Source organism: Xiphophorus maculatus, chromosome 3 (assembly GCF_002775205.1).
Source record: "Xiphophorus maculatus strain JP 163 A chromosome 3, X_maculatus-5.0-male, whole genome shotgun sequence".
Taxonomy (NCBI): Eukaryota; Metazoa; Chordata; class Actinopteri; order Cyprinodontiformes; family Poeciliidae; genus Xiphophorus; species Xiphophorus maculatus.
In genome coordinates, this window is record NC_036445.1 from 14923028 (window position 1) to 14995116 (window position 72089).

Sequence of the window (72089 nt, forward strand, 5' to 3'; positions counted from 1 at the left end):
CACCATGGAGGGAGGGCATGAAAGAAATCTGATTAAACAATTAGTGTCAATTAGCCCCGACCAAATCATTCTGCAAACAATTGGTCTCTAGTGCCCAGCTTAATTACAGGCGACTTTCAACTCCTTATCAGAAGCCACGTTGCCCATGATTCATGTCCGACTCGGCGACTGTCCCTCAAGCACCATCAATTACCCACAAGTAAACAAAACACAAGGAGAGAGAGAAAAAAAAGAGGAACCGAAGGAAACCAGAGCATAGGCTCCCAGGTCTGATTAGCATACCTCTGTGTATGCTCATCAGCTGCTGCGCAGAGAGGGAATCAAACCAGGGTGGAAGACATAGGATGAGATTTTCAATGTGATTCTGCAAGGGAAGATTTGCATAAATGTTGAAAAAATAAACTAATGCCAATGTTGCTGCTTTTAGACAACTGAGGTTGTCTGGAAGTAGACGCTTTATTAGAGTTGGAGTTACTGAAAATCGTGATGGCTGTTGACAGTGGAGATCTTCTGCAGCAGTCTGTACAGCACTGAATCTGAAAAAGCCTCTGACTGAAGATGCTCTGCCTTCCCAAGATAGTCTCAAAAAAGTTACATGTTTCAGATGAAACACATTTTAAGACCTGACAAAGATAATCTAAGTAAATGCACTTTCACATCATGATTCTATTTATCAAAGGACATTGTAAGACAAAGAAGTGCAAGAAATCACTTAATAGAACTTCTGTTAACATTAAGAAGGTTTAAGATCCAGAAAAGCAACACATTTCTCAATATTATGAGAGGCTGTCTTGCTTGCCTCTTTTAAAATAAGACAAAAGAGAGGTAGTACGAGATTTGGCAACAATGACAACTGTGGCAAAGTTCCTAAAATAATACAAAATACATGCGTTATATTTGCCAAAAGACATGTTGATAATTCTCCAAAGATAAGGGGAAAATGTTCTGTGAACTTACATGTCAGAAGTTCGACATGTTTTTGGATGTTATTTATCTTATGTCATCTGGTGTAAAACTAACATTATTTTGAAAAATTGAAAAATAAATAAACATTATACATGCAGACAAACATGAATTCAATTCTCTACAAAAAAATCTGACTGTCTAGTTATCAGTGTGGGACTTTAAAATGGGAGCATTTAGATACTGCAACACGTTAATGATAGAAAGTACATAGGCAAGTTCACCTACATTACAGATCCAAACTCAACTTTTTGCTGTGGCCTAGTCAAGATTTGAACAGAAATTCAATAGGGATGCTGCAGCTTTGTCTTAAATAGGTTATTCTTGCTGCAAAATCCTCAAAGATGGCTGAATTAAAACATTTATGCAAAGAACATTGGGTTAAAATTCCTCCACAGGAATTTGAACGGCTCATAGTTAGTTACCAGGGTGAGGTAGTTGGTTTGGTTAGCTGTGAAAATCAGAAAAAACAAGCATAGACATACTTTTTTACACCACTCTATATTGTCACCTGGCAAATAAAATTTCATTAGATTTCGTCTTTTGTTGGATATCCTGTGATAAACCATTTTAACATGAAGTTTGAGGTGTGCCAGCGGAAACCAGTCTTGAAAGGTGAGGTTAGAGATTTTAATGCACAAACACCCCCACACATCCCGAATGCACAGAACGTGTGAAGGAGAATGACAGCAGGCACTATGACATGTTAAATTACCCCAGTGATGTATAGCTTAATGAACCCCTTGTGTTGATCACGCTCCACATTAATCAACAGCCATGAACAGATTCCCTTATTTTCTCAATGCTGCCCTGATAAACTGCAATTTCATTTAACCTTGGACAGCAACTTTAATAGCTTCCACAGGACAACTGTCAATACTTCCCTGGGTATACAGTGATTAAATTGCAAGGCGAGAAGTGTGCCCAGGCTCTTTGCTCATCCTGTGCACCCCAACCCCCCACCCGCCGGCCCCCTTCCTGCTTCAATCTGCCCCCGACAACTTTGTTATCTTAAATCACAACCTGTATTTCCACACCTGCTGGAATCACTTTGAATCATGTGCAAACTTGGTTACAAAAAAACCAAACTTCTAAGCAATTTATAAAACATTGAGTTAAAAGCCTCCGCTATTTCCATCACATTTTCCACCTGTTTTGAAGTTTGTTGTTGACTATGAGCTGAGTGGACAGGATAAAACGAGACAGTGACAGGGACTGACCTGAGGCCTGTCATAATGATTTTCCATGATATCCTCCACCCTTGTCAATTTGGCATAAATTACCAGCCATGAAAGGCCTGCTGGCTGATTAAAACCAATTGTCTGGGTAGGAAAGGACAAGGCAACCTCTTTATTATATGATAAACTAAGTTAATGGAAGAAGACAATCTCCCCTCAGGGAAATCGGATAGACTCTTAATTAAAGCGTTGTGTTTTCTCTACAAGACGGGGAGATTTTTCCATTATTTTTGCATGCAACAGAGTGAAACTTTTCAAAAACAAAAATGTGATAATGCGAGGCAACCCCGCCAAGAAGAGCAAATACATTCTTCCTGTGTGAATACCTGACAAGAAAGGAATGAAAGAACAAGGATCCTGTAAAGATTGTGCATCAGGCAAATTAAATCACCCTAAACAAATGATGCAAACATGTGTTTTTAATAGATTTGCTTATCAAAATCAAACATGTGACACTTTATAATTATGCTTGAACACATTATCACTTCCAGAGAACATGTTTCATTATCACATCAGCAGCAGGAAAAAAAAAACAAAAAAACAGAGAAAACCATCATTGTTTCGACTTTGACTGCGAGCAAAGAGCAAAACAAGTTTGCCTCTCTCTCGATGACATAACAGCGCAAGCAAACATTTCTCTGCTCCTCGATGCTCGTTGGTTTCCTCCACCCACACTTGAGTGGTGACAGGCATACACCCGCACTTCCATTATTATCCAACACAACAAGAATGCCTCCAGGAGGATAATTACTGAAACTCGAAGAGCCGGGGCTAATCCTAAGTACTTCACTTTGTATGACGGCCTTGCTCGCCTTGTCTTTTAGCCTGCCGCTCACACTGACAAAGTGCAACGCCGGGCTGAGAGTCAACAAGAAGACCCCACGGCCCACGGATGCAACAGTCAAGCCAAAATACGCCATTATCTTGATTTGTTATAAAGAGCTTGAGCTTGAAACATACTTATCTATAACCTCAGGCAACTAAACAAGCAGTCAGAGACAATGCATTATAAAGATCCTTGTTCATAACCTATAAAGGGAGTATTGTGGTAATGAAGAGAAGAGGAAGTATAAAAGAAGCTATTTACAGTCCCTTCTAATAGTGTTTATACTCACCTTTTTGTCAATTTACTACTATACATAGTGTATACTATTTGGATTTTATGTGACAGACCAACGTAAAAAAGACTTAAAAAAATTACATCTGCTTGTCTTTTGTAGAATGTCTCTATCTATTTTGCACATCCAACCATTTCTGTCTAATATTCTCAAAATAACTCTGTCAGACTGGATTAAGGGTTTCTTTACAGCTCTGGACTTTGACTGGACCATTCTAATATATGAATATGGCTTATTCTAAAACCTTGAACAGGAGCTCTGAGTATAGTCTGTGTCTTAGTCCTGCCTGAAGGTGAACTTCCACCAAAATGTTGTTTTGTTTTGCATGAAAGCTAAAACATTCAAGTTTGGTCTCATGTCATTAGACCACCTTCTGTCACATATTTGTTACAATCCCAATGGGGGAGTATTTGTCCAGCAATTTTGAAGGTTATAGGTTAAGTTCAAGCTTCCTCCTGTCACATGTCTTAACCCCATGTTTTCTGCCAGTATGTGTGCTGGTGTATTAATGTGTGAGTGTAAATAGGTCAAGGAGTCTGTTCAAAGTGTTTTGAGTGGTCACTTTGACTGGAGAGTCGTTGTAAAAACATAGTTCATGTCTTCTGCATTGCTTTTGGTAAACAAAATTTCCCTTTGCATTTTTCAGCAAAGACTTTCTTCTAGACTATTTTCTGTAAAACTGGAAAATATGACCCATGAATAGCTGTTGCTCTTCCAGTATCATCTCTTAGCAGATTCTGTTAATAAGGCTCTCCTTGCCTTTTTGGTGGGCGACCATATTTTGGGAAATTTGCAGCGCTACTGTACTCTTTCCACTTTCGTATGACGAACCGAGATGATTAAGATGAGATGTTCAAAGTTTAGGATGTTGATTTCTACCCTAACCTCACTTTGCACTACTCCACAACTTTATCCCTGAACTGTCTGCTGCGTCCCTTGGTGTTCATTATCCTGTTCTGTCCCTCAGGCAACCACTGAGGCCTTCACACAACAGTTGTATTATTATTTTAAAATTAGTTGATTCTGAACGGAATTGGTTGCAGGAAATTTTATTTAGGCGTATCAAGCTAAAAGAGATTAACACAAGGGCATACCATGCTGTGTAGATTTTTAGCAATGACGATTTGAAAACCATAAGTCCACTTCCTTCCACTTAATAATTCTGCACTGATTTGTTTTTAAATATCACATGAACTCCTACAAAATATTCACTGAAGTGTGTGGTTGCGATGTGACAAAACCTTAAAATATTCAAGGGGTGTACATATTTCTGCTGTCAAACCTACCTTGACTGATGGCTGTTTAGACGGATCATTAACAATCTTTCCTGACATATTCCCGTGAAAAGACCCATCACACAGCACCCACTGTAATTCTGAAGATCTTTGATATTTAACATACAATTATCCTAATATAGGGGGAGAAATTATGCCCATCTGCACCACCACTGACATGGTTTCCATGTAAACCATCAACATGGCAGCTGTGAACAAAGAAGCCACTGCCAGGGGTTGTCAGACATAACAAGCAACTTTAAATTAAAGCCTTTAAAGAGCATCAAGAGGGTAACAAGCTGGTGGGGGATTTTTTTTTAATGACAATATTTTACATTTTAATTTTGACCTCTGGGAGGCAATGATCAGTTTGTGCAGTTTGATTTGACTTAAAGTTGAAAGGCAGGAAAAAGTTTTTCACCGGCTGTGTCTATTCATCTCAGGAGGATGGAGTGGGACGGGGTGGGGACCAGAGCCTCCCAGTTCTGCCACACAAAGCAAGGAACAGCTGGCTGATCGATACCCGACAAAGGCTCAGAGGTTAGAGCAGTCAAAAGATTGTTAACTAGCCAATTTATTTGCCAGGCGTTTATATCATTGCTTATGGTTCAGTGCACCCCTTCAGCAAGGCCGTGCTGCCCACCTGTGCTTGGAACAGTTTCAGAGCCTCTTCAGACGCTTTCGTGACCTCGTGGGCAGCCAAACACAGAGAGACAGAAAAGATACAAGTGGATACAACGGACTGGACTGTAAGTGTAGATTCCCTGTAAGTGCATGTGTATCTACGGTACGTTTATGTGAACACAACACAAGCCACCCCAGGGCCTGTACCACATGGCTCTGCAGTCAGCGCTCATGGCTGGCTCATGTTGTGAGATGGCCCAACAGGCTGGCAGAGAGGGAGACCCTTTCTGTGGCTCACCCAGGCGGAGAGAGGGGCTTCCTGCACATCCTTTGTCACACCATTTGGGCCCTTGTGTCTGAGGCTGCCCTGCGCCTCCGGACCCACTTGGCAGCCGCTCCGCAGACGGACATCTGCTCTCTGCAACCTCCTGGCAAAAAGAGAAAACAACAGCATGCAAACCCTGCTCCACTCTGACTATTTACAGTTGAAAAAGTATTTGGACCCTTAAAAAATTTGTCACATTGTGTTCGATTACAACCCCAGACTTCAGTGAATTGTATGTAACAGACTAACACAAAGTAGGGTATAACAGTGTAGCGGAAGGCAAAGTAAATATGCTCTTCAGTTTTTTTTTTCCCAAATCAAATCTGCATTTGTGTTCATCCCCCTTTTATCCAGTTGCCCTTAAATAAAAGCCTGTGGAAAACACGGATTTAAAAGCCTCGTCGGCAAGCAAAATACACCCCATTTAATCTCAGATGCTTTTTGGAGCAAACACATAGAAGATGTTGCTACAGTCAGATGAAACTGCTGTGTAGCTGTTTGTCAGCAGCAAGCAAAACGCTGTGAGCGCATGGTGAAATATTAATGCCAAGCAGCATCCCTACTGTGAAGCATGATGGTGGCAGCATCATGCTCAGTGAAAAATTATGGGTAGTTCAGGAGACTTATCTATCTATCTATCTATCTATCTATCTATCTATCTATCTATCTATCTATCTATCTATCTATCTATCTATCTATCTATCTATCTATCTATCTATCTATCTTTCTGTCTGTTTGTCGTATTTTCTTTCAGTTTTATTTAACAGACTGTATTAACTTTCTACTTGTATTTGTGACCTATGTGCTGGCAAGCCACAAGTGATTACTTTTCTACCTTCTGCACAATAAGAAAAGGAGTTCTTGACAGATTCAGATTACGGAGCTTCTTTGAAAATCTTCACGAGGTAAAAATGGTATAGTCAGTTCTCCATCCATGGCCATGACTCCAGTTTTTTCTTCCTCTTCTCTCTCTCTCTCTCTCTCTCTCTCTCTCTCTCTCTCTCTCTCTCTCTCTCAGATGCGGAGTGATTCTCCAGCACGCAATATTGAACAGACTTTGTTCGTGCTCAGCGGCCCAGAATAACTCGGTCATTATGGTAGCGAAAGGGACAGGTTTTGAGTTTGATTTCATGATGGTAATATAGCCCCTGCATGTGCGCAAAAGGAGAAAGCCCTTCAATGGGGACATCTGTTCAAGTGCGGCTTACAGTTACAGCCGTGCGCGTAAAGGCGAACAACCTGTGCGCACCAGAGGAGCTGACAAGCGACTCCTCCTGAAAATGCAACAGGCGACACAAGAAGTTTTGACGCACGTGTTGATAAAGAATAAATTGTAAACCTTACTTTATCTAATCTGTGCATAGATTTGGCAGCTATGTGGCTTCAGCAGCTATGTTGCCTGTCTGGGGTTATCGCAGTGACCCCTGATATTACTCGTTCTTGTTAGTTCGCTTAGTAATTTGTCACCAGCGGCCAACATGTGAGCTGTGGTGCGAACATCGCTTTCCAAATGCGCGAAACCACAAAGTGTACACGGTTGGAAAGTGTCGATTTCTTAAAAGAAAACCAACTACAAAAACAAGCAAATACAAAAAAAACGAATGACATGGCTGGTGTTGATTTGTCGATATAGTATTCATAAAAAAAAAAAAAAACTGAATATAAATTTTGGTATATGAGTTCACGAGTATGAAGAAGAAACTGGGTTCAGCTCAATATCCCCCCGCCGAGTTATTCCTAATTGAATTGCCAGTGTAACATTTATCTGGCACCGTTTCACGATCACACCGGAGAGCAGGAGATGCTGGTGTTTTTCCTCCGCCTGACAGCCAACGTCGAGGGTCAATCAATGCGCTGCAAAGGAGCGGTGGAGCGCGGTATGTAGGTTTTATTTCTCGCCATCACTTTTTATTCGCGTCTAACGCTGGGGCAAATTATTCGCCGCTTGATTTTTATACCTTGGCTTAGTTTTACGAAAAATAAAATAAAATAAAAAAAAAATAGATGTAGCTAATTTATGTCCAGTGATAATAAAACAAGTGGAGATCTATTTTTACAAAGTCAAAATATGTATGTAATTGTATGCAAATCAGTGTCGTTTCCCTTTTATTTAATTTTACTTGTAAATATTACAAAGTATGTCTAAGGTTTGAAAACGTTTGCAATTAAATAAGATGCGTAATCCAAAAATGATCAAGTCGCTCAGGTGGTTTCGCATCAGACAAAATCTTTATATTATTCACTCCATATTTTTCTCACACCTAAAGGAAATTCAGGGTGAACCCAACACAGAAAAAAAACAAAAAAACAGCGGTTGTCCAGTCCTAGAAACATAGGAATTAATCAGATTGTCCATCTATCACGCTGCGCAATAAAGGAAGCGACACGGGTTAGGGCAGATGATGTGATGAATAATCCCTGGTCGTTTTAATTAACTTTTCCCTGTCCCGTAATGACCAAGCTGGTCAACAGACCCGGTCAATAAGCATGTTAATATCAAACAAATAAAACTGCGGATGATTAAAAACCTCCCGCGTTATTAAATTTGAAATTCAAATGAAATTTATGCCCCCAGCTCACACTGCATGCTAATGACTACAAACGCGCGTTGCCTTCAAGATCTTATTATGTAACACGAGCTTCTTATAGTTTTTCATTATTATTATTTTACCAAATGTCAGTGGAGAAAGTGATGAACCAATTTAATTTAACAGGATTGTTCTATTTTTAGGCTTAGATTGGAGTCACTTCTTCTAACAAATTCCTAAAACCAAAACCGGTCTTGTAATTAAAAAGAAAAAATATATACATAATTTTTTTTTTTGTTATGTGTAATGGTTGTAAATCTTCTAAAGTCAACCACGCCGACCTCTCATCTTTTTCATCTGCTGCTTCAGATGAACATGGTTTATAATGAAATGAATAATCTCCCCCAACACACACACACACACACACACACGCACAAACGCGCGCACCACCCCGGAATGCACCGTCTATAACAGTTTTAATCAAAACTGTCAAGGTAATTGGACACAATTACAGTGATGTGAAAGTTTGAGACGATGCAACATAAGTGCACGAGCAGAACAATGCAGCCTTTATATCTTCTGTAATGCCCTGTGTATATTAAGTCTATAGAAGTTAAAACATGCAAATTCCCCTTTGAGGCGGAATAATTGTATGATTTCAATAATAAAAACAATAGAATAGAGTAAAAGGTCCAACACAACTTTAGACTTGAAGCAAACAACAGCTTTCCTTACAACCTTCTATTGGTGAAAAGGGAGAATCTACAACTTTCTTCTGAGGATGATCTTAATTTCAAAATAGAAACTTTCAACTTTATTTTCTGTAGTGATTAAAAGAAATAAAATAAAAGAATGAAAATTTGAAAAGTTTAATTAATATCTCTGAGTGTAAATTATATCAGTTTAACAGCTAAGAGACACTAAGCTTAATTGGGTAACATTTAAGGAGTTACTGTGGTAATTTCGATCATCTGGTTTGTTTCCCATTAAAACTGAACAAACACAAGAACTTGGTTGTTATTATTGCATAAAATGTTACAGAAATTGTAAAAGAGAGCAAACAAATCTAGACCATGAAAGCATGTAGATCTTATTCCTGACCACCAGAACTAAGATGTCCTGCTGAGTAACAAAGATTGGATCATGTCTATGAAGTTTAGCTTGTTAGGAAGTTTAATTTTAGCCTTAGCACTGTCACTAAAATAGTTAAAGCAATAAAATGTTTCCAAAATGTAAACAACTTCTAAAACTTCTATTTCAAGAAATCAGAATATAACACCGTTTTTCATGGAAAGCACAGTTCAAGATGTAATGTTCAAAAGCAAGAACTGCCTCCAGGTTACTGATGTCACTGGCAGGTTTGGCTTTAGTATTAACACTGTCATTAAACTAATGAATGAAATGCCTTTAAGACAGTATGCACTTTTAGAACCTGCTTTGTAAAAGTAGCATCTAATCTATACTTATGAAAACTGCAACTTAGATGTCATTGACAAAAAACTACCTCAACATGTTTAGTTTACATGTCTGACTTTAACCTAATCGCTGTCACTAAACTAGTTAAAGCTGGAAAACAAATCTAAATTGTTACTCCAACACCAAAGTTCTCTGAATCACAAACCTTATGAAAGTTTGTAATTTTTACTACAATAATATAATATATTCATTCATTGTGCAAAAAATAGAAAGACATCATCATTTTACTACCTCCTGACTGGACTTACTGAACTGAATAATCCAACATCTTCAGTTATAATCATATGAAAATATTTGTTTAATATATTTGTCACCAAAATAAAGTGCTTCATCTTGTTATAATTTAACCAATACTGAATGTTAACTTTACGAATTATTATTTTTGGTTAACAGTGTAATTACATTAATGACTAAAATTTTACACATTCCAAAATTAATCTTTTGAAGTGTATTTTCTAAGCTCATGTTGACAGTTATCATTTAATTCCACTGGTTTAAATATTCCTGTTATTCCTCTAAGTCAGACTAAAGAAAAGAAGAAATAATTCCAAATGACATCTTTCTATGTTTTTCAGAAATGTTAGAATTTAAGTTATTGAACATTACAAAATGTGTGATTTAATGTCTTTTTAATGGCTAAAATCAAATGTAATACAGAGTTAATATTTATAGTGTTAACTGTCACTTTTTTTTGCACGCTGGCTTCAGTATGGCTTCAGTAAGGCCTGTTGCCTAACTCCGCAGGCATGTTTGATTGACCCCATATCATGATCACTCCTCCTTCTTTTTCAAATTTATGTTATGAGATCTGTTCTGTAAATTTTCAATAAGTGCTGTTCCCCCTCCCTTAATTCCTCCTTCCTAATTCACTCTCATTTAACTTTACCTTCCTTCCGCTGTCTTTTATTATGGCGGGGGTGGGTTGGAGGGTGGAGAGCTGTCTGGGTAAGGGGAGGGAGGGGGCTCTTCTATCGATGACCTCACGGTTAGTATGTGGCAGTGCGGCGGGGAAGGGGGCAGCTGATTGGTCGCCCGTGTCACACAGCGCCACTTCAAAGCCAGAGAGGAGCCTACAATTGTGGAAGAATGGGCGGAACGCATCATTGTGTTGCACACCTCTAAAAAAAAAAAAAAAAAAAAAAAAAAAAAAAAAGTAGAAGAAGAAGGGGGAAAAAAAGCAGCGCTCCTGATTCATAAATATAAAAAGATCCTCTGAGGAGGGCAGTGTTTTTGTGTGATGGCAACTTCACTTCTAGGGGTGAGTCGAAAAAAGGGACTTTCTTTCTGCTTTTAATTAGTTCTTGTCATTGTCCTGCCGTTTGGAGGGGGATTAAACTTACTGCAGCAGAGCCAGTGCGGTGGTTATACTTTCAGCAGCAAGTTCGTGGAAGTTCGCTTTATAGAGCTAAACAAAAAACACGCATGGTTTCGCTCGTGTTCAGGTTGGAATTTGTCTGCACTTTGACGTTGTTCTCGATCAGGTAGGAAGTGATGAGAATCTTAGACTAGAACTTTAAGCAAACTGCTGCCAAATATTAAAAAGCATTTCAAACATTGTGAGCAGTCCTTTTCTGAAATATTGCCATAAGCATCTGCGTTTTACCTGCTGAAGTTTTAAACTTTGCACAGTGTGACTTAGATTTATCTTTGTGTGTGTGTGCGCGCTTTTAGGAGGAGCCGAGGTTAGGATCGACTCCTTTAGCCATGTTGGCTGCAACATGCAACAAAATAGGGAGTCCGAGCCCTTCACCGTCTGCTATATCGGATAATTCCTCGTCTTTTGGGAAGGGTTTCCACCCATGGAAGAGAGCCGCCGCCAGCAGCTGCAGCCTCGGCTCCGGCCTGTCCAGCTTCGGGGTGTCCCGGAACGGATCTGGCATTGCCTCGGACTCTTTCGGCAACAACGGCTCCAGCGGTTCCAGTGCCTTCTCTCTCACGTCTGGGACATCGTCCGGCTCCCATTTCGGAAACGATTACTCCGTTTTCCAAGCCTCGAGCAACTCTCAAGAGTCCAGCCATCAGCCGGTCTTCATCTCCAAGGTGCACACTTCGGTGGACAGCTTGCAAGGCATTTATCCGAGGATGAGCGTTGCGCACCCGTACGAGTCCTGGTTCAAGTCATCTCACCCCGGGATTCCGGCGGGAGAGGTCGGCACCACCGGTGCTTCTGCCTGGTGGGACGTGGGAGCAGCGGGGTGGATTGACGTTCAGAACCCGAATGGAGCAGCACTACAATCGTCCTTGCACTCCGGTGGACTGCAGACCTCCTTACACTCTCCCCTCGGAGGATATAATTCTGACTACTCCAGTTTAAGTCACTCTGCTTTCAGCACGAGCCCCTCTCCACACCTGTTGACAACCGGCCAACACCTGATGGACGGTTTCAAGCCGGTAATACCCTCTTATCCGGACACGAGCCCCTCGCCGCTAACTGGAGCAGGTGGGACTATGCTCTCCGGGGGTCCCCCCGCAGCATTAGCTGGCTCCCCCAGGTCCTCCGCTCGACGGTACTCGGGCAGAGCCACCTGCGACTGTCCGAACTGTCAAGAGGCGGAGAGACTGGGGCCGGCGGGCGCCAGCCTGCGGCGGAAAGGCCTACACAGCTGTCACATCCCTGGCTGTGGGAAGGTGTACGGCAAAACGTCGCACCTGAAGGCACACCTGCGGTGGCACACCGGCGAGAGGCCGTTCGTGTGCAACTGGCTGTTCTGCGGGAAGAGGTTTACGCGCTCCGACGAGCTTCAGAGGCACTTGCGCACGCACACGGGCGAGAAGCGCTTTGCGTGTCCGGTGTGCAACAAGAGGTTCATGCGCAGCGACCACCTGAGCAAGCACGTAAAAACTCATAGCGCCGGGGGGTCCGCTGGCTCCGGCTCCGGGGGCAGCGGGGGGAAGAGGGGTAGCGACACCGATAGCGAGCACAGCGCGCCGGGGAGCCCTCCGTGCCATTCCCCCGACTTGTTGCACCCACCTGAATCCACCCAGGGAGTGGGCATGAATGGCCTCTAAAACTGCATCATGTTAGGTAAATTAAAATTGAAGAATAAAAAAGTCAAACGAGTGGACATACTTTAGTGTATGCGATCAGCTCCATCCTGACTGTTGTCAATTAAGTGTTTAAGTCTGCAAACTGCGTCATTTCAGCTGTGCCATCAAAAACGTCAAAATTAGTGACTTCAGGCGTGAAAGTGAAACTAATCTCTTTTATTTCTCAGAATGACATGAAAAAAAACGCTTTGAAATATGGAGGCCTTGGAAAAGTTGCGCTCCTGCTGTCAAAACTGTCCTAAAAAAAAAAACCCAAACACTGGCACTTTAATATCGAGCAAAAATGTGTGTGTGTGTTTTTGTTTTCTTTGCCACTGCTCGGTTGGAACAAGTATATTCAGATTTTGTGTAGAATTGTGAAATTATGAAAATTTTCTCTGTTTAACACGTTCACTCAACAGCCTGCAGATTAGTGCGCTAAGTTTTCTAGGCCAGCAAGCGGTAACTTACACTTTACTCTGCTGCAGAAATGTTGTGTACATAAATGTAGGTTAGAATAATTACAGCCCAAATGTAAAGGTGAGCAACGTATTTGTCCAGGAGACGATTTTTGTATAGGTATTTCTAGTTGTATATGGACTCTAGTAAATATTTGAAAAAAATATATACGGATATGTACTTGGATTTTTTTCTTTTTTTTTTTTTTTTGACCTGGTATGAAATGTATTTGTGGGGAAATATTTAACCACGGTTTTTCCTTATTTGTCTTTTGTTTGTTTTCCTTGTATTTAGGGGATCTCTCATTAGGCGCACTTTGAATTTATTTGTATGGTTTGAAAATCATTTACTGTTTACCCGCTCGTTTAATTTAAGTAAGCATGTTGTAAAGTGATTTTTTTTTTTTTTTATTTCACAATGATGATTTTCCTCTTTTTCTCTCGCTCTCTTTCTCTCACTGAGAATGGCTTTTTATGGGAGCCACTCAATAAAGTCAGTATGAATTCAGAAGCAACTTTATCGACTCAGTTTTCTTTTTCCCATTGTCGAGTCGATAAAATCAATTTATTCTAAAATGACGATTTATCATTTTGAATGTGCAAATATTAATGTTGAAATGTTGTATGTATCGGATTTTGTGACGTTCAACTGGTTGCTTTAGCTGTCTTTGTTTTGCTCAAACCAAAGCAGGAAAAGTTCTGCAGCGAAAAACAATTATTTGACTTCTAAAGAGGAAGTAAATACTTGGCATCTGTTCAAAATTTAATTGGACAGAAAATGATTTTCTGTGTAATTATTAGAATTAGACAGAAATTCAGCGGTTTTAAACTTTTAATGGCTCACTATAAAAACACACTTAATCACTGCCATCAAAGCGAAAATCAAGGTTTTGCGACTTTAAATCAAACATCTTTATCTAATCTTGCTCTTGTTATAATTGCTCTCCTTGTTACATTTTCCTTTTTTTCTGGAACATGTTTCTTCAAGCGCTCACCAGATTAAAAAAAAAAAAAAAAAGCATTCAATTTTGCTAATCACGATCAGCTGCCAGCAACTATGCAGAAGGTTTTAGTTTTTTAATGAGTAAATATTTAAATCATTTAACACAGCCTGTATCTCTAAAAAACCTTACATGACGCATTTACTAAAACGGTGTTCTATTGTCTTACTTGTTATTAACCCAAAGCTATAAATTGTGAGCTACAATGAAATTCAGCGTATATCCACCATCTTTTTAGAGAGCGTAGCGGTCTCTTGATAAATGTATAGGATGCATTTAGCCAATTTGATTATTTTGACCTTATGCTGTATTATTCTCTGGTTTATGTACAATGCAAAATTAGAGGTGTGTGTGTGTGTGTTCAAAACTTTCCTTTTTATTTAGCATGATTTCTATTTTCAATCATAACCTTTAGAAGAGATGTCTCCTGTTTAAATTCAATGGTGTTGTTGTTCCTGGATTTAATCAAATCCACAACGCGGATGTTTACGGGACGCAACATCCCCCCTATAAACTGTAAAAACATAAAATATCTGCAGTGAAGTATAATCTTGTAAACAATTATGTTTTTTTTTTGTTTTTTTGTTGTTTTTTTGGGGGGGGGGGGTTATTACTTATTGGGTCAAAGATTGTTTTTGAATCCTTAGTCTTACTGTGAAGAGTAAAATAGTGTCAGTATCCTTCAAACTTCTGCTTTCTTCGGCTTCCCACCAACACATTTGCAGCGCCATCTAGCGTTGTCTAAACTGTCAGTCTGTCTGTCATGCATTGATCATTGTGTGAAACGCAACAGACAAACTTTGAAGAGAGGAAGCATTTTGTAAAACTCCTGCGTCACATATGATGCAGGAATAACCAGTACTAACACTAACTTTTGATCAACGTTTTTCAATACAGGCTGAGAGAATCTTAGTTGAAAGAAATAGTTTTGAATTAAATATATTTCAAGCTGAAGCCCTATTCTAAGCAGCAGTTGGTCTGTATTGGCACTGTGGCTGGTTGTCACACATGTCAAGGTTTTAAAACAGGCATGAAATGTGAAATATGTTCCCTGCTCTTTTTCTAACTTTGATTATCGATCCACCATCAAGGCAAAACTACATTATCTACTTCTCACACATTAAATAATTCACAATAATATGCTAATCTTGTTCAAATTTATCATTCAAAGTTGCACGGTTGTATACATTTCTAACCCTATTGATGTTTCCACGTGAAAAAAGGCCACAAATGACAATAAAACAATTGCAATAACTTTGTGAAGTCCTCGTTGATAGCTACAGGGACAACCGATCCTGCTGCGAAGCTATTTGTCACTGCTCTTTGCCGTAATTAACAACAAAAAAAGAAAAACTAATGCCAATTTTGAGCCGCCACAATAAGATTTGCTTTAATAAAGTGAAGCCTACTGTAGGATGACTCAGTGACGGACAATTAATGCAAAAGTAGGTAACAGTCCAACCTTGGTCCGCCCCTAAATTTGGTGGCACAATCTAGATCTTTTAACTGCTAAAAATCTGTAATTTAAATGAATCTGTGGTTCTTTTAGGACAGTTAGTCAGACTGCTTCTATATTTAACTTTGTCTCTCAAAATACTTCGAAATACTTAATAATTTAGCAATGAAAGACAGTAAACGTAATATTACCAGATAGTACTCAGTATTTCTTCTTATCAGCAACATCACAAATAAAACTGAAAAAGTAGAATGCTTTAAATTTGTATACATTTCTTCAGATTTTTCTTTGTTAGTCTTGTACTGTGATGCACAAGTTTACAAAAAAGAACAAGCACAACGGTTTTGTTCTGGATCTCTTTAGAGAAAGAGAGTGACTCTAAGATTCAAATCAAAGAAGTAAATTTTTGACTAATTATATGTCTGAGTGTTTTTTTATAGAGATATGCTAATATGGCACCATATAAAACTACCTTCCACCTGTATCCTTCAAGAGCCTGATAAAAATACATTTTAAAAATCTATAAAGCAGTTTTTAAATGCAAAAGAAAAATTCAGATGATGAAACAAAATCGTTTATTTTCATCCAAATACGACAAAAAACTTATTTTCCTCCCTTACTTGAATAGCTTTTATTTGATTTTTCCTATTCATTTAAAAAAGCTTCCCTTTAAAAGTAAAAAAAGGAAAGAAAACAAAAACAAATCAAATTGAAAGCTGTTTAAATAAAAAACAACACACACACACAGGGAAAATGATCAGATTTAATCTGAAGACTCATTTACCTCGCATGTTGTGTTTGCTGCGCTGTGTTGTTGCGTTATTATCACCCTCCCAGAATGTTGTGGTGTCAGTTAGTCCTCAGAGGAACGTCCAACCACAGGCCTGATTTAAATTAAGATGGCCTCAGGAAGTGCCCGAGTGCCAGGAAAAGGAAAAGGAAGGAAAACAGCCAAGTGGGGATGGGGAGACCACAAGAACTACCTCACAGCTTTGATTCAGTCTCTTGGAAAACAGGATGGTTATAAAGCCAAACTGGATGAAAGCATTCGTGATTTTAATGATGTATACTGTCGAATAAAGCTTCAGCTGAATCTTATGATACGGTGCACCTTTTTTAATCCCCGTGGAGTTCTTGCACACCTCTCTCCGAGGATGCATCTGGGGCCAATTTTGTGGTTTGAACTGCCAACCACACTGTCATCAAGCCAGCGAGTCTCCTGGGAAAGGCAGTTGGATACGTTCCAGAGGTTAGTCCAAATAATTAACTGTAAATTCAGCAAGACTGCCAAGGCTGTGTTTGTACAGGATGTTGTACAGTTTAAAATTAATTTACATGACAGCCGTGAGTGGAATATAACCTCAGAGTGAAAGGCTCCTGGATTTAACATTATTTAATGACTCAATAAAACAAATATTAGGTCACTTCAGCTTCAAATGTATACATAATAATAATAATAATAATAATAATAATAATAATAATAATAATAATAATAATAATAATAATAATAAAACACTTCAACCAGAGACAAATTAAATCCTTTTTTTTTTTTACATATATAGCCTTCAAAATTCTAACCAAGTTAACCAAGATAATAAAAAATGTCACTTATGTGAAAGGAAACAGGGTCAAAATGAAAGTAAAAATAAAAGCCTAAGCTATGCAAAATTCCTGAGCAAAGGTTATTCATGGTACCAACCACACACATTAAACTCAGCAGGTAGGTTAACCACGCCTCTCAGAGTGCCACTAACAGACAGCAGCATGTCGAGTATTGTTGGTCATACAGCAGCACAGCTTGTGTTCTTCTTCAGATATAAATTAGCACATTTGATAAGCCTTCAGGGCGGAAATATAAAAAGAAAAAAAAATAGCCTTCAGTCCTGTACACCAACATTTTCAGTTACAAATGCCTGGCTTAATAAAAGATGCAGATAAGTTTGTAAACCAAATGCAATCGCGCCTCAAGAGTTTTGCACTGGAAGAACAGTGAAATGGCGCCATCAAGTGGTTATTATGTGTAACTAACATTCTTTACTTCCACGAGAGATTACGAGGTCATGCAAATATCCCTGAGAGTAAAATAAAAACCACAAAATATTATACGTTTGTGAATAAACAAATATACCTATGCTAATGGAAAAATAATAACTCATTGCGGTTTATCCTATTTTTTAGAGAACACTGTACAAATAGCAGCACTGATTAACATGCAGCAAGGAAATAAATAAGTTAGAAAAGTTTTTTTTTCAGTATCACAGGACTTAGACAAAAAACAGTTTTCTTCAGACAGCGGAGTAATAACTTGAGAGGAGATAATCTACTTAGAAATACTTAGCTGCATTCCTTAAGAACTGCTTATAGCTGAACAAGGCTTTCACTTCTAGACAATACAAACAACTGAAACCTGGATATTTGATGATTTTTTTTTAGTCTTAAAAAGACCAAGCACTGTTTACATTTACAATCAATGTAGCACAGAGTATACTAAACCCTGTAGTGAGATTAAATAGATCTGTTTTGTTACTGAAACTGTTTCTAGCTGTGATAGAGGGAGATGGAAACGTGTACAATTCTAACAAAAGCTTAATAGCTAAACCCAAGCGGGACAGTAGTTTCTACGCTTGGATAATTTACTTCAAACAGCAGAAAACTAACCCAGTGTGTGTAGGCTAAAGGTCTGTGGGACCTGCCAGAGAACAATGTTCGGTTTACATGCTTATCACCAATCTCTCGCTCTTGTCGAAACTGAAGGGGACACACAGTTTCAGGTGTTCATGGACGTAAACACGGTGTTGCACTCTGGGTAGTGTAGTTACCGCGCGCGGAAAGCCACTCCTCCGCGTGCGTGGCTGTAATTATTTAAACTTCCAGTCCCAAAATGCTCTCTGCGTGGGAGAGCAAACAGAGCCGAGGAGGGGTTGGTGATCTTTGAAGCTCAGCGTTAATGAGTGGAGACAGGTCTCTTTAAGCGAATAAACATCTGGTGTTGGCGGTAAGATTCAGCTTTTGTTTTTTTTTTATATTCCAAGTAAATGCGATTTTTCTTTGGAGTTGTATAATAGGAAGCGTGGGTTATAATGGCAGGCTTTATTAATCTGTAACTACTCAGTGGGTTGTTCACCTGCTCAGACTTTACAGTGACATTTAGTGGAATGTACAGTAACCCTGATCTTGTTCTAATTTTATTTTGCCATATAACGCAGCAAGCAAAATATGTTTATGGTCATATTCATTGGATTATTTATTTAAGAAGAAACGTGAACAGACTGTTCGGAAGACTCAGTGAGAAGCAGCCTCCGTGTCCTCTGCTCAACAAGACCGACCTGTTTTTGTTCATCGATGTAAGAAAACACATAATTAATGACTGACTCACTATGCCAAGTGTTCAAAAGGCTGTCATTTTACACAAGCGAGTGACACGGTGAAGAGCTAAGGCTTTATTCTAGGGTTTGAAACACTTACTAGACAAACAGAGAGGACCATCTGAGACTTCAACAATAACTTTAGTCAGAAAGAAAATGTTTTGAAACCTATAGACAAGCAAATAGCTGGTATGCAAGCCCAACTGATTTTCAGTTGATTATTATTGTTGATATTATCCTACTTGAATCAACGGGTTTGACAGCCGAGGTTAATTTGAATATTCTTTTTGTCGTCACTCCATACGGGAAAAACCAATGTGAACCGGTCCAACAAGAATTGAAATGTATGATGAATGTAAGAGAGAATAAAAACAGTTCACTGTTTTAATTTGCTGGTAACACAGTTCCTTAAAACCTCATGTTGTCTGTTATGGATTGACTGGAGAAACCTTTTCAGTGAATGGATTATTCATAAATTAGACTAAAATATCTTAAACAATCAAAATAAATTTTTGTTCTGATCATTGTTTTTGCTGAATTAAAAATGTGTTTAAAAGCACCAACATCGCAAAGAAAATATTCTGAAAAACCTGTAGAAAGCTTGAAGAAATATTGATAAAGATTACATTGAAAAATTACAAAGAAACCAGAGTTTTTGAAAGTATGAAGATGAAGGAAATAGAGATGAATCAAGTCAGTTGTACTGCATAACTAAAACAAATGTGGGGAAACAAATAAGGTAATTTTCTCTGTCAAATAAGAAAATGTTCCCCTTTTGTAAAATATGCCACCTATTGCTTAGGATTTTAAAGTCATTTTGTCAGTGTTGGAAGTTCTTCTAGAGAAATGCTGGAGAAATACTAGAGTCACCAGGGTTTTCTCTTTAGCATAGAGTAGCACACTGACCTACAAGAAACAAACTAATAAAAATTTTTCAGAAAAATATTCTCTAGCCTGAAAGCTCTCTTGTTTTTTTTTTTTTGTTTTCTCAAATTTTGTGATTCCACATAGGAAACATACACTTGTGTCTTGCCAGACTAACTGTATCTGAGGACAAACATTAAGTTAATATAGTTCTCTTGTTCACAGATGACAACATGGCAGCTGAAAGGAATATGTCATTTCGTCGGGTTGGAAGTATCATGAGGAGTAGATCTGAGGGCACATTAATTGATCTCAGTGATGATACATCATCCAGTAATAACTTGAATGGTAAATTTCTAGACAAAATTATCAAAGATGCTTCAATATTTTAAAAGACGTACTGACCAAGCTCTCCTGTCTTAAAGGTGGCTTTGTACCGGGAAGAACATCAGATTGGCAGATTTCACATCCAGAAAAATTGGTGTCCTCTCAAACCAAAAACCCTTTTTGGAAAAATCTATTGGGATCCAATCCATTCCTTGACGATATTGTTCACAGTGGCACATGTAAACCAACTTCCAATGGGTCAGAAGTAAAAACAGGAGGAACAGCACATCCAGATGATGGTAATGATGATGGCACAAGCATATCTTCTGATGAAGACAGCATTGGGAACTTTAGTGTGAACAGACACAAAACCAGCAACCAGTCTGGGAGATGGAGGAGTGCTTCAGACATTCTCAGTGATCTGGAGAAAAAGGAGCCAAAATTTAGGAACAACTCCACACCACCTGGGCCTGTGCTAAGCCCAGACTTTGAGTGGCTGAAGAATGACAGAGAGGCCTATAAGATGGCCTGGCTGAGCCACCGGCAGCTGACCCGCTCCTGCCTGGACTTAAATGTGATGAGCCAGAGCCCTGGGTGGGCCCAGACCCAGGCCACACATTTTCAGGTTATTAGTAAGATCAACCACAGCGGAGGCTCAGTACAATTACCTGAATCCAAAATTAGCATTCATGTCCCACAAGGGCACGTTTTGCCTGGAGAAGTTCAGGAAGTGACCCTGAAAGCTATGCTTTACCCTCCTCCTGGCCTCAACAATAACTTCATAACAACCATGAGCCCACTTCTCGAGGTGCTTCTTAGTAACATCAACACAAAGGAGTGCTTGTCCTTGGAGATGAAACTCTCAGGGGAGGTAAAGGACAACCCTGAAAGTCAGGTGATGACCACTGTGTTTGGAATGGTGTCTAACAAACGACAGGGCCCATACACCAAAATGAACGACTGTTACGTCGACAAGAACTTGATTCGGATGAAACTCCAGGATCTGAAGACGCATTTTTTTGTGATAGCAGTGGCAGAGGCCTCTGCTCTCCAGCCACCCACCACATCAGTTTGGGATTACCTCAGTCGACAGATCACAGTTGCGGTCTATGGCCCAAGGTTCATCCATCCATCATTTAAGGTTGTAATAGTCGTCTGCAGCCATGAAGATGTTCCACCTAAGCTTCCTTTCTCAGATGTATGCAAAGGTAATAAAAACGTGCCCCCACTTGTGCTGCAACTTTGGGGGAAACACTCATTCATACCAGATATGTTGAAGGACTTTACTGTAGGGGTGGATGTTAAGGGCTCAAACTTTGGAATAAACTCTGAGGACAAAGAGAAAAAAGTCAGGCAAAGTCAGCTCAAGATTGGTACAGTTTTGCATCTACCAGTATCAATATCCTGCCCTAGGAAAGCAGAGATGACTCCTTTTCAGTTAGACATACAAGTGATAGAATCAAACTCGTCATCAACATCAGCTGACTTTCAGGTTTCTTCCCCTCCTGCACCACCCATCAGGTCAGAGAAGAGGCAACCAAAGAATGTGAAAAGAAAGACTGATATTGCAAAAACATTTTCCATTCCAGAGGAAAGTGACTCAGATTTACCCAAATTCAAAGACATGCCACTGACTCTGCAGTGGTACGGGATAGCCCTAAAGACAGTTTTACGTCAGCCACACGTAGAATATCTCCTGGAGTATTTTAAGGGTGATACCGTGGCTCTGCTGTCTAGAGAGACTGTCCGGTCAGTCGGTAATTTGAAGGTGAAAGAGTGGTACATCGGATCCCTCAGAGGCAGAATTGGCTTGGTCCACTGCAGAAACATCAAACTCATAGCAGTGGACCAGGTCATGGACTTCAGTGATGCTCAAGTCACCACAGCAGTTCTTTTGAACAACATGACACTGCCCTTCAGGAAGCTCACGTACATGTATTCTGCCATCCAGACATTGGTCACACAGCACATCACAAGCTGGAGAGGTTTTGCAGATGCTTTAGAGTACAAAAACGAGCCTCTGGAAACAATTAAGAGAAGATATGCAGAAAATGACGCTGATAAGGTGGCTTGTGTTCTGGAACAGCTGAAGGAGGACTGCCACAGTGAGAAGTCAAGGAAAAAGTTCCTGCATGAACTAATGGTGGTACGTGCATAAAAAGGGCTTTCAGTAAAATGTATCAAACTCATGTCTGTCCACGCTGTGTTGGTAAATCCTTTCTGTGCACTTGTAAAAATATTGTGTGTTTTTTTTTTCATCATCAAGGGGCTACTGAAGATGAACAATGTGAATCTAGTGGCTCAGCTCATTCAGAATACAGTCATTCTGTCGACAGCTGTGGAGCTGGGAATTCGGTGGCGGGAGCTTGCAGAGAAGATGGGAAAACTAACCAGCGCTCAGATAGCTGCTTATGAAGCTCCACACCGAGGGAAGGACGATGAAGTCAGTCAGCAGGTCAGTTTAACAGTCAGTAAATGAGCATTATTCTTTCCTGGATTTATCGTGTGTCACCTATGTGTACATCTCAATAAACTAAAACATGAGAAGTTAATTTGTTTCATTAATTGAATTCAGGTTTCTACAACTTATTATACCAAGGTACATCTCTGGACTTTGATTTAGCTATTGGAGGACTTTCCTTTTTTTAAAAAAATGTCAGCCAGTGCTTGGTGGATTTATTGGCATGGTTTTAGGTTATTGTCTGGTTTCAGGATCCAGTTTTGCCTCAACTTACTTATTTTTTACATTTTTTTATTTTACAGATAGTCTGACATTTTTTCTGTTTCATGATTGCCTCATTCTTGCATTAGGATGGCTGTTTCTTTTACTTCAAAACATCTTTGATCATTTTTAACATTTAACATTTCTGATCATTTTTTAACTCTTAAATCGTGCTCTTTGACAGTCCATGTGGAAGCCTGCCTATGACTTCCTGTACTCCTGGAGCCTTCGTTATGGAGACAGCTACAAGGAGATGATCCAGGAGCTTCACCTGGCCCTGGATAAAATGAAAAACCCTGTCACCAGGCAGTGGAGGCATCTGACCGGTGTGCTCATCACAGTGAACTGCTTAGACATCTTTCAAGAAACAGCTTTCCCAGAACCCTAAATGTTTTACGCTGTTGTGCTGAAACAGGCTTTGTGTGAAAAGCACTAAACATGTTACATACTGACATCTTTACTTAAGACACAAAACTCTCAGAGAATTTCACTTTAGCTGAAGTTCTCTGAAACACCATAACTAGCGAGTCCAGGCAGGCAGTGATTTAAAAGTGTTGAAGATGTCTGTGCAAATGTCAAATATGTGCAGAGGAAATTGTAATTTTGCTTGTACTTATGATGCCAGTAGTGACTTACTGATGTCCTTGATATTAATAATTTCAAATGGTGTAGGACCCTTTGTGTTATTTTTTTTATACATAGCAGAAATTTCTCTGTAAACCTTTTCCCATTCAAAGTGCACTTTATTTCTACAAGTCTTCAATGTTTAAACAGCAGATTCAGAAATATAATTTTAATCCACTGCATTTGAGATTATTCATACATCAAGTCAATAGTGTAACCTTTTGACTTTTAAATGATATTATGTTCTGTAGCATTTATTGCACTTCTGGACATGTTTTTTTTAAATATATTTTAAGTAGACTGTAAAAAACACTGTTAAAGTAAAAAAAATTCCTAAATGTCATGTGGGCATGCAGCATTGGGAGTCTGAATTTCTTTTTTTTTCCAGGTTTGTGGTGAAAATAAGACTGTTTTACCAAAGGAAAAGTCACATAAGATGCTTAAACAAAAGAAGGTGTCTTCTATGTGTCATAGACTGCTCTTTTGCATATGTGTTATTTTCTACTATAAAATTTTAGATAAGTAGGAATATTATAATTTAATAAAGGAAATAAACAACACAGTGACTGTATCTTCATATCATTAAGTTTGTCCTAAACAATAGTGTGATCTAATGTGATGTGCACACAAACAACTTTTATTTCCATTATTCCCAGATGGGGTTTTGGAAATGAAATGAGAATGCATATATTAAAAATGCCTTGCAATTGTGTCATCATGTTATTAATTTCTAATAATACATAAAACTATGAAGAACGTCTTGTCTATATTGGTTGTAGGACTAATTTTTAATTTGTTAACAACAAATAGAACTTGAAAAATCAAGAAGGATCACGATATTGAAAATAGGTCCACAATAAAAATTGGATTACAAAACCTTTGAATCTCTGATGTAATGAAATAGGGTGAAAAGTGGAGACATTTTTTTTTTTCAGGTGCAGTGAGGCAGTAAATATTTTGACTAATGCAATGTGACTGGCTTTGTTTGGAGCCCTTTTTATAGCAGCGGCAGCAATCGGAGAGTGCAACAGTTATCTAATGAATATTGTAACCTGTCAGAGAGTTTCCATGTTTTCAAGCTGACTGGAATGTGAGGGTGGGTGTGTGGGCGTGTGTGTGTGTGTAACTGTGACTATATGTTTTTAAAATGTGCACAAGGCAAAAATATCCTACGGGCTTATGAAAGACGCTGGATTCAACTTTAATAATTAATTTCTGGGAACATATGAGAAAAACAGCAGAACCAGGCAATGAACGAGAATCTGGAAAAAATGGCTTTCTTGTAAAAATATGTTCCGTCACTGACATATTGTGCTAATTTTACATCATTCTTTATTCATATTCTGGGCTTTTTCAAAGTAGAACAGATTGAACAACCGAAGAGCGTCCTACAAAGGTCCTTTTCATTATGAGTCTAATTTGGTGATCTTGGAGGGATTAAGTTGGACTCGAGGCAATGGACCTTACCAGAGGGGCCGCTTCTCATTGGCTGATGCCCATTCTACGTGGTCACGTGCGTGGCCGTCTCACAAACACACCGTTAGCTAAGTACAGCATAATGGCAGAACCGATACAACTTCTACACCTTGAAGCCTGTCTGCTACACAGTCTTACTTCTGCTAAACATATCAATATGCAATGTGTCTGTATCTGACATACACTAAAGATTTTATTTTAGCAGAAAAGGCTTTGGACTAAACTGTTACTCCTGTTAGCCACGTTAGCACCAAGTACAGCTAGTCAGTCAACCATCACTGTGTTCAGGGAAGCGCTGATTAATAATCGAGAAATAAATATCAAGCCTGGAAACTTGATATCGTAACGGACTGAATGTTATGTTTTTAGGCGGCGGTTGCCACGGTAACAGGTGTGCTTAAACTAAAGAGAGAGAGAGTAAAAAGATAGGAGTGGTGTTGAGTTGATCACCTGTTCGGGTTATTTTACCTTTGTTTCCCTTTGTTGTGGCGCATTACAGCCGCTGTAGTTTCTAAACGTTGGACTAATTACCTCGTTCGTGAGTTTACGTCATTCACAACAAACATCAAATAGAACAATATATTTCATAAAATTTTAACAAACAAATGGCTTCTACCGTGGTAATTATGTGAAATTAAATTAGTTATATCCCAACTTCAGAAGATTTTCCTTTACCTTTACAGAGCTCTTTGGTTCCTCCTATCAGTCTGTAGCTTCTCATATTGACGTCATCAAACCAAATGTCAGATCTACCATAACTGACTGACACCTGCTGACCTCAGGTTTGCAACCAGCTTGTGACTGAGAAACCAGTAACCTCCTCCCAGATGATGACATGAACTTGTTAGTTCCTCTGTCCATTGTAGTAGCTGATATATTGTGAAAATCTGGTAGAAATGATGCACTACCAGAGTCATGTTTACGTAGAAACAACGCGCCGCGAGGCTTTGTTTGTGAGACTTGCGGTCACGTGGGTCGGTTGTGGGCGGAGCTTGGTAAGGTCCATATCGTTTCTATTTGAGAGCAGTAACACTGCCAACATCCAAGTTGCCTTCAAAATACAAATGGATAAACCCTTTCCAACATAAATTAACATGATGTAGTAACTGGTAATTGAGATGGTACTGACACTGGTGAGAGATGTATTTTACCACTCCCAGAGTAAGAATACATTTCTATCACAGTTCACTCTTAGCACATTCAAAGTTAACTGACTACTTTCTGCATGCTTTCAATGCCAAATCTTCCAAATCTTGTGTTAAATAATATCATATTTGATTACATTTTCTAAATATGATTAAAAGAATGCTCATGGGGTTATTAAAAAGTTTTAGTATTTGGAAGTAAAAATAAAATATATTTTTTTATTGAATATATGTTTTTTTATGCCTTGGAGTATTAAAAAAATATGTATGAATGATATTTGATGTGAAAGAAGAATTTTAAAGACTTTTTTCTATCCTATACAATTTTCATCATGAATAAACGAATCTTGATCTAACCCCAGAGTTGGTGGAAATAAAGGAAACCCAATATTTAAAAAAAAAAAATAAAAATCCTGGTCATGCTCAAATTCAAGATAAATTAAGTATCTTGCATCACTGACAAAACCTCGAAATAATATTTCCTATACCAGCAGAGATTTAAATGCTAAAAGTAGATTGAAAGGCACACTCTTCTCTAGCATATGCTTACATTAATGAAAGAAGTCTGCCAAGTTTTCTAACATACACATTTACACTTCAAATATTTTTGGATTTTTTTGGCTCCCTAGCGTGAACAACAGCAAAGCTGACTGTTATTTGGAATCTAAAGAAAACCTATATTGATTTTAGACAATTATTTCGCAACAATTCTATCTAAATCCACAAAATGGACTGAGGACATTTACTCCACTGGGTGGCGCAATTGCATTGTGCAAAATGAAAGAAATTAAGGCCGTTAGTTTCTGTCACGTGTCAAGAGTCAAAACGTTTCACTTCAGAAACAAATAAAGGCTTCAGGAATGCTATGACATTATTACATTTTAATGATCTTACTTTACTTTATTTTATTTTATATTACACTGGTGTTTCCTAAGTATATAAATATTTATGAATAAATACCAACATAAGTTTCATTTTGGATCTAGCTTATTGAACATTTTGTATCATACTTATATTAGTAAAATGATATGAAATGATACCTAGTTAATGCACATGAGTAAGAATGCTCAGATTTTGCCTCCAGTTTCAGAAACCCACAGCCACAAGGGTCCATCTACAAATCACTATTATGAACAGAAGCATTCCTCTGTCCTCTAGGGTATATAGAACTTCATTTGGTTTGTCTTCATGATATATGTTTAGGCCAAGAAGTCATTTAGTGCTTAATTTATTAGCCTGCTGATTTATGCCTGCACAAACATACTAAAGGTGGTATCTCCCAGCCCCACTATAGCTCTACTCGTTATTCCATCCTCTAGCACTTTCAAAATGCACTCTAATAATCTGGTTATAGATGATGTGAATGTGGAGAAAGCATAGCAGTGAAGAGAAGAAAAAAAACCCCAAAACTATTCCGTTTCTGTTTCTGCACTTCATTTGTTACTGTTGCTTCAGTGAGTCTGAGGAGGATTGAATGCAGAGAAAGTTGAAAATTTCTCAACTTAGAGCTCAATTTATTCAGAAAAAAATTAAGCCTGGTCACGACTACGCACCAACAGAAGGAATCTTGACATGGGTTCAGTTGTCTTAGCATCAGTACAAAGCATTGTGACTCATCTGTCCTTGTTCAGAGGAGAAGCTCTTTAAAAAATAATTTCAGGATCAGTTGCATTTACAACGCCAAGGCGAGCCTGTAAAATAAAATCCAGGTTTCTAATGTGATGTCAGGTCTGGTCACAAAAACTATAGAGGCAGCTGTAGTTTGGTAACCCTGCAGGGATTCATAATTTTCACTTTACACAAGAATTTGTTTGTGTTGCAGGTTATAGGGTGTTGATTGTTGCCCAGAGATCAGTGCTTTTCTTATGACTACCAGCCTACATGGAGCCTCTCCCCATGGCCACCGCTGGGAAGGAGGAAGTTCTTTACAGAATGACTCACAGAGAGGGGGAGAGAGAGAGAGAGAGAGAGAAAACAACTTGCAGCATTTGGCAGCAGCATAGAGAGAGTTTGTGAGTAATAGGCCATCCACATCCTTGGACACCTCACTTTACTCGCACTCTCTTTTTCCATTAGCCAGCCTCAAATGATCTGACTTTTGTAATAGTGGAACACAGCAGTTATAAAGATTTGAGACAATTAAAAGACACATGCCAGTGCTTTTTTACCTCTTACGGTATCTGAACCTTCAAAACGTTTTAATTTACCAACAAAATTTGATATTGACATGGGATGATGATGCATGTAGAGTAGTTTTATTTATTTATTTTTTCTGATAGTTGAATGATTTATTGTTGTTTAAGTTATTCAAAAATAATCTTACGGTACCAAATTTTGCTAAGTGAACCTGACCTGTGGGGACAGATCTAATATATCTACAATGACAAAGTTTATGTCCTATTTTATACTTTATTATGTTATGTCTAAAACAGTGAGCTTTGTGTGGGTCTAAATGCTAAGAGTGTCTTGTTTTGGTCTTATACCATACCTAACAATGGCCTGATCATCTTTAGATGAATGCTCAATTTGCTATGCATAGTTTCTGATTGACCCCAAGTTCTTAAATAATTATGATCTGACTTTCTTGGAAAATAAGGTAAAGTTCTACTTTAAGCAGTTTTCTTTTTTCAGCTACTAGGAGAGAACATGCTGGTGTGATTTGTATCATTGTCTTGCTGCATTACCTAATAGTGCTTGAGTTTAAGGTCTTAAACAGATGGCTGGAGATTCTCCTTCAGGATTTTCTTTTCTGCTTGTCAATATTGATTTTTATCAAGTTGTCTAGACCCCGAAAAGCAAAGAAGCAACCGCCAGGGTTGACTGTTGGCATGATGTACTTTCTCCATCCTTTAGGTTCACCAGGAGTGCTGGGGCCCACCCCCAGCAGTCAATGGGCGCTGGAGGGACATTTCACCAGTCTATCGCAAGGCAACATTGACAAACAACCATGCCTAAGGAAAATTCAGAGAGTCAATCAACCTGATAGCCATGTTTTTGGACTGTGTGAGTACCTGGAGAGAACCCACGCAAGAACAGGGTGAACATGCAAAGTCCATGCAGAAAGACCCCGGTCCTGGAATCAAACCTACGGACTTCTTGCTGCAAGGCAACAGTACTTCCAACTGCACCACTGTGCAGCCACTCATGATGTACTTTCTCCTGTTACATTATTAAATCACAAGTTACAGGATACATACTCCAAAAAGTTACAAGCTTCTCTTATCAGTCCACAGAAGAGCTTGGTTACTGTCAAGATGTTTTTTGGTAAACATGATTCAGGTGTTAAGGTTTTTGTGATCTTTGCCTTTCCCATGGATGCACATTTTGCTCTGTGTCTTTCCTCTTTATTTAATCTTTAACACAATACTTAACTGAGACATGAGACCCATAGTGCTTTATATGTTGTTTTCTCTCCCAAAGCTTTAGATTTTTGAGATCTGGGTGTAATGAGCTGCATTTTGTGATATGTCAGCCTACTTCTTGCTGTTAGGGAAGTTCTATTCAAGCGATTTATTGATTCTAAACATCTGGCAGTAATTTCTCCTGAGTGTGGCTTGTGAAAAGGAACCAAATGATGCGATGAATCACAGTTAAGTTTTGATTTTACAAGAGGGGCGATTATGCATTCACATGGGGCCAGGATGGTTTTTCCCTTTACAAATTAAGTCATCATTTGAAAATTTGTTTTTTTAATTTACTCAAGTTGTCTTTGTCAAATCTTTGGCAAACATTTATTTGATCATCACACAAATGTAAATGCAACAAAGAAAACAAAACCAGGAGAAATATGACAAAGGTTTTTCTGGCACTGTGTTAATAGAAACTGATTTTTTGACAGTTTTAGGATAAATATACTTGACTATTTTTGGTTAGATAGTTTGGAAAGACCCTGCAATTGTTGGTTCGAGACCCCGAGAAGGGCCCTTATTCCAGGCTTAGGAAGTGGTGGTTTAGATAAAAGGGTAAATAGACTTTTGTGTGTCATTAAACAAAAGTGAGCTCTTTCATTTGTGAAATAGACAAAAATAACAAAATCTTCAAAGAATAAACCTGACTGTTGCCTATAGAGTTTGCAGCTACTGATTTGAGTATGTAGCATCGTATTTTACCATTGCTGATTCAGGTGTGAATTGTCCTGACTACAGCACTGTATTTATAGTTTAGTAATTTAGTGCAATGGTTCCCAAATGGAAAATACAACTAATTCAAATAGAAATTTGAGCAGTGTGAAAAGAAAAAAGCCAAACTGTTTGTGAGATAATTAATGGGGTTAGGAAAGAAGTAAAAACAAAGTTTAGATCTGCACAAGTGTTTTTCTTGACTCAAACAATATTTAAATCTGAGTAGATCACAGGGGGCACCAGACCTGCTAGCATTTATTAATCTATCAAACCTTACTTGTGAAACACTCTGTGGTTACTGCAGTCCAGTCAACTTTAAGAAGAACTGACAAGTTAATAGACCCAAAGTCTCTCTGAAATTTTAAGTATTCCAAGGACTCATGACAAGCCACATCCTAAAAGTGATTATCTTGGCTAATCAAGTGTGTGAAAATACAATATTAAGCTTCAGATACTTTCTGAGATCTTCAGTTGCAAAAAAACATAAGATCTCCATAAAATGCAGCACTTCAATCTGGACTGAGTATCAATGATTTTCACCATAACCACTGCTGCTTAGTCTTATATTATGGGCGTATGCTTTTAGAAGCTTCCAGCAGATGGTAAAAACAGGCATACGCTGCAGGTGTCTACACTTTCTGGCAACAACTCTGTGAAAGGCGTAAGCCCTCCATGTCTCGACAAAACTTCACCATCTATTGAGAATGAAACTGTTCAAATCTTTTGGTCGTGCAGAAGAGTAAAACAGGCAATTAGTTGGATGGCGATGATCAGACATCATCCAATTCAATTGAGAAAAACTACAGATCTGCGGAGGGCTGAGATGTGGTGCGGTGATAAATCTGTCAGAGAAGAGTGTCTCTTTGGTTTATTTCTGTCGACCGAGGGGGAGAACAGGCAGGGCTGCAGGTTTTCCATTCCAAAAACAACAGAGCTGCAGAGGTAGGCTCATTGTGTCGTGACTGATTGCTCTAACTGTAGGAAGAGGAGGAGGAGGAGGAGGAGGATGCCTCAAACTGACACTCAGGGAGGAGTAAAGGTGAACCAAAATGTGGGGGAGATGGGAACACAGCTGCGGTTCAGAGGAGAGGTAGTTTGTATACGACATGTCATTTAGCTGTGACTTCCTGTAAAAAGGTCTAACTATTTATCCATCCATCCATCCATCTATTGGATGATGTGTGATCAGAGTGTGATCGATCCATGAGCGGCCCTTGTGATGCTTTTCATTCGCCCTCTGTTGTTTTTGGCTGCAGATTGGGGTCCTCTCTCTCCAATGTCTCCTCTGCCCTCATCGCTCCCCAGGTACTCCATCCCCCACCCCCACACCTCTGCCCATTATTCCCTCGAACACTATTCATCCTCATGTGCAGCTGCAGCACTCTGTTTGACCTCCTCTCTCCTCACAGAGTCCTTATTAACAGGGACTGTGGTGGGAGTCCTCCCAGCACGTGTGGTTGGAGTGACGAAGCACACTGGACTACCGTTGTCAAGCCCATCATATGAAGTCTGCTGTTATGTAGCAAGGCATGCTTTAGCAGATTTTTATTACAGATGCAAATAGATAGCTAGTAATGTATTGATTTATTTTTTTTTTTTTTCTTGTTAACATTTTTTGGCTGAGATCATGGTCAATGCTTTTCCTGAAACTTTGTCTTATGAAATTTGAATTAGTGTTGTAGAAAATGAAATTTTTTCTGCCATTGTCACAGTAATTGTTTACCTTCAGGGAATGTTTAATCAAAAACATGCGGTCAAATGACCGTAGGTCAAGATTAAAACGAAAACAGTGCTTCACTTTTTGGTTTGTCTTATTCTTCACCAGGAGCAGTATCCATATAAGTGCAGATGAAGCCCTAATCCATAATCTAATCAGAGTAGTCTATATTTACTGCTGAGAATTGAAAATTACATTTACACTTTGTCCCTCTGGTTTTGTCGGAGTAAAAACGTATAGCGTATAAACCAATGGTTATCAACCCTTATCCAGAAAGTCCTTCAACAGTTGATGGCATTACCTCCCAAGGATGCCATCAAGTGGTACAGAAGCTATTTAAATCACCCATTTGTTTATTTTAGGTGTGTTTAAGTTTCAGTGCAAACCTAAAACTTGTAGGACAGTGGATCCTGAGGACCAAGATTCAGAACCACAGGCATAGATAGCAGATGAAATTATGGCCGGGCTAAGAGGTTCGAATAGACTCATCTCATGAAATGATGTAAGTTTGAAGAGATCAGAAGATAATAATTTTACAAAATGTTCAAAGATATTGAATAACATGGGTCATCCAAAGATCAAACAGCCTCCCCTGGTGGTCACAAACAAAAGACACCTCACATGATTATTTTTTACTTTATGCTTTAATATCTTTAAAATGACAGCAGCACAAATAAACATTTTACTATCACAAACGAGCTCAAACCTAGTATACCTGTTTTTTGTTGACTTTTTTCAGTTTTTTAAAATTGATTAATGAACTTATGATGACCAACTCTTAAATTCTTATGATCTTTAAAATGGTGCGGGCAGAAATTAAAACTTTCTCAGCACTAATGTAGCAGAAACGTGTGAGGGAAACAACAGCATCCTAACCGTCAGTAGGAATGAGGTGGAGAGGACCAACAGCTTTACAATCCTTTCTGTTCATGTCAGGATCTCATCTGGTAATGTAGCAATGCCCAGCAGGTCAGCAGCAGCTGAGCCGACACACCTACATCCATGAGACCCATGTCATAAATACTCTGCCACTCCTGCCATAAAGTCCATCCAGGCAACATCCCACACCCCTAAATAATAAATAACTGCAATTTCACAATCAACTTTATTATTAACAAACTTTATTGTCTACCTAATTTTTACAACTTCTCTTATCATTTTGACTTCGTCTTGTCATTTTGAGTTTATTGTTAATTTACCTTTTCCACAATTTTCTTGTCAGTTCAGCTTTTTAAAATCAGATCAATATGATTTTACTACTTGATTATAATAATTATATATTACAATCAGGAGCACAGGAGGCCAACCATGTTTTGGTGGGGGGTTTTTTTGGTTTTTTTTGTTGATCACATTTTTCTTCATCACATTTTTTTAATGTGATGAAGCTTCTGCAATAAACCCTCCCAAGTGACGAACAATGAAAATCAACCATATACTGTAGATTATATAGATTTATATTTTTGTTCATATTTTTGTTGTTCAAAATGTTCATTAATGCACAACGGCTCTGTTGAGCAAAAAATAATAATAATAAACATTGCAAAAAATCTGAAATGAACCCTGACTGACAAGTGTTTCACCAATGTGATGTTACTTGCATACAAAACTATGTTAATGTGTATGTTCACAAATAGAAAAAAGTACATGGTTGATATTCTATATTAAGCTTAATAGTGTCCCTTTGCATTTTAGAAACTAAAAAGGTTATTTGTTATCAGTGACGTAATTTTATTGTTCTTATTTATGATTGTAAGTTTCCCTCATACGTCTAAAGATCTTTGGTCTTAGACTAATTTAACTAGGTTAGGGTTATCACAGGGATACTGTATGAGAGAAACAGTGTTGAATCTGTGTATTCAAAAGGCAACATTTCAGTAACACGTCCCACAAAAATGATAAAGTTACTGATTCTCCATTAACAGATATTTTCAGTGCTTAGGTCAGTGTGTTGGTCTCTCCTCTGTAATCTGGTTGAATGTGTGTGGTCGGCTGCATGGCATCCCATCATTCAAAGGCAGCAGAAAATGTATGGTACTGAACATACATTATAGCTTCAAAAGGAGAAGAAATACTATGTCAAGTTTGCTTAGTGGAGTGAATCCTGTGTTTTTCTTCAATTCTTGGGTTGTGTTTTTGTTCTTTTGTATAAAATTTGGTCAGTGAAACTCTTCTTCAAACCTGTGGAGGAGGGTCTCTTGTTTGTTTTGTGTGTGCGTGCGCGCGTGTGTGTGTGTGTATGGCAATGCACTGCTGAGATGCCAGGTCTTCCACAGACCCTTCGTCACGCTGAGCTGCCAAGCTGTGAAAACATACTAGACGTTTGTTGGTTTCCAGCGGCTAATAAGGTGTCATTGTGCGCCCGACCCGTCTGATGTGCCACAGAGCCATTATAATCACATGTGCACTTCTAAAAGATCTATTACACTTGTGCAAATGCACGTATCCGCCTCTGCGTGCACAGAATCAGCCCTTCATTCCACAGAAATCTCCACTTTTCACGAGATAAGGCTGCAGGACCGAGCAGCCTTCTCTGTTTTTTCTCAGACAAAGTTAAACTGTGCTCTTAATAGAAATGCCTTCTTGAGGCCACGATTAGAACCTGCAACATCAAAGCACTCGGCTTTCAAAGGCTTTCTTTTTACAGCTAACTTCAGGAGTCCTGGCTCCTGTGTGTCCAGACAGCTTTTATAAAGGACTGTTTTCATCATCACCTCTCAATTCAGTACCCCAAATCCTCCTCCGCCACCACTGCACCTCTGCTATCAGAAAAATCATGTTACTCTCTCTGGATTTGTCTTGAGTGAGACATTTTGAAACTGTTGTTGAGGGAAAAAATGTACAGCTCTGGTACTTGACCTTGATAGTCTAGAAAGGGTTGATTAGGAGCTATCAGCAGCTCCTTTTTGAAGAACGCACTTCTGTCTTTTCTCATCCCGCTCGGTTGATCCATCTTGGCGAGCTGGCACTGGACCAGTTGTGGCTGGCTTTTTAATGGAGTGAACATGACTATTGCTGTCAATTGTGGGGGAGACTTATACATGCGGAGGACCTCAGTTTGTTATTTCAATAGATATGAGAGGGCCGATAAAGAAAGGCGGCCGTCCGAGGGCCAGAGCTGAAAAAATAAGACGGGGTCTCTGCGGATCTGCAACTGACTCGGTGAGTAAGAGCCAGAGTCGGGTCTGCCTTGACGTGACCTCTGGGAGGGGCACCTAATGACGCCTGGGGGTCACTCCTGACTGCTGTGTCAAATTGCATGAGTCAGTCATTTACATTAGCCTTTACAATAACACCCCCTCAATGCAAAGTGATAAGAATGAAAAATGTCTTTACCAGTTATTTTTCCGCTGCTGCAGGAAGAGAAAAAAAGCCTCTATCGTCACATGGTAGTACAGTATGTGTCATTTATCTCCTTCTTTTGCACTTGTACTTGTCATTCCAAGAGTATCTCTGTAAGTGACCGATGAAGGTTTACTCTTTATTAAAGATCAACACTGGAGGAGATGTCCTCTGATGACATCATATTTTCGGGAAGCAGCTGTGTTTTCTCATGGTTACTTCAGCAGAAAGTTGAATTCTGCAGAGAAATCTGCTGAAAAACATAAACCTACTGTGCGCGTCTATTATAGTTTAAGACTTGTTTCTTTTAAAAGTGCCAAAAAACTGACTTTATTATATAATGTACAAACCAGCTGCAGGACAGCTGGGACAGCTCTAGCAATTAGGTCATTGAAACAGTGCTTTTCATAAGTATTCACACCCTTTAAACTTTTTCCCCATTGTGCGACAACTACAAACTTGAATGTGTTTTTAGGAATTTTATGTGACAGACCAAAACAGAGACGCGTTTAATTATTTTACAAAAGTTTTACAAATAAAAATCTGAAAAGTGTACCATGCATATTTATCCAGGCCCTGTGAGTCAGTACTTTTTGGAACCCCTTTCTCCTATAAACTTAAAATCATTTCAGTATATATTAATAAACTTTACGTATTTTGAGACAGAACTTTTGTCCATTATTCTTTGCAAGCTCAGAATGATATCAGTGCTAGCTTTCCACCATACATAGCCGTTATAATATTGGACAAGTTACATTTTGGTCTCATTTTGCTCTTCTTCCACGTCCTGACTGTAGCACCTGCATTGCTTTTGGCGAACTACTTATGGCTTTTGTTCTTGACTCTCTTCACACTTCCATAAAACCAAGATTCATGGAGTGCATGACTACTCGTTGTTCTGTCAGAAGATTTTCCCACCTGAGGCCTGGATCTCTGTAGCTCCATGGGGCTCTTCTCTGCTTCTCTGATTAATGCTACTCTTGACATCTGTCAATTTGGGTGGAGAGTATAGGTATAAATTTGTCATTTGTATCTATTTTCGAGTGCTCCATGAGACATTCAAAACCCTTTTCCCCAAACCCCCCTCCTGATCCCCAACCCATTTCCCCTACCAAGCAACACATTTCCTCCATGACCTGTCTGCTGTATTTCTAGGTCTTCATCACGCTATTTGTTGTCTAATACCTCTGACAAACCTCAGAGGGTTCCACAGAACAGGTGTCCACATAGTAAACGTGATTCAGTAATTGGGTTAAACTGTGTTACACTGAGGGGTATGAGAGTAGAGTGGCTGGGTGAATGTGAATCCCTGAATTTGGACTTTGGTGTCACAATATGACAAAATGGAAGAAGGATTTGTACAAGAGTGAATTAGGCAGACTTCCATATAATTATTAGAATGATAAAAGTGTGTTCTAAACATAATAAATCCATCCATTTTCTACATCCTTTTATTCCTGGCAGGGTCGTGGGGGGTTGATTCTTATCTTCAGCAGTTGGTTGTTGAGATGCAGGTTTCACTTGGAACAACCTGTCAGTCCATTAAAGTGCAACACAGAGACACAAAAGGCAAACAACTACATATAAGGGCAATTCAGAGGAACCAGTAACCTAACATATTTTAGACAATGGAAGGATGCAAGAGAACCTGGAGAGAATCCACACAGAAGAAGATAACACACAAACTCCAGAGCCAGGATTCCGAAATGCTCAAGTAATGTGTTGATTTTGCTTTTTTTTTTTTCCTGGATGACTGACAGTAATTTTGATTTCAAGAGTGAATTAATCAAAAGAACACAGTCACTAATTGTTGTATCATTGTCTTAAATGCTTCAAGCCACTAGTGTCTTTGTTCTTCTTCTCCAGTCTGCTTATTATGATCCCAGTCAGAAATAGAAATGCTAATACGACCACAGGCATGTTTCTGGTTTAAACTTGACCTCGCTGATTACTGTTCTTTATACAACTGTACTTTTTAACAATACAACATTTGTCTAAAAGAGTGGGAGGCTTTTTCAATCTATTTCTCATTCCATTCCACTGTGCTCCCATGGTTAAAAGAAAATTCTCTTTGCGAGGTTTTACTTAATATTCAGTCTTGTTTTTTCTTACTGGCTACTTTTTTTTTGTCAACGTAGCAAACATTCACTGTCATCCCGATTGTTTTTCTTATGGTCAGAGGGTTTCAAAATTGTCTTAAGTTATTGGGTGTGGTCTCTGGTAGCCAATGTATTAGGACAAAAAGGGAAAATGTAACAAGAAAAACAATTTGTTAAGAACCATGTATGACCCCAGGATTCTGACAACATGTTAATTTATGTGTTTCTGTCTTTGGATTTTTTTTTTATTATTATTATTTTTTGTAAATGTCGTGCATTTAAGGAATTAGGTTTGGCTGGTGCTGCATTGAATAAAAATACCAATTTGCAATATAATATTGACCACACATTCATCCCTCCTTATCTTGCACATTGTAGGAAAGTCTAAAAAATGACTTTTGTCAATTTAAATCCTTAGTTTTGGGATTTGGGCTACTATTGGTTGCAACACAGCACATTGAAAAAGTAAAAGATGTGCACATCAGAACATATGATATGCATATCAAAACTACACTAGGTTTTTCTAGTGTAGTTTTGCGTTATGCCATACAAATCTAGTGAGAAGTTTGTATTTATCCATTATGGGAGTGGATGCCTTTTGTATGCTGGGATTTTAATAAAGTTTTTGAAGTGATGAAATAATGAATTAAATTATATGGAAAACATTAGTACAGAAACATTAGTACATTAAATTCAAAAATTTTATTTTTGAATTTTGAAGCTTTGGGGCATTTATTTTATTTACCCAGAGTCATGGACACACACTTTTAATTATTTTGTCTTCTTCATCAATCCATAAATCATCAACCTATATTGCTGGAACGTTATGTGTCTAAATTTCAGCTTTCTTGTTGCTGACTGCCGGTGAAGATGAACCATTTTGAAGTGATTGTCTGTCTTCAGCATTCCAACCCCTTTGTGTAAATCATCATTACCACTGACAGTGAAGCAGTCATTCAGCATAATGCTGCCGCCACCATGCTTGACAGCTGGTATATTGCTCTTAGGTTTGAAACTCTCACTTTGACTTTCAAATGTTGCTGCTTTCACTGTGGATAAGAAGCTAAATTTTTGTATCATTTAACAGGCAACAGTTGGGTTTATTTCCTTTCTTTATAAAGTGACCTGGGGCCCTTTTAACATATTACCAAAGTCTGAGCCTGGTGCATTGTTGTGACTTTGTGTGGATTAAAGAAACGCATAAATGAAATAAACGTTTTGCATCCAGTTTTTATTTTTAAATGTACTACTGCTGTGTTTTATCATCATTCACAAGGAAAAGAGAATATTTCAAATGCATCATTAGTAACCCCAAAATATACTGTTGATGTTCTTGAGGATTGTATAATTTTTTTTATGTTAAGAATAACATTACATAAGTTAGATTAAAGAATTGAGTATCCTTAAGAAGCAATTATTAAGTACAACCCATCCTCAAATATTTGTACTCACCAATGCTAATGGTTATAAATTTGCTTTGCTTATGAGCCAATTTTAAAGGATGACTACTCTTAAAGTACTTCAAATGACATGTTTATGTGCAGGACTAAACCTTTGTCTCTACTTTCCATTTTAATTTAAGGAGCAGGCTCATCAATCTGTCATATAAACCTTTAGTTTAAATCTCCTGTGTTGTCTGTTCTTTTGCTGAGAGCCCTCCAGATAAGGGAGAGGCCATGGTTACTCAAGTCCGTTGAAAAATCCCTTTCCTTACCTGTGTTGCTGCAGCAGGTAGAGCATAATGAGATCAGCACCATGGACAGGGGCACAGGACAGGTGTAGTCACCTGAAACACACTCAAGCTGCTCTATTTTGTCATCATAAACAACGAATGATTGCAAATTTCAAACATTAAAAGATGACATTTAGAATTTAGTTTGCAAAGAAGGAATTTTGATCAAAATCACCAACAAGAATAAATGGGGTGAGGTGGTCATCTGTTCTTGTAAAAAATGTAAAAATTGAAATCTAAAAAAAAAAAAAAATAATCTCAATTCACACTTAAACAAGCCTGTGCTCCCCTTAGAACAATACCTCACTCTGAGGCCTCCAACAAGATGTAAATGGATGTTTCACTGGTGTTGTGACCTCTGACCCAGAATGCCCCCCTGCTTCCTGAGCCAGATGCTGCTCCTGTGGACCACAGTCTTCTCAAACCTAAACAAAGTAATCCTCCACTAAACAAGATGGATATTGTATCACCAGCCTTGTTAATGCTGCAGAGCCAAGCACACAGAGCTTCCCTTCTCTCTGCTCTGAATCAGAAAACTTGAACAGCTTCCACTGTGGATTTAAAAACACAAATTGCATGGCAATATATTGTATGCTGCTGCATGTATAAAGTACTTTGATGGTTATATTTTTGCTGAATGGAAACAAATGTTTCAGGCAAGTTATAATAAAAAAAGAAAAAAAGAAAATTAAAATGCAATTTGATTATATGTTGTATTCAATGCCTTTCAAAAGTATTCATAAGCCTTGAACTGCTAAAATATAAATAAATTTTGATGAGGGGTACTGTGATAGACCAACTGAAATAGTGTAACTTTGTGATATGGTAACAAGACACGGTTTTTCTGCTTTTAATTAAATTTTAGAGTGTGGGACGAATACAATCTTCTTCGCTAAACACCTCAAGGTTGTTCAGGTTGTACAAAAAGGATGTTTGAACAGCGACCTTTACAAGTCTCGCCACAAATTAATTTTATTGTAGTACTCACTTTATGCTTAGGGTCATTGACCTGTTGGAATCTGAATGTCCATGGGAGTCTATAATCTTTTGTCCCTAATGGGTTTTTGTGATGGATTGCCCTCTAGTTAGCACCATCAATCTTCCTATCAACTCTGCTTGTCTTTCGCTGCCAGAGGAAAAGCATCGCAATGGCATGATGCTGCCAACAGGATGTTTCACCTGGTGTTCATGGTGATGTGCAGCATACCACAACATTTAACATATTTGCTGTGCCCCCTGCATGGCTAGTGGAAACCATTATTTCTTATGACTTCCTTTTTACAGTGGCTTTCTTTGGCCACTCTTTTCAGTTCTGTTTTTGCTCAATCTGTCACTTCAGGTGGATAGAGTTCATGTCTTGGTAGGTTTGCAGTGGTGCTGTGCCCTTTCCAGTGCGCTCCAGAAAATGCTCTGTGAGACGTTCAAAGCTTTTTCTTTTTGTTTGTTTTTTAAACCTAAATCTGCTTTAAACTTCTCCTCCAAATTTTTGTTGACATTTCTGATGGATTACTTGGTCTTCACAATGCTTTTCTTTTTTTTCTTTTCTTCACTAAATCTACTTTATACATTTGAGGCCATCACAGAGCAGCCGTTTCATCCCAACTAGACTTCTGAAAGCAGCTGGACTGGAAATGATTCAAGGGTATCAAAGTGAAGGTGCTAAATACAAATGCTTGCCATAATTTTCAGATTTTTGAAAACCATGTATCATCATAATTCCTCTTCCGAATCGTGCATTACTTCATGTTGGTCTATTGTACAATATTTTTAACGGCTGCCACTAAAGATTGTGGATTTTTGATAACAAAATCAGAAGATTTTCCAGAAGGTGTAAAAAGGTTTGCAAACCATTCTGGTTAAAATTAGTTTAACCCTGAAATGTCAATCTCAAGATTTATGAGAGTATTTCCTAAAATCTAAATATATTTCAAAAACCTTTGATTTTATTAATCCAGCTTAAAAAAATTTGACTGCAATATTGCACAAAATATCTCAGACATCTCAACTTTTATTTCTGTAAATTTAGGCCATTATGAACCACAGCTAATGAAAATCCCAAAATCAGGTTTTCAGTTTTCTGTTAGACAAATAAAAAGTATTTTTATGGAGAAGTATGTTCTACACAATCATGCAAAAACCTGCATGACCGTTATCCATTGGACAGTCACTGACAATCTCCACAAGGGGAACAAGTCACAAAAGGTAATTGGGAGACAAGCTTGATGTTAACAAAGTACTGTATGCAAGCATGCCATTAGAAAATTGAGTGAAAGGAAAAAGTGTGCTAGAATCCATTAATTCATACAAAAGATCTGACCAAGTACCCTGTGCATTTTCTGTAGCTCTGCAGTTATCCCTATTGCTTGCCCATTCTTTTTTAACTACACTTTTTTTCTTCCACTCAACTTCCCACAAATATCTACTTACAGTATCAATGTGTGAATGTCCATCTTTGTTAGTAATGCCATTTTGTGGTTTACCCTAGGGTGTCAATGACTGTCTGCTGGGCAACTGTCAAGTCAGCAGTCTTCACCATATTGCACAACACATACTATAATGTTTGTTTGTTTACTCCTCTGGTTTCATTTCCATTAGCTGTAAATTATAATCATCTAAATGAACCTAAATAAAGGGTTGTAACACGTCACGTTGTACGGAATGAACTCATCAAACACAAGATTCATTTTGTCAATTGATTTCTTGCTTCAAATTTGTATTTTTGCCACATTAAAATTTAAGTTGCGTTTCTAAAAAGTTTAACAAAGAAACTTGAGCTTTCTGCAGAGCTTCTCAAAGAGTTTCTCGGATGTTCCCGCCCCTCAATTCGCGTATTTCAACTTCTCAGCCAATCATGTTCTCCCAAACAACAAAAAAGTTTACTACATGTAGCCTATAAGAAGTTCTTAAGTTTCTCAACTAACAGAAGAGTTTTTTCCTCCAAGGAACCTATTTATGGATTGTTTTGCGGTGGATCTTCAGGTGGACCATCTCCCAGACTTCTCATGAGAGGGGAGTGAATGCTCGGACCCCTCTCTGGCCCTACGTCTTCTCAGGTGGGAGATGTCTGAGGAAAATCTGGGGGAAGAGTCGGGAAGCTCCCCCGTCTCTCCTGTGGACAGCCTGAGCAACAGCGAGGGGGAGCCGGACAGGCAGCCGAAGAGAGGCGGCGGGAGGAAGCGGAGGACGAGCAGGAAAAGCGGGGACGACTCGGACAGCCCGACACCGGGGAAAAGAGGGAAGAAGTCCGGCAGCAGCAGTCCCCAGTCCTTCGAGGAGCTCCAGTCGCAGCGGGTGATGGCCAACGTCCGGGAGCGACAGAGGACCCAGTCCCTAAACGAGGCGTTCGCGGCCCTGCGGAAGATTATCCCCACGCTGCCCTCGGACAAACTGAGCAAAATACAGACCTTAAAACTCGCTGCCAGGTACATCGACTTCCTCTGCCAGGTGTTGCAGAGCGACGAGCTGGACTCCAAGATGTCAAGCTGCAGCTATGTGGCTCATGAGAGGCTGAGCTATGCCTTCTCCGTGTGGAGGATGGAGGGAGCTTGGTCCATGTCTACATCTCACTAACATCTGGAGACTTTTTATTATTATTATTATTATTATTCCTTTTGCCCAAAATGGTACGCTTAAGTTTTGTTCTACTAACATGCATGACCCATAACTGATAAAAAGTGCTGCCAGGTGTTCTGAAAATATTATGCAACCTAATAATCCAGTAGTTCAAAGCTTAGTTTGCCTCTCTGCAAAGTTTCATGGCAAATAACCCGTTATCTAACCTACAGGTGACTGCTGAATCTATCAAATTCTGAAGGGACATTCTGGAGGAGTCCAATGCTGGAAACATGGGATCAACCAAACCAAAGACGACTCTGTGGCTCTGCATGCATGAGGACTGTATGTATATATATATATATATATATATATATATATATATATATATATATATATATATATATATATGTGTGTGTGTGTGTGTGTGTGTGTGTGTGTGTGTGTGTGTGTGTGTGTGTGTGTGTGTGCGTGTGTGTGTGTGTGTGTGCGTGTGTGTGTGTGTGTGCGTGTGTGTGTGTGGAAAGAGGAAGAGGCCCCTATTGCTGGGGCCCCATTTTAATGAGCTTTCATGTTGTTGGCGAATGTTACAAATATATGTAATTTTTATTTCTTTCTTTACCTTGTTGAATGCATACATTTGGACTTATTTCTGTGGAGATCAAATTACATGGCTCACGGCTGACTTTGTGGAATTAACCTGTGCAAAAAAGAAAGAAAAGAAAAAAAAAGAAAGGCAGAGAGAAAGAGAACTTTCAGAATGCAATTATTTATTTATTGGTGAAACCTGTTGCCTTGAGAAATACATCCTGTGTCTGGAATGGAAAAGGAAGTAAAAAAACAAAAAAAAAACCTCATTCCATTTTTTATATTACCTTGTTTTCTGTAAATGTTTGTATATGTTTTTGCAATAAAGAAAAAGACGATGGGAAATATCACTTTGACATCACTTTGACTTTTTTTTATTACCCCCAAGTTTTATTATATTAATTTGTACGATAATTCTCAGAAAACTGGTATATAAATTATGAAGATTTCATGCGTGCCTGATATGAAATGCGCTTACACTTGGGTACTTGGATAAACATGAATGACACCACATGAGCTGTATTGTGTAGATCACTGGGTTTGCACTTGGCTGCTTTCGAGTGCAAAATAGTTAGAAAGAAACCTGTCTACTGTTGGCGCAGAATTTGAAAATAATGACCAAAAAAATTTGATAGGTTGCTCGTAACTCCTTCTTCTTCTTTCTTTCTTTTTTTTTTTTTAAATACAACTGATTAAATTTAGGAGGCGTTTTATTAAAGAGTTGGCAGACTGCAGCTTTATAAAAAAAAATCCCTGCTTTTACAGAATTACATTTTAATTAAATATCTAAAAGCGTTCCCAGTCTCTCTTTTCCTCGCTGTGTTTACAGTTGGATTAAAGTCTGTGCCTGCAGCTCTCTTTTTATAAGTAAGTTATACTGAGGTCATGTCAGCCTGCTAGTGGCCCAGCCTCTTGCTTGAACGTTCAGGAGCTTTATTTTATCCTGCATGTAAGTTTTTAGCAGCATCAAGCTTCTTTTTTTTGTGTGTGTGTGTGTGTGAACCTGGCGATCCGCATGCGCATCGCCCCTGACAAATATGGCACTCCCGATTATTGTCAGTACATAAATCTTTCAGTGACCACTGTTATCGCGTAGTGATTGATCTCCGGCGATCTGGGAAAATGTTCCTCGCGGTCCAAATCAAAGTGCGCGCGCGGTCGTAGGTGTGTAATTGGCTCGCGAGGCATGTATGGAATTCCCAGATGTCTATGAAACCCAAGAAGGCCGCGAAGGTGCGCGGCTCGAAGTCTGCACGTAAAGGCACAAACACGGAGCAAAGCACACGGGGCCAGGACTGAGAGAGCGGCTGGGAATTCATCTCAGGGAAACGAACACATTCTGAGCTGTTTTGGTGGTATAAAAAGTTCATCGCTTTTGAAAGCATTTCATCAATTGCAGCCCCTCATGCAATGTAAAAAAAAAAAAAAAAAAGTTCCTTCCCCTTCTCTCAGAAGAGAGGAGTTGGCAACTGACACGATGCAGAGGCTCAGAATGAAACCTATTTAGAACAGATGTTAGTATTTTTAAAAAAAAGTCACGTGAAATGAGCAGATGTTCAGAGTGTGCAGAGGCTCGCCGGGCAGCGCATAGCTCTGCAGAGAGAGCTCCGAGCTGCTCGGTGTCGGCCCTCTTTCTCTAACCTTTAAAGAAGCACTTTCAATAATCACCTCAAATTTGATGTTGATTTGGATTATTAAAAGGGAATATCTCCAGGAAACAACCCGGATCTGACCGGCTGCCTTTTGCTCAGACTAGAAAAGGTAAGATGAAAACAGTGAGGGGGAGAGCCTGCCGCTACTCGTGGCTGTGTGGGGACTTGCTTGTATGTTTGGCTGTAACGCAAAACGCTCAAATGAAGGACAGGATGTTTTGAAAAGAATCCAACACGAAAAAGGTCCTGCTTCAGTCGAAGTCTAGTGGAGCTACTTCGTAGGGTTTGTGTGTGTGTGTGTGTGTGTGTGTGTGTGCGTGTGTGTGTGTGTGTGTGTGTGTGTGTGTGTGTGTGTGTGTGTGTGTGTGTGCGTGCGTGTGTGTGTGTGTGTGTGTGTGTGTGTGTGTGTGTGTGTGTGTGTGTGTGTGTGTGTGTGTGACTGTGTCTGGAAGAAGAAGGAGGCCCTAAAAGGGGAACAGTATCCGAGAAACGGGGCAAAGATTTATCATCCAACCTTTGAGAAAAAAAAAAGAACGAATGATGGATTGAGCCTGACGCACATTACAGCAGAGCTGTCAAAGATGGATGTTTATATAAATATACATGCTCTCACTGTTGAAAAAAAAAATCATATTTAGAAGAAGAAAAATGTATAAGGTTCTTCTGTTTCAACTGGAAAATTATTATTATTATTATTATTATTATTATTATTATTATTATTATTATTATTATTATTATTATTATTATTATTATTATTATTATTATTATTATTGTCAGATAATAATAATATACAAAACACCAGCACCATTTATTTTATTAGTTTTTACTAGTACAAAATATTTTATTTCAGCCTCAACGGTTCAGTACTTTCAAGTGTCAAATTATAGACTCTTAACTGTTTATTTATTTATATTAGTTTGATAGTGAATTAGAATTAAAGTCTCTATGATTGCATTCACCCTGTGTAAGCTATATATATATATATATATATATATATATATATATATATATATATATATATATATATATATATATATATATATATATATATATATATATATATATATATATATATATAATTCTGACTTGGAGTGGGCTTAGAAACAGGGTAATATAGTAGTTATTTAAGAAGTTGAGCTGCAAGGCTGAAAAAAATGCTGCTACGGATTTAAAGCACAAAAACAGATGAGAGGCTAAACAGAGACAGACAGCGACAGTCCAAACCTGCTGAATAAATAGATAATGTGACTGATTGCTGAGAAGGTGCAACATGTTTTAATGTGAAAGGAATTTTAGTTGTTCACACAAGTAGGAAACAACAAAAAACAATGTAAATTATTTTTAAAAACGATACTCAGTGGGCATTTTGTTAGTGTACACAGAAAATTATGTCCTTGTTGAACATTGTTAATAAATAATATAAAAGCTTTTCCGTCTACAGCTGCTACCTTCAGATGTAGACAATGTTTCCTCCTGAAAGTATTTTTGAAGGAAGTTAGACAAAAACAGCAAAATTAGAACATATTTAAAAGTGAATAAAATATTCTATAGCCTCTATCCACCATTGGTCATCTGACCTTTTCATGCTTTTAGATTTGAACAGACCAATGTATATCCCAACGTCTGATTTGGTACTTTTAATTAATATATTCAGAGCTTATACATGGCAAATTATTGATGTTGAATAACTTTACTTTGTCATTCGATTCTATGGTATGTGTGAGTCTCAAATGCACAATAAATATACTTTTCTATTTATTCCATTTTATTTTACATGGAGGCGCAGGTGTATTTCAAAGAACAAGGGGCCACACCTAATTTCTAAGCATATGATTATGATCTGAACCCAAAAACATATTTTAAAAGATGTGCCAGTGAGTTTTCCCCCAAAGTATTTAGTCAAGCAACAGACATTTTTTTAATGTTGTTATTGTTTAGTTATTCATTTTACTTCAGACAAAGTTAAGATAATTATGTGCCTCTTTTCTGGTAGAAGCAGAACTTGTTTCAGAATCTAGAATTTGCTTTTTAGAAGGGAATTGCCTGCTCTGGCCACTGTTTCACAGTTTTTCTATACAATTTTGCTTGATTCTGATCTACCTTCAGGAGCTATTTGGGCAGGAACTTAATCAAATATTGACTACAATCTTCTGAATGAATTAAGTTGCCCTTCATTTTGTGAAACTGCTATTTGAATGGCTATATACAGCCTTTGTCTTAAAACTTGCCTTTGTGACAACTGATTGCACACAAAAACAGAATTATAAAATCTTTGGATTCTTCAGCAAAAGCAAACACATAGTTTGGTAATTCAGAAAAGAATTAGCAAGTGTCAATTTAAAAGAATGCTTTTTGCCTTGCCACCACAAGTTGCTCTGAATAAATGAGTGATTTCATCTGTAACTGCACCGAGTCGCAGAAAGCAGCTCACAGGCCATAAAATTGGGTCAGAGTGATTCTGGTCTAACTGAGTCCAGGACGTCCAAATGACAGTCACAGAGTGTGCACCTTGTGCTTAACCTTTGTTTTGCGTGATGTGTGCCACCCAGGCTGCAGAACAGACGTGGATCGGTGTATTCCAGAGGTATACACAATGATGTCACGAACAGGAAAGGGGCTGGAAAAAGGTTTGGCACCTTTAAGAATTGGCCAGATCTCTCCTCCCAATTGGCTCAGCAGATACGCTGGAATAATAAACAGGCAATCAGAAGGCAGCGTGAGCATACACAAAGGCATTGCAAAACTTTGCAGATAATAAAAGCAGATCTTTCACTTGAGAGCGATGATTATTTGTGCTCCTCAGTTGTCCATAAATAGAGGGCCTCTTACAGGAAGTATAAACATACAGACAAAGTGGAGTCCAAAGCAGTGATTTCAAACGGTTCTGTTTATGTTCAATCAGGACGGGGTGGAACTGTAGCCTTGGTCTTAGCATGAAACACAAAGTATTGTTTCCTGAGGGAAGAAGGGAGGGTTGGAAACTGAGCTGTGCATCTCATAGAAGTCATAAAATATAAGCATGAGTCCTTATATTAAATGCACAGACTCATAAAAATGTTAAACATTCTGTGTTATTCAAAAGTCTCTTAAATTCTAGATTATTGTAGCAGCCACAAACACCTCAGATGTGACCTTTTTACAGTTAGCCACAACAAACGTTTGAAAGTTTTTATGACCATGAGGTGTTATGATCAGAAGTATTTGAATGTTTGCAAATGTGTCTCACACACACATCTACACTTATTTTTATTAATTCAATAGCTTTTAAAATAATCCAAAATTAAGTTGTGATTAGTCCAAACTTTAAACAGTGAATACTGTGAGACTTTTTGTTCTGGAGAATCTCTATTTGTGTGCAAGCTTTAAAAGGGAGAATAGCTAGTAACAAAGTTTTATATACAACAATGATTAGTTGGATTTCCATTAACCGTAAAATTGCGCAAAATCAGATTGCGAAAAGAAATTTGCTCAATAGAAACATGCTAATTTAGAAAAAACTCATTGTTTGATAAAAACGTTTTGTGCTAGGTTGAGGCGGTCTTTTCAGCCATATAGAAATAGATGTATTTCGCCAAATTGCAATGAAAACATATTTTTTGCATCACTTTCTCAACAGCTGAACATTACTAAATGCATAAACCACATGAAGTAGTAAGGGGAGAATGTTTGTTTTGTTAGTTTTGTTTTTTTTCAGACAATGTGAGCTCTTAAAGCATCACACAGTTCATAAAAAGTTGTGGTATTTGAATGTTTTGAATCTCATCTGAAAAATCTCAGACTACAATTTTTCCCAAAACGATGCACATGTAGACACTCCAAAATTTAAGGGGCTTGTCGCTCTAACACCTGAATAAGACGTTGACGTCTCATCATGGTTGAATTATGAATATATCTAACTGTTTACCTGCGTTGTTGCCAAGATTTTTAATGACTGGTGAACAAGCTCATGCAGTGCCTTATAGAAACACTGCAATCTCAAAAATGTGTTTTTTCGACATTAGAAGAAAATAGAAAAAGATTTGTGCACGTTTGTAATAGAAATACAGCTAATGTTTACATATCTCTTCTCTCTCTGAATTCAATTAAGTGGTGTAAAATAATAATGTATTCAATTATGCGACATGGTCACATGCTTTGCAAATTCCATCCAATTGGCTGCCTGAGAGCAGCAGATTATCTTAGATTCGGGATTAGACATGAAATGAATCAGCACCACAAAAAGCCTCGTCCAGAACTTCTCAAGATTCCGACATTGTACACTTTTCTTACCTTTGTCTAATTTTTGTACAAAGTTTCTGCCACGTTTTACTTATGTTTTTATATTATCATTGATATGATCTTCATTCAACCCTCAGACACTTTGTTTCAGAACAAATTTTCTTTGCTTTTTTTTTTTTCCATTTGTTTCTAAAGCAATCCAAAGTTGAATACTTTCTAAAGATGTTACAGCCTGAGCTGGTGAGGGCAGCTGCTACTTCTTGCCATGGGACAGTCCACTGGCTGTTCTACAGCAAGCACCAACACTGCTTGGTGCTGAGCCTACTTTGTTGGCTGGGGTGTGGACAGCTAGGATACCCAGTGTGGTTGCCTGATAGGTGACACAAAAAGTCTGGGCCACATTAAGGTGTTCTGATTGATTTGATGAGTTGGGTTTCTGGTCTGAGAAACTGACGTTCTCAGGCGCCTGAACACTTTGAACTCCGCCATGCTTTGGCCCAATTTTCTTCCAAACTTTCCATGCCGAGCTACAGTTTGATATCATACTTCACTAACAGGCCACAACCATCCCAAAAATCCCAGAGAGAGGTCAAAAAAAGTTTGAATAAAGTTAGCTTTGATAATGTTTCCCATTAGTGGGAAGAGTTTTCTCAGTGGAATGCCAAAGGAGTGTTAGGATCTCTGTTTTACTTTGCCTTTATGCTTCTCTTACTAAAAACAAATTAGCAGAAAATAAGTCTCAGAAAGCTTGTTGATAACGATAGTCTTGGAGTGTGTTTTTATTCAGTTTGAAAATTATTTTTATTTTTGTCAGAAATGCAAAATCTCTTTGTTCCTTCTTTGCTGACTGAAACTTTCACTGTAAAAGGTAAATAATTAATCTTTCAGGACTGATTTTTGGCAGGTTTTCACATAAGAATGATTCTGATGAATATAATTAAAGTGGCTCTAATTTTGCTAGATGATTTCCACAAATAAATTAGCAACACAACGCCTGTATGGGTTTTAATCTAAGCGGTCTTCTCTTTCACGTGAATTTAGGCAGAGCACAATCTGTCCCTTATTGAGGCAATGGAGTGAAATGTGCGGTCCTTGCATATTGCCCCCGGGTGTATAGCAGGCCTCTAATGATGCAGCATCCCTGCTCCTGTCCCTAAAGGCGCTCAACTCCCTGGGTATTAATCCCATTGCCTTCATTAACCTGCTGGCCCACCGGCCCCGGCAGCACTGAGAGCCAGGAGTCTAATCTCATGCTCATAATTGATGTGTTGTTACATAAAGTTACAAAGATCTCCTTATTCCCCTCGTGTCATTTTAACTTTACTCTCATTCAGATAATCAGGCTCTTAGCAGGGAATGGGATCATGGGGAAGTGGGGAAAATCCAACTGGAAATCAGTGGAAAACTTTGTTCCCTGTCTATGTTGATGTCCGGGTATCAATGAACGCACAGGAGAACACCGAATGATAAATCTGCTCGATAAAAATACACACCAAAAACGTTACATAATAATATTAACAATATTTAATTGTTTGTTAAAACATTCACCCTGTGAAACAGCTAACTTTACTGGCTTAAATTCACAACACATCTGATTCCAGCTCAAGGTGCAAAGTAAAAAGCTATTCTATGTGGCATACTTATTCTCCTTTTAGTGCATTCATAATTCTTCAACAATATTATTTTCCTTAAAACAGAGTTGTAACCAACAGATGATGTGTATATTTTAAATAACATGTCCCCTGGCTTAAATTTTGTGCATGAAATCTGATTCATTTAAATGTTTTCTCTCATCCAAGGAGGAGTTTTGGTGCTGGATGGAGACCTCTGACTTCGCTGACCGCAACACTTCCAGGTCAGGCGACCAAAAACATGACAAGCACGTCGTCAACTCCTGTATGCAACGAATGTATTGCAAAATCTGCTGACAAAATCCACTGTACTGACTTTTATAGCTGTCATTGCTAATTAATCAAGGTGATTGTGAATGCAAATTTCTTTTTGAAAACAGCTTTTTTTTTTTTTTTTTACTGTTACTTCATGACTGAATGTGATTGTAAATGAGTTTGTAATATACACATTATTGATTACACAAACTGAACATCAATTTAAAAATCTTTAAAATAGCAGCCCAGCTCAGTGTTGAAGCAGGACACTCCTGTTGAGAAGCCTGTGCGATTTGTCTCCTCTATCTGCATGCTGTCAGGCTGCTGGCCTCATCCTCCTCTGTTTGCGACCTTAGTGCTAAATCAAGTTCAAAGAGGACCACTGGTGTTTGGCAGATAGTTTTACATGAGGGGCAGGGGCAGGACCATTTGTTTGGTCAACCTCTGGCTCCCTCTTTGATTCGCAGCTATCTGTGACCCCGTGGCAGAGCGGCACCACTTAAGGCTCTTCATTCAGGCACAATGCTCACTGATAAAATCAGCACCGGAACTCACTTTACTTTCAGCCACTGATTTTCCAGCTATAATATTTACTGAATGTTCAAATTTAGCAACTTTCAAAAATATCCATACCCTTTGATAAGTACATCCAGACATTTCAATGTATTTCATTCTGACTCTGTATTATAGAATCAAGAACCTGTGCATAATTTTACCTGCCAAACAAACTCCAGCTGTGTGTAATTTGATTTCCGTATAAATACAGTTGTTCTGCGAAGGCCCCAGATATTTGTCAGGGAACATCAGCAACAGCAAGAAGACCAAAGAAACACAACATATCAGGGATAGAGTTGAGGAGAAGTTAAATTAAAACACAATATCTCCTGTACTGAACAACTCAGAGAGCTCTGCCTTAAGTGACGGGCTGGCTGGGATGCGGTTATGCCCCGATCAGCAGGGACAGAAAAGCTGGATAGAGTTCATGTGAAAATAGGCCGATAATGATTAGAGACTAGGGTGGAGAGTAACCTTCACACAGAACACGTAACCAAGACATACAGCTGGAATATAATCAAGTGGTTTGAATATAAAAGCATATTACTTTCTCTTTTTTTTTTTTAGAAAAAAAGTGCAGACCCAACTGAAAAAAATATATACTTGAAAATCTAGCTGACGCTACAAAGCCCTACATCCAACCTGCTGGAGCTTGAGATTGGACTAAAGTTTCAGTTTCTAGATGGGCAAAAATATTACAGCTGTAATTGCAGCACAAAGCTATTTTAAAAAGCATTGACTTGAGCGCAAATATACTTCTATCACATTTTTACGTAACAAAAATTCGGAATTCTTCCATTTCACAGCTAACTTTCCGTTGGTCTGTCACATAATCCAAATAACCCACACTGACATTTGTGTTTTCTGACATACCAACATTTATTAAAGTTCAGAGGTATGAATAGTTTTGAAGGCACTGTTGGAAGACCTCAAGGCTTCAATAACCACCTCACTTTTAGGTTTATGCCAGATTCAGTTGGTTGATATTTATAAAGTGTATGAAAGAAAAAATAAAATATGGGTTCCTGCACCAAATTCTCATGTTAAAATGCCGTCCCGGTTCTGTTTTGTAAAAATACACACAGCTATAACAAAGGCATCATCTGTGATGTGATAGCAGCAATTCAGTTTCCAGCCTTGTTCTGCTGTTTCTCAATCAGTCTGGTGATACAGAACATTTTCCAAAGAAATGCACGTGCCTTTCCCCTGAAGACAACTGAACAAAATTGGAAACCCGTCAGGAAAAATAGTCCTGTGTTTGCTTTGCATTGCAAGTGTGTTATCACGTTAAAAGAATAAATAATGCATTGTTATTTGATATGTGTTGCTGTGGGGCAAAACTGAGGCATTAATAAAATTACATACTGATTCAAAAGAGTCACTGACTGCTTCATAGTACAATTGATTTCACATTTGTATGCATTTTGTTTCACGAAAATATGCATTTTTTTTTGTAGCTGTTGATGACTTTAGGCTTAAAAAATGTTATTGAAGTGTTATTTGAAATGGTGGACATCATAAAAAAGTCAACTCCCTCTGGTTGGGAGACTTTTTTGTAATCTACAGAAAGCTGGATCTTTTCTACTGTCCTTGGAAACAAATGTTTCAGTGAGTAATTCAAGAATTGTTTCCAAAAAATAAAAAAATAAAAAAATAGAGATCTGGCCAAAGCTTTGGATTGGATGTGTTTCAATGAGTCACCTTTTTTCCCATTGCACTGCTTTGCTCTCTTGTACTCTTATTTTTGGTGCATTTTCCTGACCTTTAACACTTGCCCCAGAGAGATGCAAATGCCCAAAGAACATAATGGCTCCCTTCCTGTGTAAAAACCAGGCCCGTAAAGGAAGATAATTAGAGTTGTCATGACAACAGGGTCCAGCGGGCTGATGGAGCCATGTTCGCTCGCAGAACTTCAAACGGTACCAAAGCTCCACGGGCTGGTACATGGGCTCTGGTTTGAATTACCCACTGACTTACAGCATCTCTCTTCGAATTCGAGATCAATATGGAATACCTCCCCACCTCCACCCCCTGCCTTCCAAAAAAATATCTGAAAACGGAGAAGAAACAGCCCAGTTAGTTCTGGTCCAGACATACACAGAAATCTGGGTTTCATTAGAGACAATTATCTTATCTGTTTCATCTCAATGCTGCCCCAAGGGTTGGCAGGCAGATCACTGAGCTCGGTGCAGTTTGGGAAAGCCCACAGCCAGCCAGAGGCCTGTGGATCAGGTCATTAAAACACTCCTGCCCCTGCTGCTAGTGATAAAATATTTTCATGCTTTTGTAAATAGATTTTCGTCTTTCAACCCCACAGGACACAAAAAACACAACTTTTCTTCTGTAGATGTCCAGGGAAGATGAGGAGTCAGCTGAAACTTTGTTGGCTTTGCTCTCAGGTGGAGCTGCATGAGTTTGTCTTTGCTCGTATCTCAGCATATAGCTGCACTTTATCACTGACACGGACCTGGGTTATTGCAAAGTCCAGTCGACTTTGTTCAATGTCGTGTCTTGAAACGCAGCACAGACACCTGTCAACGGCACACTGCAGTGGTCTATACTTTACTGAGAAACATGAAAAAGTCATGTAGAAATGAAAGCAGTTCTCTGAGGTGTTGTTCATGATAAAGTGTGGTTTGAGAAAACATACATACAGTCTGGATAGATTTAGAGGAGCAAATCTTTAATGTCCTTTCATTTGTTTTGAAGCTGTATATTACTGTATATTAATCACCTGAGAGAAGAAGAAGACAGACATATTCGACGTAACATAGTATTGCTCTATTTTTTAAATTACCCATTCGAATTTCAACAAAATTAATTCAAATAATTCAAAATACATTTTGTTATAGATTAACATTAGAATGAAAGACAGGTTTGAGCTGGTGATGTGTTGCCTGTGAATGAGCCAGCTTTTAAAGGCGACTCCAGGTAGCCCCAGAATGAAAACATAACAATGCAGGAAAAAGTATCATAAAATGGAAACGCACGCGTGTAGGATTCAAAGTGCTCTTGCAAAATATCCACACTGCTCTGTACTCAACAATCCTCCATAGTCTGAGTAGAATATTTTTTATAACAGCAAGTAAAGCCAAGGATCTTAGCCACTTTACCAAGTTCCTCAACCAGTTCGTTAGCATTTTAACAAGCAAACTACTCCATTGTTTTTGTAAACAGTTATTTGACCACCCAGAGCTTGAAAATGTCTGGGTGTCACAGACAATCAGTTGACACATTCATCTGAAAAAATAAATACAACAAGGTAGCAAAGGCAACACACTGTACTTTCATGATGTTGAGCAGGGTGAATGCTGCACTCCTTATGCCAATGGTAGGAGTGCTTCAAAGGCAACACTAACTAATGTCACAGGACTTACTGTTCCAATATAAAATAAACTGTTTTATTTTCTCTTATTTGAATGCCATTTGTAACATGAAAAACTCAGTGTGAACGCAATTAATCCTGACGTCATCCAACAATTCTCTGGGGGTGAATGAAATATATAAACTTTGGTACTTTGTACATAAAAGCATTGTGAAAGTTAAGTGAAAAGATAAGTAAAATTTTATTTGTGTGGCACGTTTCAGAGACCTAATATAGATCCCAAAGTGCTCCACAAAACCAGAACAACTGAAAACAAGAAACACATTAAGCTAAAATATAGAGAAGTAATGCTCTCTTTAGTTGTTTTAAATATATTAATTTAAACTGAATGCCCCTGTTAAATCCACAGATTAAATTGAATAGATTAGAATCCTTAGATTAAACTGAATATTCTTTGAACCGTGGCTTTGCTGTTGCTTTGCGCGATTCTCCACTTGTTTCTGAAAACCCTTTGCTCCAGTGGAAGTTGGAGCAGTTTGTCCAAATGATATACAGAGATTTTCAACATGTTACTCCCTGTAGTGTGCTATGTAAAAACACTCAGAAGACAATGACGGTAAGACAGCATGATGCAGGTAATTTGATTCAAAGTGAAGAACATCTTTTGAAGAAGGATGTGGTTCCAACAATTCATATTGACTGTTACCAGACAGAAGACCAAAGCCTTTGGCTCTTGTCAAGCCCTGCTAAAAAGTACTAGTAGCTGTAGCATATTTCAGCACGAAATGTATGTTGTGTGTCTTTCAAGAAAACAATTTTGTTATAAGTGATACCTCCTATCAAATGTCAGGAGATCACTGCACATGAGAGAAGAGCAATATCTGTCTGTAGAGGTGCACCACAATGCAGCAATGTTCCCAAAGCTTTTGCTAAGACATAAATAGCGAACTTTGTACAATCCATTTGTTAACAAAGAAATATCAGGCATAAATCTCCTTCAGAATAGTTGTGCCTTAGTATCTTTTAAGAAAACAGAGGGACAGCCTTAGGTAGTCTGGCAGAGTTTGGTTCAGAAAATAGCTGTTAATTTTAAGGGAAGATCTCCTTTGCAGGGCTTTAATGGTGGTGATAGTAAAAGAGCAGAGAGGGGCCCTTCGGAGGACCCTGGAGCTGTAATTGAGAACCCTCCTCATCAGGGGTTAGGGATCACACAGGCAAAGACTTCCCTTCATCACAGCAGAGCCTGGAAATGCAGGGGACAGCGTGGGTCAGCACAGCCGCCCTGCTGTGGGCCGTTACAATGGCAAACAACCCATAGGCTAAGCAAAACAGATGACGAATACAATAATATAAGGTATTCACATGAAGGTCGGTCATCTGCAGTGATCTGTCTCCATTCTCAGGGTTCCATTTTCTCCAAAAGTAGGAAAAGGTTAATGTACTCTAGAGAGAAATCACTCCTGAAATCAGGACACGCTCTAGAGACTCTCTACTGAAGGCATTGAGGGATCCCAGCCCACATCTATCGCAAAGATATTTTCTTTCCGGTTCTTTGTTGTGTGTACCCTGCCGATGGAATCTAGCATCCTCGTCAAGGGGAAATTTTATGACTTATTAACTGTCAACAGTTCATAGCCTCCAAGGAGCCATTAACCATTCTCCTGTGGTCACGCCGAAAATGCCAGTGTTTGAGTTGGACTCTAAATGTTTTTTGCCCTTCTCCACCCTGTGTACAAGTGCAGCAAAATACTTCACTTTCAGCCTCAGATCGTTGTGTCCAGATAAGAATAATAATGTGTTTGCTTTGTTTTGAAAGTACAGAAGGAATTGTGTGGATTTATGGACCATGACCACAATTTATCACAACAAAGACAATAAATGTAGAGAAAAAAAAGTTAGGGCTAAAAACCTTAAATATTTACATGATTGCGTCATGACTACATCAATACATTGCTGTAATAATACCATTTATTTTTCAACTTTTTTTTTTTTTTTAAGTTGAGCTATACCATAGTTATATTTGCACATGAGAAATGGTGTCAGCTGTACGACTAAATCATTTATCACCAGCCAAAAACAACTCGGATGAATAATTGAGTCCAGATGTGGTTGATTCAAGCTAGATACCAGGGTTCATTTCCTGTCTGTGCTCTGTAAGACAACCTATTACACCTCCCAGGCAGCTGCCGGGCACACCGGCCCCGGCCTGAGTGTCAACACTCCTCAGGTGTCAGCACAAGAATTAAACAAAACGCAGACACCCTAGTCTAATCTTTTTAAAGAGAAAACCGAGGGACACCAAAGGACTTTTAACAATGTATTGCTATCAAAGTAGCTGACCATATTATAGAAAGCATATTATTAACAGCTGCTGAAATAACACGAAAACCTGCAGAGACATCAGCCTGAATCAGTCAAGATGAGGCTCGACTGGCCCTGTGAATGGTAACTCATTAGTTGAAAATTCAAAAGTATGATTTTTGTGAATGCATCATGTATTCTGCCCACTAAATCATTTAGTACACTATCTCAATATTTGGATGCCGAACACAAGACAATAAATCTGATTTGCTAGATTTTTGTGAAAAATAAGATCTCAATTCTTATCCAGTCAGAGTAAAGGTTTGTCTAATTGTAAAACTGTTTTAAGGACAATTTCACATAATTCACTCCTGGTTTGACTAGTCCATGTAATTAAGTTTTTAAGCATTTATCATGCTATTGTGGTTTTAATTGCAAAAAAAAACAGTGAAACCTTTCGTGGCCTTCAACACTGTTTCTCTGTGTTATTCTTTTGATTCTTCACCCTCTGCCATAGTTCATTCTTTACCTACTTTGGATCTACTTTCTCTAAGGAGAAACACACATAGGGCTTTTTCACTGAGCCTGTTCCAGTTCCCAAAAGTGATTTTGAACCAGTGTCACATTTTTTCACCAGAAGAACAAGGTTCCTGAAACCTAGTTCCAGTCAGGCACCCTGGAATACCCGGTTCTTCAATCTTCTCTCACATATTGTCACCTGTTTCTTATATAAATAATAGATCACTTACAAAATTAAAGCTACAAATGAAATATTGTAAGTGTATTTGTCATATTATCTCAAGTTCTCTTTTATTACAGAAAAGTCTTAATCAGTGCATCTTAGGTTTATTGTTGTATTCCAATGTATATATATCCTCCTGTATTTCAGAGACCCAAAATTCTCTACGCTCATTTGTTCATAAAATCAACAGAATAAGATCTGATCAACTTCTTTGGTCTGACTTTTTAAATGAACCTGTTTGGCCACCAATTCGACCAGCATAAACAAAAACCTTTATGTACATATAACAGCATTGTAACATCCACATAAACTACCTGTCAAATAATTACAATTCCCGTGAAAACATGCATGCAAGTACATCAATGAACTATAAGGAAAATTCAGAAATTTATGAATTCCGATTATTCATAATATCCCAACTATATCCTGCAACATACTGGCTCTGTGTTACAAATTCAAAGCATCTAGAGGATGCAAACAGTAACACATTTCACATAAACTTGCCTGCAGTAGCAGTTCTCTTGTTTATTTTATATGCTAAAAGATCTGGGAGGCCATAACTCTTGTTTGGCCTTAAAAACTATTCTCTTCCGGGCCTTTGGGGCCATGTGGTAACAATTAGGTTCCCTGACTCGGCCATGCAGGTGACTGACACTGGGTGACCACTCCTCAGCACTAGTGCATGTGCTAATGAACCGGAGTTTCCTGGATGTCTCTTTTATGAGAGAACTGATTCTAGTTTTTCACCCAGTTGTCTCCCCTGAGACTGTTTTTGCAGCAATTTTTGAAAAAGTCCCTGGTTTTATGACCTAGAGCATCTGTGGAGTGCTTTTCAGTGCTTACTTTTAAAACCATTGTCATTGTTTGCTTTTTTTTTTCTCTTTTTTTTTTTGGTACATTCTTTTGGAGACCTGGTTTTTCTCGGCTGTGGATTGAAATGCGATTTGCAATGTGCAGGTGGGACCAAACCTTCTGTCTTTCAAACCAAGCTTTGTTTTTCTCCTTAAAGCCAGGATCCATATTTTTCAGCATGAAGTGCATGCCAGTTTCAAAACAAATAAACATCAGCCGAGGAGGTTTCTGTGAAGAAAATCAATCCATGAAAGGATGTCGAAGTTGTTTGGAAGAAAAGGTAAATAGTGAAGTGGAGTGGCCTACACACTTTAATGCAGTGTTTACTCTGTAATTAGTCTTTGCAGAATGAGATTCCTGACAGAAAGCCCTGAGACGGTGTGGCATGATAAAATAAACTACAAACAGAGCTGTTTCAAGACATCCTTCATGGACCATAAACCAAAACGGCTTCAAGAGACCACAACCACTCTCTAATTTTCAAAATGGGTGGTCTGGATTTTCCTTCATCTTGCCGTCATCTTCTGTTTGCCCTCTTTTAATCTTATTTATTCTGCTCATTTCTTTGCATTTGTGCTCCGTGCTCTTTGTTTGTTTTTTACCTCCTGGTGTTTGTCGCTCAACTTCCTGCTCGCTCCCACCCTGGGGGAACCTGGTTGGAGATCCGACTTCAGACTCAGAGCTGATGACACAGCCAGGAGGAGGAGGCGGGGGTGACTGGAGCTCCCTCTAAACTGTGTCACTGTCCACCTGAGCAAACAGAGTATGGAGAAGCTGTGGGAGAGAGGGGGAATAGGAGGGGGGGAAGCTGGTAGGAAGACCAAGGTCCAATTGGTGAGGGAGGACTGGCAGAGTGACAGCAAATGTACAATAACATTAGTCTTCCGCTTTGGCCCAAGTGAGTTCTCCTTCTGGACTCATCTCTGCCTCTTCGTATTATTCTTCTTTCTTCTGTTTTTTTGCACGGATCCCTAGCCAATGGAAACACATTCCTGTCATGCCTCACTGCTGTTCTCTGTTTAGATTTCTCATTACAAACAGCATTACACGCATGGACTGGGACTGGACTCAGCACAAGCAAGGAGAGGGCCATGGACCTCAGTGCTGCACCACCTCTGGTCCAGAGATGGAGTTCGGTCTGTCACATTGTGGCAAATAGCCCCAAATCACAAACATTAACTTTGTTTTTCTCCTTAAGAATAAGAATTCTAATAATTCTTAATTATTAGATCATAATTTCTAATAAGATTGTTTTTTTTTCTTCTTCAACAGTTACACAAATTTTTATGTCTGCAATTGAGAAATATGTTAAAAAGAAAGTAAGGCTGCTGAGTACTAGACAAAAATCTTAATCATAATAACTTTTTTCATGATTGAAATCAGCGTTGTTTTAGTCGCATTTATCCATAGAGTTTGTAAGTACATTGCATGAATTAAAGTTAAAGAGTAGACGAGAAGCTGCAGCTACCAAGGCAGTCTCTCCATCATTTCTCTTTCAGTGCAAAGGGCTTTGTAAAATTTGGATAATATCCCAGTTTAAGAAAAACACACATTCTTAAGATCCCATCTGAATCATAAAAAATAATAAAATATTTAAGTTCTTAAGTGGAATACTACATCTTAATTTTCACATCATTGTGTTGAAAGGGCTATGTGTCAAAATAAAGCAATGTTTTTTTGTGATTCTTTTGAGTTGAATCCAGAACTGGAATACAAACTCGGTTAATTTTATTACCCTAGCCAAAAGTTGGAAAAGATGGTGAAAATAAATCTGGAATCATAAACTCTACAATGTCCACACACAATGTGATTATTTTATATCCATACAATGTGATTATTTTATATACATTATGTGGATTATATCATAAAAACATCTACAATGTCCATATAATACATACATAATAATAGCAGAGTCTCCTGCAGATTTGAGTTTGTAAAGTGAAAGTTTATCTATTGATAAATCAATGAAGAATACAATGTCAATCCTTCAGATTGGGTGTTTTTTTCTCTTTAATCCAAGATAAAAATGGTTTTAACATCAGTTGAGAAGAAATGTTTTCTCTGCTTATTTCCGTGGAGTTAACCCACATTTCCTGCATAGAAGATCTGGCGACATTGCATTAAATGTCCTTTTTTCCACAAGCAGCCACACATCTGTTCATCATATTCCCATTCAAGAGACATTTTTCTATTAAGACAACAATCCGTTCTCTGATGACCATAAATCATTTTCAAATGGTGCAGATACAGACACTACGTCATCAACCATATATGACATTGCCCTTATAGTTTAGTATCTCTAAAGCCTCTTTTTGTTTTAGGATCATAGTTTGAAATTATTTGGAACGTCAAAGGACATGGAGATTATGGTTTGTTTAAAAATATCTAATTCCTGCTTTCAAGATTTTGAGTTTTTCTGGCTCTAGAATACTATGATATATGCCCTTTAAGCACCAACGCTTGTCTCAAGGGTAAACCTGAAAGCTTTCCTTTTTGGACCAACTCAACTGTTGTTGACCTTCAGGCATTCTGTGGTTGCCTTTTCCGATTGCAAAGTCTCCAAGAACTTGAACAGAAACCCTGGGAATTCTGAAAGCTTTTTCTTTTGATGTCAAGCTGTCACGAGGAATGCCAGCTCTTCTCTTGATTTGAAATTTCTTTGTTATGTTGGGTTATGACGGAACCCTCAGTTTCCAGCCAGACGATTTATGATCATGAAGTGAAGCTGCCTCACAGGATACCAGAGCTTTTATGGAAAGCAGACCTCCTTCCTTCTCTCCATGCTCTCTCATCTTAATCCAAGCTTTCCTCCGAGACTTGGATCTGGGGAACATTGACTGACACCTGACTAAGTCTAGTAGAGGGAAAAGTTCAAGTTGCACCACATAAAAATGACACCTATAGAAAAATCAGGTTGGAGGACGGGAATGCATGGCCAATTGTTTCGGTAGTCATCATTGATTTCTTTCTTTCTGATGATTAGACAAGATTAATTTCATTCAACAACCCATCACAATAAGTTAAATGAGACTCCGATCTTCACCTTACATCAAAGGAAAATGACATTTAATAGACCAAATAGGAACAATGGCATGCAATGTCACCAACTTAAAACAGAGAGTCTGATGTCTGTTTCTGAAAACCCATGAGATTACGCTCGCTGCTGCAGCCAACATATATATGATAAGAGAGAGTCAACCCTTTTGAAGATTCAATGTGGGCACCCTTTTATGCATAGATGGAGTAATTTATGGACAACAATATTTATGTTCTCCTTTTATCTTTGATGCACTGCACATTTTATTTATGAATCTAAGTGCTGACGTGTCGAGATGATGAAATGCTGTCAAGCATCTTTCTCTTATAAAGAGTTACAGAGTTACCCTTCAACGCAAGGCTGCAAGAGAGGTGTCTTGGAAGTGAGCATTTTAATTCTTTCTTCACAGAGCACACTTATGCACAGAAAATATGTGCTGTGCATTAAAATGTAAAAAGATTTAAATCGACCTTGGCCTTTCCCCAATCCACCAGAAGTATTAAACAGAAACAAACAAAATAGAAACTAAACTTGCAAAAAAAAACAAAAAAACAATCTGTTTTTAAAATCCATTTTAGTGTTTCGTTCAGCTGATTTTTTTGAGTAGACAACTTGCTTTGGATTGAATTTTGCCCAAATAAATTGTGCTGAATGGGTTGAATTGTCCCATGGATTAGATTAAATATACAGTTGGATATTAATAGAACCTCTTTGTCCCTTTACCTACCTTGAGACAACTACTGTAGGGAATTGGTGAATGAACTAATTTTAATTCCTTTCATATGTTTATGCGTATTTAGAATGGGTGGAGTAATAAATGAGCTGGAGAACTGGAAACATAAAAATTTCTCACAGTTTTAGCAAAAAATCTGATCTATGTTGCTACATTCAGAAGACAAATCAAAATCATTTTAAACCTTTAAAGGCTGGATGCAGCAGTATAATATGAAGCTAGTTTAAGATAAAGATGGGAAAGATAAGCCTTCCCGCTTTGACTTTACTAAAATCAACCAAATTACATCTTCTTGAAGTCAGGAAACCATTTAAGTATGACTTCCTCGGTATTCAGCTATGAAGGGCGTAGAAATATGAGCCAGCTATTCTCTTTTTCTACTAACTAGCTCTCGCAACCTGGAGCCCCAACTCATGCCAAACACACACACATATGCAGCCCCGCACGCCCACGCCCACGCCCACACGCGCACCCCGACATGCACACACACACCCAACCAAAAATGAATTTGGAGTAAATGTTTTGTTTTCACTGAGCACTTTTCACGTATAAAAAGACATAGTCCAGATTGTAAAAAGCTGAACAAAAACAGCCACAGTGAACCTTATGGGGGAGAAAATGTTGACATCACATGCACTGTGACAGCAAAGGAGTTTTTACATTCTACTATTTATTTTGGGAACATCAAAAAAATGAAGATTTTTGTTTTTGCTGTTTCTTGAGTAATTTCCCAGACAGTTACTTTTTTATACTTGAGTAAAATATGTTGAAGTGGTGCTACTCTGTCTTGATTACAATTTGTGGGAACTCTGCCCACTTCTGCACTTTTCTAATTTACTATACTCAATCACATCAATTTTAAACAGCCCACAACACACCAACCTCTGTGCCCGTTTAGAAAGCTTTCTCTGTACTGTTTCTACTGTGGGAAACCTTTTACTGGTTGTGTTTGCCTGTGGGCCTGCATCTCTAGTAGAACATCCTCAGCCTTTAACAAACTTTGGTTTATGTTCAGCTACCTCCATATCAATTTAGTTTGGGTGTTTTTAAATAAATCACACCACAAAATTAGTTTATTAGTTATTAATTTTGTAGTAGCCATGGCAATATCCCAATCTCATATAGTTGAAGCTGATTTAGAAGAAAGACAGCAAAACAGGTGTTGTTGCTTTTTTTTAGATGTAAAAATAATTTTGACTACAGATACTTGCTTTAGTGGTTTTTCATGAAATTTGAATAAATGTATGTAACAATGTTAAAAAAAAAAAGAAGCATCGTAAGCTGTCCAACTTGCGGAAACCAGGTTTCGAAACAGGAATGCGAGAAAGTCTGTGAGCCACCTGTTTCTCACTCACTTCTGCTGCACTCTTGGCATAATGCAGGCTTGTTCATGGCAGATTAACACCAGGACATATGAGGTGGCACTGCCGGCTGAACCTCAAAACAAGAGTGGGGGCAGTGCCGTTGATACAATTTGTGGCATCCTGTGCATTTAAATCACATGATCCCTCTGTGTAAAATGGTGATTTCCCACCTTGTCCATAAAAATGCCTGGTCACGATGTTCAGCACCAGCGTGGGCACAAAAAAAATAAATTCCCAGCTGGTTGGGTAAGAAATTCTTACACTGCATTAGTGGTTTGTGTCATGTTCAGGCAACAGCATGCCTACGCTGTGCTGTTCCACTAAAACCGTGATGTCGCACCACGGATGTGTCACAGAGCTGTTTCACACCCTGGCCTGGACCCAAACCAGTCACACAACATGAAACTGTGCAGCTCATTGCTTATTATGAATTCTGTGAATTATACTGTAACTCTCCGGGCCTCTTTCTGACCCTGCTGACTTCTAAAACTTTTCAAACCTCAGATATAAGAAAAAGTGCATCACAGTGGTCTCATACATAATTATGACTGTGCATGTTCATAAACATCTTCAACAAGACAGTCTGAAATGAGATATTATGTTATGTTATTCTGGTTTATCTTCAAATGGATTCCTTAGGCCATGCCACTTAATTCAAAACAACACTAAGGTTACATGGTCTACTGAATACAAATGAAGGTCTGGATTATTTTGACTGAAGAAATTTGACTTATGACTTAGCTTTATATTTGAAAATAGTTCAAATAGTATAGACATTATACTTGGATCTGCCTTAAGTCTAACAACATGCATTGATTCTTGTCTGGAACATCCAGAGAAATAAAAAAATAAATAAAAATAGATAACTCAATTTTTAATGTTCCAAAAAAAACAAATCGTGAAGTATTATATTTACATCAGAGCAGTTGATTCCATGTTTCGACATGTAGTATATTCTCAGTTCAGTGGACAATGCTGTACAAAGACAATAAATGTTCTTGAACTTTTCCAAGTTCTCACATTGCAACCACAAGCTTCCACATATGTTTCTGATATTTTATTTGATTGAGCGACACATAGCAGGGTCGCAGTGTCTGTGAAACAGATTAGATAAAAGGATATAATTCACATCTCCTCATTAAATCTGAAGAAAGGAATCCACACAGGATGATTCTGCCACCACCATATTTCATAGATATTGTGGTCAGCTGGATGTTAGTGTTAGTTTTTTTGTTTTTTTTCTGCCACTATTAGGTTTTCATGTAAACGATGATTATGATCTTGTGGTTATTATATGCTAAACCTTCATCGCATGCTGTGACAAACATTTCACACTTTCTAGACTTTTGTTTATGAAAACATGTCTAAAAGAGCATATTATTTTTTGTTGACTTCATAACTATGCACTATTGTGTTGGTCTTTAACATAAAACCCTCTTCTAAATTGATTAAAGCTTAAATAGTTTGAAAGGGTGTAAATACTGGTGTTGTACTTTTGCACTGTAATTGAATGGAGAGGTTATTTGGAAAGTGCAGAAGAGGAAACATGACCTCGAGATTTTTTTGCTTTTTCAACCCGCTCTGACCTGCTACTCAGTTGCCCCACCACATGTCCTGATCCCCACACAGATGTTTTCCTCTGGGATTATCCCATGATACGGCATGTAGTACAACAGACAGTGATCCCCTTTTAGCAAAGATGGCTCCCGAGGGCCTTTTCAGGGGCCCCTTGTTTTTATTTTCTCACTATAAAGTGATAATGAGTTGATTTTTAAGTTTTCTTTAGAAAATATTACACTATTGCATTTTTTCCTTTGGGTTGTGTTTTATCACCACTCTTAGATCAATACGGAGTAGAAGCATATTTGTTCAGTGATTTGTTAAAATTGTTATTCAGAGGTTACAATTTGTTTTAGTTTGATTAGTTTTTAAATACTAAGGTTACAAGGTGTCTCGCATGAGCCATTACTGCTGCCTCTTTGTGTTTCCCTGATGACTGCTTCCCAAGTTTCTGCCTCGTTTTGCCATAAGTCTAACCTCAGTGGTCCGCAGTCATAAACCACTAATTGCAACATTTCAGAAGATCTTAGCTTGAGCTCGAAAGGATCTTTCAATGTGAACTTAAAGAAGAAAAAAAACTAATAACGAGCCCTCGGGGTGTCATTTTGCCTTATGTTGCAGTGGAGCAACAATTACACACACATCCAGTCCAACTAGCTGCAGAGTGTCAGACTAGAGTTTTATTGGCTCTTCTATTGGGCATTGTTCAGGAAGAAGACATAAAAAAAGTCAGGTTAAAAGATACTGAAGAAGAGATTCTTTGGATGCAGAGCCCCTTCAATGGGTCTTGTCCCTCAGTGACTTAGAGTCACTGTGTTTCCTCAGTATCACCTATCAGTCAAGTCAATCAGTGGCAGAGATAAAGCAACTGTTTAAGCTGAAAGCTTTGAGCACAGCAGGCAGAAATCTCCCCTGGGTCTCTTATCTCATTAAACTTGAAAAGGATATTAATCCTAAAAAAGCCAAACTTGCAACAGGGATGGAAAAAAAAAAGAGGAAGACTGGTGGTATTGTCAAAATAATCAGTGCTGTGTTCAAAATGTGCACTTTATTGTTTGTTTTTTTAGTTGCGGGTTGGATTGACTTGCATGACAATTGTTTAACAAATTGGTAAAAATGATTCATTACCCTAATCTTTTAAGAAATTGTAACATTATAATTACAAATCTCCTTGTGTTTTATTTGGATTTGTTTGTGATAGAGCAAAACAAAATGCTATATAATTATGCAGTGGAACAAAGAGAATACATGGTGCATATCTGAAGAGGATGCCACGCAATTTTACCCAGATCCCTTTACTGTGATACCCCAAATAAAATCCAATGTAATCAATAGGCTTTAGAAGTCATCTTGTTTGTAAATCAAGTGCAAAGGTGGGTAATTTAACATCAGTCTAAATGCAGTTGTACTCTGGAGGCCTTAGTGGTTTGTTAGTGAACATTAGTGAGCAAACAGCTTCATGAAGACCAGGAAGGGCAGCAGGCAGATGTGTTGGAACACCTACTAGAGCAGCTGAAGAACTTAAAGTGGCTCATCAGCTGAAAAATAAAAGAATTGGTATAAGTGCATTTTTTTTTGACATATCTATCTGCTAAACTGAAGGAGCAGGCCCTAATCAGAGAGGTGGCCAACTGTGGAGGAGCTGCTCAGATCTACAGCTCAGGAGGGAGATTTTATTAAACAGAAAGCAAATGTTTGGGCATTTATTTGGCATTTAGGGAAGTTCCATGTCAAAAAAAAGGCAATGATGAAAAAAAAACCCCATAAAAAGTCTCATTTATTGTTTGACACAAACCGTGAAGAGGACTACACAAATGTGTACAAAACAAATGGACAAAACATATCTTTTTTTTTTATTTTTACTTTTTAGCGTTTTTGAAATTTGTGAAAAAATAATTCAACACACCATTTTAAAACAAGCATAAATTCTTCTACCACCATATTTCACTGTGAATTCACTTTTGTTTGCCAGCAATCAAAAAGAAGGTTACAGTTAGATTGATGGAGATGGACAAAAACTTTTGTGTTTAATGTAAAAAGTTGGCAGAGACATACTCCAGTAGCGCAAAAGGAGGTTCTACAAAAATAGAATAAAATAAATTACTCAATGGGGCTCAAAACAAATACACAGCACACTTTTCTGATTTTTATTTGCAAAAGTTATCTCAGATCTTTTATTATTTTCCATCCACTTCACAGTTATCACATAAACTAGCAAATTAAACAAATTTAACTTTGTAACTGTAACGTTGACAAAATATTAAGCACTTCTAAGAGGTATGCATAATTTCACAAGGTCTTGTAATTATAGTTCACATTGTTTTATAAGATAAAATTGGCATATATGTATCAAAATGATAAAGCATTTCATTTAATGCTTTATCATCAAATGTAAGTGATAGGCATGAAAGAACAAAACTCTGTCTTCAAATAACAAAGATAAAAATAAAACACATTAAGCAAAGACCCATTTCCACAATTTAAGCTGACATCCAGCTTTTTTCCCACATTATTTTTCAGAGGCGCACATTTCCCTAAAGCACGCACAAAATGGTGTCCCATTTTACTACCAGAGCTACACTATCCCACACCTCGATTAAGGTTAGCACATGGAAAGAAAAACACAGAGTTCTACAGCGAGATGCCAGACTTTGTGAATCCTGACAGGCACCAAAGGAGAGCTGGAAGTTTTCCTCCATGTTCTCTGTCATACTCAACCTTGGTGGGCGACACTCAAAAATGTTCACCTGACAAATGACTTCCTCATTTTCCTGAGGTTTGTGCACATTTATGTGTGTCACACTCCAACATAAGCAAGATGATGACAAGTTAAACTACATGGATGTGCTAAAAGTTACCATCGGTTAATCCCTTTAAATTAACTCTTTGAGGAGTTATAAAACTGGCCACTCCTTCCAGATGAACTGAAAATGGGTAAAAGTATGTGACACATGAAACAAATAAACCTACAAATGACTTCTGTTATTAAAGAGGTTGAAAAGGAGGGAGACAAATATTTTTACCATATGTTAGGAGTTCACAGCCTAACTCCAGCGGTCAGAACAATCATCCACACACACACACACACACACACACACACCCACGTACCCCAACACACATACGCACTCCAATTTAGGGAGACTAATTACCTTCACACTTATGTTTCTGGTCTGTGGGAAAAAGTTAGAGTACCCAGAGAGAGCCCATACATGCACTTGGAGAAAATGCAAAGTTCACCCAGAAACACTTGGGAATGGGATTTGAAAAATTGACTTTCTCTTGTATGAAATCCGATTAGTCTTTATATTTAAATAATTGCAGACATTAGCTTACAGATCATTCTGTGTTGTTTTTTTTTAAACCTACCTTGACATCTTTTGTTATTCGACCTGAATTTCAAATTCTGCCGAAGCAGAATACTGAAATAAAATTCACTTCTTACATTTGGATTTGGCGTGTCCAATCAGGGCTATTAGTTCCTGACCACAGCTGGCCAGTCATTCTGAAACCTTTGGCATGTGCCCTTGCTTGGACCTAAGATTATCTGTAGCTTTAAAAAAAAGGTTAGAGATCACGCTTAGAAACAAAAAATGCAAAACATCTCAGCTTTTCTCGGTCAGCAACTCCATCGACAGGTGCTTTACGTTCACACCTGACTGAGCAACGCTGTGTTTAGCCAGCTGGTCTGAGTAAACAGGGAACTTTGCTGGGTCAGGGTGACCACAGCTGCTTGATGAATTTATTGTTTCTACTGGAGCAGATATATTATTAATTGTGGTTTTGATCTGAAGTTACAATTCTTCACATTTCCTTCTTGATTTGCTAAAGTTTTGAAGCAGTCTGAAAAAGTAAGGCAGGTGTCATAAACTCCATGTTTATACTGTTTGGCTCGCACCAGTAGCAGGGGAAAAGATGTAATTTAGAACCTGGACCCCAGAAAGAGTGTTTTCTTTTATTGGTAAATGGAACGCATGAACAAAAATAATGTTCGCCTTCAAAATGTAATGTTGACTTTGCACATATTCTAAAGACAGAAACAACATTTTCAGAACCACTGGCATGTGCAAGGATTTACATAATAAAGGCTAGAGCTGAAACACGATTTCTACATTACGCAACTGCAAAACATTTAACCTTTTTGCTTCATGGTCTGAAACCATCTGATTTGATGTCAGTAAGTGAGAAATAAGGTTTGTATGAAAGCAATAAGTTTAGAAGGGTGGTTTCAACTTAAAAGCAAAACTCAGGGAAGAGACGAGAAAAACATGGCAGCTGAAAGCAACGGTAGCGTCCCTGGTCATCAGTAATACCCAGACTGGAAAAATGCACCTGTTAGAAATGTAAAATCTTTGTGAATTCGTTTAGATTACGAATATGTGAGTCACCTGTTAACTCTGCAGGCTTTTATTTTGAAGAATCAAGGCAGGTTACATTCTCAAGTGTCCAATCGATCGACTGGACACTTGACAGATCTGGGAGAAACTCTGTTTGTCTAAGTTTGTGTCTTGTGAATGTTTGTGAATGTGGATTTGTCGTCTTTACTGCTGGCACCACATGCAGACTGGTTTTACCAGTGTTCTGTTGTTGATTCAGGAACTGCTGCTTTTGCATCCTTGATGGTTGTGCAGGAAGCTCTACTTCTGCTTCTGGGTGTGACTCGGGGTCAAAGATGCACCACTGTACAGCCGCGCATCTGTTTACAGCCATGTGTATAAAGTGATGGTGTAAACACTGAGTTGGAGGTCGGAGGCCAGCAGCAACTTATTTGCATAAACCTGTCAGCTTATTCTGAAAGGAGCTCAAAAGAGGCAGAACTGAGCAGGTGAAATCTCAATATCTGACAATGATTTTGTGTAAAATTAATTTAATAAACATGCTTTGCAGAGCCCATAGAGCTATCCTAACTTGTTTAAAACGAAGCATATTAGGTGCCCTTCAAAATAAAATGCATGAATTACTACAGTTGTTTTGCAAGGCCAGTACAAAAAAATTGACTCGGCATGTGGGCTGACAAAAATCCCAGCCCCAGTACCCCAGTAGAACCACAGCAGGTGTTGTCCTTCTGTTCCAACCTTTTTCTGATATGTCACTGGACTAAAATTGAAAACGAGGAGTTATTCATAGGCTCCTGTGGTCCCTAACCCCCACAAATACCAAGCCTCCAGTGTATTTGCAAAATACCAGAATAATGAGTACATTTCTTTGTGAAGTTTTCAATATACTTTCTTATTTTCTTTGTATTTAGTAGAATAGCTGTACGCTGAGGGTCATTGTCTATTTAGAAGACTTGCTTGCTTCCAAGCTTTAACTACCTGATGTCTTGAGATGTTATTTCTGTATTTTCACATAATCTTCTTTCCATGCATGCTGGGTAGTGCGCCCGTTCCTCCTACAGCAAATCAGCCACACAACATGATGCTGCCATTGCTCTACATCACAGTTGAGCTGGTGTGACCTAGTCAGAAAATTTGTCCTTTTTTTTTTTGTCTTCAATTGTACGATGATTGTTGTGAGCAAATCCCTTAAATTTTGTTTCTCCACACCACTCACTCTAAAAATATATTCATTTGTCTGTGTGTCTATACTGGTGAAGTGTAATCTGACTGTTTTTTACGTTGATTTATAATAATGGTTTCTTCCCTGCCGAGTGGCCTATCAGCTCATGTTGTTGCCTTAATAGATGTTTCTACGTTTAACTGAAATCTTTTAAAGACCATGATATTACCACATTGTTTTGACAAAATAATGTTTATAAATCTAGAATTCAGATTTTTGTTAAAAAAAAAAAAAAACAATGAGAAAATCCTCTACAAAAATCATCTCATTATACACACTTTTTTCATAGACACAAACTTTTGTATATGAAAAATATGTTTTTTTTTGTCTCCCTGCCCCAACCATACTGTATTTGTTCTCTGCGTGTGAACGCTGCATGGCAATAACTCTTTGTTTCATGGTTCTGAAGGTGATATAATTCAGATCTCTCCAAGTAATGGAAGTAAGCAAGTTGGCTGAATTCTTTGTTATTTCCTTACACCTTTTTAAAAGTGCTTGTTTGCTTTTACAACTGGCTCCGTGGGCAGCAGGGGAGGGGCGGTGCAGATGGATTTGGGCTTCGTTATTTTTTCTCTGCCTTTGTAACAGCTCATTTAAAATCACAAGAGCCTGAAGTCCAAGACAGATGGGGCCTACTTAAGAAAGAGTCAGTGTCTAATTCAAGTAAAATACTTCCTAATGTGAGGTAACTCGACACCTTTGTGAAAATGCTTTGGGCACTCTGATCGAAAAGTTTTCGAGATCAGTTGACCAGTTTTGGATATCTGTTGCACTTAACATAAAATCCTGAACAACTGCACACAATCAGGAGCAGACCTCTAATCCTTTATGCAGCATCAGCAAATATTTCCAGATTTGAGTATGCATAAGTAACATTGGATATTGACTGAACTACGCTGGCTTCACAAACTAAGCTCACTGTGAAATTGCTTAAGCTTGGTTTAAAAGTATTCATGCAAAGTCATATATCACAAGCTCGCAGCTCACCTTATCTGCTCCGCTGCTACACTTTCACATGAAGCCGTGCCCCTTCACATCAAAAGAAATGTTTTAAAGTCCCTTAAGCTCCCTTTGAAGGGTCACATTTAGATCCTCCTGAAAATAAACAGCTGGGTCGTGGAAGGTATTGTGGGAAAAGCAAGTTGATAC

General features: G+C 38.3%; 3 protein-coding genes and 1 long non-coding RNA gene across 6 annotated transcripts; all 4 read left to right on the forward strand.

Annotated features, from left to right (window-relative positions):
• Positions 1–10732: 10732 nt before the first annotated feature.
• Positions 10733–14068, forward strand: LOC102234484 (transcription factor Sp8). 2 transcript variants are annotated; one of them, XM_005815538.2, is made up of 2 exons: positions 10733–10804; positions 11218–14068. In XM_005815538.2, the coding sequence occupies exons 1-2, from the start codon at positions 10784–10786 to the stop codon at positions 12553–12555; spliced, it is 1359 nt and encodes a 452-aa protein (XP_005815595.2). In that variant the 5' UTR covers positions 10733–10783; the 3' UTR covers positions 12556–14068. The 2 variants fall into 2 exon arrangements, with proteins under 2 accessions (XP_005815595.2, XP_023186156.1); XM_023330388.1 differs by having other exon boundaries at positions 10753–11027.
• Positions 14069–18377: 4309 nt separating this feature from the next.
• On the forward strand, positions 18378–23950 carry macc1 (MACC1, MET transcriptional regulator). 2 transcript variants are annotated; one of them, XM_023331604.1, is made up of 6 exons: positions 18378–18483; positions 18695–18832; positions 19943–20065; positions 20143–22190; positions 22311–22499; positions 22951–23950. In XM_023331604.1, the coding sequence occupies exons 3-6, from the start codon at positions 19951–19953 to the stop codon at positions 23152–23154; spliced, it is 2556 nt and encodes an 851-aa protein (XP_023187372.1). In that variant the 5' UTR covers positions 18378–18483; positions 18695–18832; positions 19943–19950; the 3' UTR covers positions 23155–23950. The 2 variants fall into 2 exon arrangements, with proteins under 2 accessions (XP_023187372.1, XP_023187370.1); XM_023331602.1 differs by lacking the exon at positions 18695–18832.
• A 17966-nt stretch (positions 23951–41916) lies between these two features.
• Positions 41917–42920, forward strand: LOC102222370 (twist-related protein 2-like). The gene is made up of 2 exons (XM_005804628.2): positions 41917–42642; positions 42805–42920. The coding sequence occupies exon 1, from the start codon at positions 42080–42082 to the stop codon at positions 42587–42589; it is 510 nt and encodes a 169-aa protein (XP_005804685.1). The 5' UTR covers positions 41917–42079; the 3' UTR covers positions 42590–42642; positions 42805–42920.
• Positions 42921–44730: 1810 nt separating this feature from the next.
• On the forward strand, positions 44731–52847 carry LOC111608071. The gene is made up of 2 exons (XR_002752519.1): positions 44731–44920; positions 50829–52847. It is a non-coding gene; the product is annotated as an uncharacterized LOC111608071 (long non-coding RNA).
• The last annotated feature ends 19242 nt before the right edge of the window (positions 52848–72089 follow it).

Bases quoted from the DNA above. Each gene is read 5' to 3' on its own strand.
- LOC102234484 (XM_005815538.2), top strand. From the start codon at position 10,784: ATGGCAACTTCACTTCTAGGG. The intron at 10,805-11,217 runs GTGAGTCGAAAA...GCGCGCTTTTAG, and splicing joins TGGCAACTTCACTTCTAGGG to GAGGAGCCGAGGTTAGGATC.
- macc1 (XM_023331604.1), top strand. From the start codon at position 19,951: ATGGCAGCTGAAAGGAATATGTCATTTCGTCGGGTTGGAAGTATCATG. The intron at 20,066-20,142 runs GTAAATTTCTAG...CCTGTCTTAAAG, and splicing joins ATCCAGTAATAACTTGAATG to GTGGCTTTGTACCGGGAAGA. The intron at 22,500-22,950 runs GTCAGTTTAACA...GCTCTTTGACAG, and splicing joins ACGATGAAGTCAGTCAGCAG to TCCATGTGGAAGCCTGCCTA.
- LOC102222370 (XM_005804628.2), top strand. From the start codon at position 42,080: ATGTCTGAGGAAAATCTGGGGGAAGAGTCGGGAAGCTCCCCCGTCTCT.